Genomic DNA, 72,089 nt, shown 5'->3' on the forward strand with positions numbered 1-72,089 from the left:
TAAAGGTGGTCATTTCAATCTCCCTTTGAATGCCACCATACAGTGAGTTTTACATTTAAGGCTTAAACATTTCAGTTAATCATGGGAATTGCTGACATGCTACATTAATATTTACATTCACTCAAAATTATATAAAATACAGGCATTTTATTATTTTTTGGAGTTCAACAGTATTGCTTAGAATTACAAAATACAGCAATGTCTGAAATACTGAGGGTTTCATAAAAGCAGCAATTTTCCTCCCATTCCCAGTCTTAACTGTCCAGAAAATGACTAAATAAAAATATTTACTGTGTTACATAAGCCACAGATCCAGGAACATGACCATCAAGTCTTAAACCATATAACTTAAACATAAACGCAAATGGCAACCGGTAAATGAGCATGACATTGCTAAGGGCAAAATAAGAAGTCTCTGTGCGCTCTCTCTCTCTCTCTCTCTATATTTATAGTCTTCACACCCCGCCCCACTCCCTGGCCAAAAAATAACAGTGTGTTTAGATAGAAATTTAGAAGGCAGACTGGCTTCGTGATGAACACATCAGTGCTTCTGTCATTAATAGTGCAGAACCAATTTGCTGACTACTGATGAAGACATTTATACACATGGCAAAACAAACCTGTAACAACATGGTGCATTTCTTTCATTGCGATGGATCTATAAAGAAATACCACAATTTTCCATACATGTGCTTAAATACATAAGTTCTAAAAGCTACAGGTGAATTTTCAGCCTCTGAAACACACACTCAGTTTATTTTGTCACAGTAGGAACTGGGTGCACTTACTCAGGTTGAATTTTGCTGTAATTCAACTATTTATTTTTGGTCCCCACGTGCAAAAAACCTACCTGGAACCTTTTTTTCCCCCTCTCCCTTTCTTTCACTTGTTTGTCAAAGACAGAATGATTTTTTGTTATTATTATTATTTTTTTTTTTAGTGCCTGACTTTTCAAGTAACTGGCTTATGAAAATCTATAAACAGCTTAAAGTATCAGAAAGAAATTCCAAGGAAAAGCATTTTTACAATCAGTGATAACATTCTGCACTTTTTTTTTAAAGACCATATAAAAAGAAATTGATAGCGTATAGGTTCTCACCTTTATATTAAACAAAAAGAAATCCTGTTGTATTCAAAAGTAGTTTCTTAGCATATGCAAACTGTGTATCTTCCCTTATTCAGAATACAGTAATTTAGCCTATAAAAATACAATATGGACAAGTTCTTCTCATTCCCTGACATAAGAATTCACAATTTTGAGACAAAAATTGTAAACTTTTATTACATTCAAAATACATTTCCTAAGTCTTTAGAATTTAGAAGTTCTGAGGTGTCGGCAGTCAGAGCTCTTGGTATACAGCAGAAATATGTTATTGCAGAGCCTTTACACGGAAGTAGCTTTCTAAAGTTAAGAGAAACTTACTCTTCCCATGTATTTTTGTTGCTACCAGGAGGAAAAGAAAGGCTTCCTGCTGTGAAAGGTCTGTGTGAACGCATTACTCAGATGAACAATCCGGCCCTGACTTCCAGTGCTGCTTCGCTCCACAATCACACGGGGCATCTGAACAAGCTGAATGGGACTTTTTTCAGCCTTTAATGCCTGAGTAAGGTTTAGTATCTAAAACAGTAAAAGCAGGTAAGGTGAGGGCACACAAGTAAAACTGGCTAACAGGCTTGTAAATTTAGATGCCACTCTTAAATCAATTCTGTAGAGGACTGCACTGTCAAATTATTTTTAAAAGATAATCTATTTCAAGTTGAAATATTTTATTTATCTGGTAACATTATGACATCTTACTGCTGACTATCCTTCTACTCTTTTCTTGAATATTTCATGCAATCATCTCTGAATTTTTGGAAAATCTTAGAGACAAAAATCTAAGAGCATTTTAAATTTAGCACATCTCAAGAGCACTGCACATTTAATGAAAAAAACATACAAGAAAGCAATCAACATGTATTTGACATAGGATCTACCAGGAATTGAGCTACAAGTTATTTTCATATCAGAAGATATGAAGCCATATTATTAGCCCATGCCAAACCCAGTGCTAAGATTCATATTTAGCCCTCAGCTCCCAGGAATCTGTTATCTTCCTTCCAAAACTTCAGCACTCAAACTGCCCTGATAATTTACTCCAGGTTCAATGTTACCCTGACGAAAACTGAGGCAAGTATTCAATTTAGTTCTGGTGACATGCTTGCATTATTACCCTTAATATCAAGCCTGTTTTCTTCCTCCTGCACAATGCCCTTTTCTTCCTTATGCGACTTACTGATCCCCTGCTCATTCTGCACTTTCATAGCTGAAGAACCCTGACAGATAGTCTTTTGCGTGGTTTACCACAATTTGGCTCTTCCAGCAACTCCACCTGACATTTACATTTTCTAAGTTCTAAGGCAGTCCTTTGTAGATGTGCATTACCTGGTTGCTTAGTCTCTATTTTCTTGACAGAATTGTTTTTCTTGGGTTTGAAGCCTTCTCAATATTTTCCGCCCCCCCCCCCCCAGCTTCACAAAAACATGCTTCTGAGGTACTTTCGGTACCTTAAAGATCTTGCCCCTTACATACAAGACGTATTTCTCTTCAGCCTCCTTATCCTTATCAACTAGATTCTTCCTTTCCCAATTCTTAAAAGTTTTAATTTTTAAGGATGTATTTACAGACCTTTTGGCTATCCTGCAAATTCATCTTAATGGAATGAATCTGTTATCACGTGATCTAGATATCCAACTCTTCTATAATGCCCTTGTAATATACTTTGGTTTTACACCAAAAGCAAGTTTAAAAATCAGTGCTAAAAGGCATCATAGCAAATGAGCTGCAAGATGTATTTTCAATTACATCCAAGAATAACTGATTATCTGCATTGCTTCCCTAAATCCATGCCTGAAAACCTGACATCTCCCACAGTGAGACACATTCTTGTATAGCTAAAGAGAGACTAAAAAAAAAACCCCAAAAACACACCACCAAATCTCTGCTGAGATCCACCTCAGGGAAAGGGAGCAAAGAAAGGGTCCAGATGCAGCCTTTATGGTGGGGAATTAATTTAGACAATCTTCACTAGATCTTTCTCCATTATAGATCAAAAAAACCCAATTTCTCCTTAAGCCTTTCGTTAAATAACAGATTCCCTGTAGCCAAATGTCACATCACAAAAAAGCTACTTAACACAGTTTAAGATGGATGAACACTGCAAAATTGACCTTCCACTGACTGCACAAACTTCTCAGAAAAGTGATTTCACAAATAACTCCTATAATTCAATTTAATAAGTAAGGTTTGCTGGCTTTTAGTCACCACACATAACTAATACTAACTGGGATTATGTTTGACTAAGCAGAACTGCCATCTTGTACATGGTACTTCTTGATATAGGAAACTCTATAGAGAAAGGTCGGATTCAGCCACTCTAGGAATTGTGAGTGTCCGGCTTTAAACTATCCGTGTTGAATTTATAAGTCAATTTCAATAAATTCAGGGTAAATGAGACTATTAATTTATCTAGTCCAATTCCCTTACATTTTCACAAATCACTGTTTTAGGCCTACAATGAACTAAATTTGTTCTCAGCGAAAGCTTGTTTTCCAGTATATCACACCAGTCTTAAATTTTGAAACAGCAAGAAGATGGAGAAACCCTTCTCCTCTCCTGTTTCAGTGTTAAAAAAGATACCACTTAATTATCTTCATATTTGTAATCTGAAAATGCCTGCATTGGTTCCAAGTATGGTTCCGACATTTGCTAGGATGAAGAAATTTTATTACCCAATATTGCTTTCTTGTTATAGGTATTTCAATCATCCAGTTAACATTCCAAAAGAAAGTTGCATTTATTTTATTAATATAACAAAATTGCACACTAAATTTCCCATCCACGTTTATGGCTCTTCTCCAGTGTTTCATTTTTAAAATATCTTCTAAGAATATACAGGTATTAAGTCCTACTCTATCCCCCACAAAAACAATAAAACCCAATTATTTAAGAAAATAATCGTCTATAAAAATAAAAATAAATAATCAGTGTACACTTTCTGCTGCCTCATCAACATGCAAATAAGAACAACATCTAGAGAGACATGTAGTCTTCTCAGATGAAAACACCTTCAAGTGTCTTTCAATTCAATAGGAATCAGTTTTTGTAGCTCTAAAAAAAAAAAAACAGCTGAGAAGTGTTGACAAATTAAATACATAAATAAAAATGTAAAAAAGTAGTCTTACCTGCCCCCTCATAACGGACATTTGGTTTTCAAAAGTAGCCTTGTCAAATCCTTTATCAGTCTTTATTAAAGAAAACAAACAATTATTATAGGAAATGACCATTTTATTTTTAGGTGTATATTTAGCATGTGAATTCATCCATTTCATAATACGCATAGTCATATTTACCAACATCACAATAAATTTTGGAAGCTTCAAATAGTCATCGTTTGTCCCACAAAAAGGTCTATTTATTGCAGCAAGTTTACATATCTGTAAACGAAGGAAGTTCCACGTTGTAAAAGTAAAATACACCAGTGGATACCACTTTAAGGCATTGGTAGGTGGGCTTAATACCATCATGTGATGGTGTTACATCACCTCCGTCTCTCACCTTTACTCTGGCAAAAGAATACTTCCTCCTCCAGATTTATTAAATACTTCAACTGGGTTTAGCAGTCAACCCAGAGTCACTCTGAATACAACTGAGTCAGATGCAAATATTGTAAATATGTTTCAGGATGCGGTTTTGACATTACAGCTGAATTCTCATTAGAAGTTTAAAAATTCCATTTCTTTCCATCCTAATCGTTTGGATTATTTCACATGAACACCTGACAATTGTTTATGGCATGTTTCAGAGAAGGACACTCCTTCACATGTCAATATTGTAGCACAGTCTCAGTGCCTTTAAAAATAAATTCGACTGACTTTAAACATGGTCAAGATTTCAGCATCAACATCACACAATATACGTATGTAAAATTAAGTATATGAAAGGTATGCAGGTACTTTAAGTTACATTAAATACATGATTTCCTCAGGTTACTACAGTTTATCTTAAGTGTATACACACCATACAGGTATGTTAAATGGAGTTTTCACACAGATTTGTGCTATAAAAGTTAGCTAGTTTTAATTGATCATGTGAAACAGATTTATAAAAGGTAATTACATTTTCAGATGAGCCGAGTATTATCAATTAGCCACATTAGTGACAGTTTCCTCTTGGTTATATAATCCCTTTCTATCATACCAGTGCTAAAGCTAAAAATAGCACAGTATCATGATACACAGAAGTTAAATTCACAAAAACAAAAACCATCTAACTGTTCCATTACAGGTATTAGCTACATAGTAATGTTCAATTCAAAGCAGCACTCGATTCACCTTAAATAGTTCATAAAGATCTTCACAAAGATCCTGCACGAAGTTCATATCAGAAATGCGAGGAAGAACTAAATCTCTGGTCTCCTGAGAGAAAGGAACTTTTGCTTGAGGCAGCCAAGCCCAGTGAAAGGGATCTAATGCAGGAAAACAGTACATTTACTGATTAACAACAGGCAAAAATGAAATTCTCAAGCGCTTACCACTGATACAGCACTCTGCTGCCTACTGGAAGTTCTCAGTAACACACCATTTTTCACATTGTTATCCCATATACCTCTTTTGGCTACAGTTAGAAAAAGCAGCTTTACAGCTACTTAGCCTTTTTTCCAAACAGTGAAAATACATTTTAAATAATTAAATATTTAGTTGAAGCAATAAGTAGAAAAGGTACATAAATACTGTAAGCAATAGTTGAGGTCTTCTCCTAGTTTAGTAATGCAGTTTCTTTTGGAGTAAAAGAATGGCTACAATCAAATAAAAATCTTCAGATGTTTGACTCACAATGAAGAATTAACAAAAAAGTAGCTACTATTTTTTGACAAAAATTTTACTTATTAAAATGCTGCCTTCTAAGCATGCTGAGAAAAAAAAACCTCACACAATTACTATTAAACAGATTTTCAAGAGATATTGTAAGATTAATTAATATTACCAGATGTTAAACGAGACACCAAACAGTATCAGTTGCAGATGAGGAACATCACCAGTAGCAGGTTGAACTTTGTAACACTGCTCACAGCTCTTTGAGTCTGACAGTACAGCCAGTTTTCCACCCACCTCAGAGTCTGTTTGTCCAGTTCATACCTCAGTTGACTACAAGAATACAATGAGACCACACAGAATGCTTTGCAAAAGTAAAGGAAAAAATCAGTATTCACTGCTCTCCCCTCATCTACTGAACCAGTCATCTTGTCATTAGAAGCTGCTTAGTCAGTCAAGCACAGTTTGTCCTTGGTAAATCCGTGCTGGTTTCTCTACCACCTTCTTGTTCTTCATGTGCTGGAACACTGCTTCCAGGAGGACTCATTCCACAATCTTCATGGGGACTGAGGTTAGGCTGGCTACCCCATCACTCTGCATAGCCTGCATCTTTCGCCCTACTTGAAGATGCATGTGATACTTACCTTCTCTTTGTCATCAGCAACCTCACACATTACTACAGTCTTTCCAAAGTCATGAGAAAACAGCCTCACAATGACTTCAGCTAGGTCCCACCACGTTTCCAATGCACCCCATCTACTCCTGTGAACTTCTGCATGAGTGTTTTGCTTATGTGCTCCCTCTCTTCTGCTTTGGGTAGCGATTCATTCCCAGAGGTTCTGCTTATGAGCTCTGAGACCTAAGAGCAAATCTTACAACTGAAAACTGAGGCAAAGTCAGCACTGAGTAACTTCTTTCTTATGCCTTTTGTCTTTAGGTCCTTGCGGCACTTTTCTTCAGGCCCACTCTCCCTTCCAATTTACTTCAGCCTTTCTTGTTGCCCTTCATGTCCTATGCTAGCTTTACTCCAGCTGAGCTTTGACTTCCCCGACTCCATTCTTGCACTTTTGGACAAAGTCTCTATTTTTCCAGGGAAGTCTCTACATCCATTTTTTTTATGTATAATTTTTGTATCCCAGTTCAATCAGGAGTTCCCAGTTCATCCATGCTGGACCAACTTCCTGCTTTTTGCATAGGCTGTTCTCTGGCTTTGAGGAAGTTATCTTTGACAATCAACCACCTCTAGTCATCAAGAACACTCTACCTCTTCAAGAGCCTGTAATTTTAAACAGCATTATGCTACAAGTTTACCTTTACAGCATTGTCACGTTTGTCCAACTGCAAAAGAATTCTAAAGGATCATCCAAGTTTATTATTACTTTTGATGCTGAAGTAAAAGAAGGCATAAAACAAGCGATAACTGCTATGTCTCTATGAACAGCTGAAGACGTGACTATAGCCAAGAGACACATAGGAGAGTAAATATTGAGTATCAAGACACAGAAAGACTATACAGAGTTCTGGCTGAGATAGTGAGGTAGGCTTTTGACAGCAAAACTAGCTCACACTTAACTGCCATAATTACCTGATTGGCTAACAGCCCACAGAAATAACTGTAAACCCTGTTGGGCACTTCCCTCTAAACTGTAAGTAATCAGAGACGGGGTCAGAAGCAATCTAGCTTTAATAGTAATATCAATTTTCAGTCTACTTGAAAATACTAACTAAAGATTAACTTCTATAAAGTAAGCTAGAGCTGAGAAAAAGTCAAAATAACATGTAACTTGTCTGCTTGTTCACTATAACAGTACCCTTTGTTTTGAAATAGAAATTTGGTCATTAGAGAGACAACTTGCATATCCTTGCACCTGGGTGATTTTCCACCATGGTTTTCAAGAAAACACACAAGAAGTATGTTGCTGTATTCTTCCAATTCTACCATCAGTCAGTTTACATACATTAGTATGTTTATGAATATCCATGTATTAATACCACTTAAAGGTATAAGGGTAAAAAAATATGAAAAAGGACTTAAATCACATATGCCATTGCAAAACTTTCTGAAGAGTACGTTATTTAACAATTCAATACATACCTACAGTGATGATTTCTTAGTTTCTTACTACAACAACCCAAATAAAAAAATACTTATTTAGAAGTTACTCTCCCAAAAGGAAGATGATTGAAAGCGCAATACTTACATGCCCTCCACTCATCAGGATGCTTAAAAGGAAATGCTAAACCATTGTCAATTGCAGCAATCTTAATAGTAGATTCTTTAGTTATAGTCCACTGACTATCCTACGGAAGGAATATTTCAAAAATAAGTGATATATATGTGCTTGCAAAATAGTGAAATACATTAAAAATATTAAGTAATACACTTTTTAGCTTCACTGCTTAAAATCAACTTAAATAATATAAAGGAGTATCCAAATGAATGCCAGCACATATAATTCTTACTCTACCACCGTTAAAAGGGAGCCCTTCCTCCAAATACAAGATAAGCAGAGCACATAAATAGCTGAAGAAATGTGCTTGAGCAACAGTGGGCAGTTTTATTATTATTATAGCTCAAGCTAGTAAAGAAAAAATATAGAACAATAAAAATAACTTCTAGCACTGTTCTACCCAGACTAGTCTAATCCAAATAGCTTTTCCATTCCTTTCACCTCAAATAATTTGCAGTTTTCACATTTCTTGAGACCATGCACCAGGATTAAAGCCGTGCACATAATCCCCTGCAAGACCAAATTATAAAACTAAACAATTTAAAGAACGTAAGTTTCAGAGTACAATTTTCTTACCTTATCTGACAGATCAAGTCCATCATCTTGTTTTTCATACCTGACTAACCAGTTATCGTTACCTCTGTCTTTAAACAGGAAAATGCATGTCACAACACATCATTTATAAAGAAATCATCATCTAAAGTGATATACAATGACGAATACTGTAAATTGAGAATTTACGGAAGGAGTCAGGCAAAACTATTCTAAACAGTTTTTCTATCACAATACATGTGTTTTATTTTTACTGAAATATTTGAGGCAACTGACTTAATGGAAAGACCAAAAATTTACCAAGTGTTCTCAGGTATGTATTACTGCTTTAGTTTCCCCAGCTGGCTGAATACACAGCAAAATACCAAAAAAGCTAAGAGAAACTATTTTTATCTATTTTATGCAGAAAGATTGGCAGTAGTGTGCATTTCTCCTGGGGAAAAGACTGTCAACAGCAGCTGACTTAATTTTTAAGCTGTTTTAATGATGATGGGGAAAGGGAGAGGCCCTCCAAAATTATAGGTAATTTGATGTTTGACTACATGGAGAAAATAGACTCTTCAAAGATGGGGGGGACACACAACTGAAAAGCCTTTCAGAAACTGACAATGTCTGCAGCATTCAGACAAAATGGAGACATTGAAGGCTTTGACAAGGTCTTTCAGACAGAGGATGACTGCATGGATTTGTAGGTCCTTCTGTCATATCAAGATGCTCCCTTAAGTTTAGTTAAACATCCATCAGAACATTTTCATGTTCTATCATGATTAGACATATTAGGTGAAGGTAAAATCATTCACATAATGAGGTTTTGCCTTTTGAATATTTTCCTTCAATTTTAAGAACATTACAGGACGTGGCAACTGTTTGGAAACACTGGTTTCTATTTGATAAAGCTGACAGAACATGCTATGTTACCAGCTGGAAAGTATTATGTTCTTATGAAACTTTCTTCTTTTAGTTTGTTTCTAAAAAGCCACAGGTTACAGTGACCTATTTTGAGCTAGATTCCTTTCTAATAAATTAAGAAAAGGAAAATGAACTACAGCTGGTATGTCTGAAGAAGAATAAAAATGCCCACCTCTGACAAAGCAGCAAAGGAAGCATTTTAAATATAGAATTGCTTTTGGGTTCTTGAGGAAATAAATCACCTACATAGTCAAACAGAAGAATCCCAGCTTCTGAGTGAAAGAAACAAGAATGCAGGAGAACAGAGATATACACATCACTGTTGTACTTCAGTGCCTAGTCACAATGAACGTGAACTATTTTGCACTGACAGGAAACTATGCTGTTGTCAGCTCCGGCTTAACATAAAAGGAGTGGTAGTGATGTTTTTTCTTATTGTTTCTGAAACCCCACCATCCCTTGTCCTAATCAGGGGAAACAGACAGTTAATAGCCTACTGACAGAATTAAAGCCTAACGAAAGTATTTGTTCTTGAATTCTCACATTGCTTGAAAATATCAAGTAACAGCCAAAAAGGGTTTTTTGGATTTTGTTACATTGCAATATTTAGTGTTTGAATCCAAGGTAAATTTTTTAAACTTTAAAAATGCAACATTCCAACCTTCAATTGTGAGAAAGGCATCCGAAATGCATAAAACGCTTTCAGCAGCAGCTTTCCGCCAGCACAGATTATGATTTCTGCTTCAAAGTGGATAGAAATTGAGAGACACTAACAAATACCTGTATTTCTGATTACATAATCCAAGATAACCAATCTTTCAAACTGTGACTGAAATTCTTTCCTTGTGTTCTCAGGTAAAGGATCAGTTTCAAACTTCCTGAGCCAGTAGTCAGCTTCCTTATATCCTTCAACAAACAGCTGGAAGGAGCCAACCTGAAACATTAAGAAACCATATTTGGAAAATGCAACTTGGGCAGCTCAACAACTAATCTTAACATTAATAGAAAAACTTATTCTATACTTTCAAAGTTCAGAATACGAGAAGTATGACATTAAAAGAACCCAAAAGATGACTAAGTGGTTTCTCTTTCATTCCTAAACTCTAAAAAAAGACTCAAATCATGAGCGTTTTTTCTGGGTTGTTTGCTATTGGCTTTTCTTTTTCTATGTTTGGGGTTTTTTTAAATATTTGTTTGACCACTCACTGAGTTTACCAGGAATAAAATGTAGCCAGACAGCTCAACATAAATGAACACTCAGTATTATGAGCAATATTTGAAACAAAGGGAAAGAAATAACATTGTCTCTTTCCAATGAAAAAGACTTGATTCAGTAGTTGATAGTAAATTCACCAAAAATTACAGGAGAAAAATCTTCCTCTGTGAAAATCTTGTACGTTTCATTGATGAGAATTGCAGCATTAACAGATTTTTCAAGACAGACACTTTTTGCATGAAAATGGCTGAAATACATTTCCTAAAAGTGTCCAAGGAAGAAAACTACAGATGGCACAAGCTCAATATGTGTGGGCAACAGGAAAGGTACTCAAGATTAAAATTCAAAAGAGGACTTGTATTTGAGAAGTAAAATGCAGATAGATGCACATGTGCAGAGGTATACATAAATACAGCATGTGCAATAACCATGTTGATACAAGCTTGCTTAACATACATCACATGGATCAAAATTGCTGGGAAATGGCACAAGTGGATTACCCAGCCTGTACATAACCCATGTTTTAAGAGTTTAGGAGTAGAATAATGTAGTGATATTTTGGGGATACAATAAGGCTCATTAGGCAAGAAAGATGTGAAGTACTGCACACAAGATGAAAGGAAGGTAAGATGAACACAACAATAGGATACCGAAAAGAATAAAACTAACAACAGAAGGGGGGGGGGGGGGCGGGGGGAAATAAAGATTTAGGAAACATGAAAGAACTAGACAAATAGCAGGGGAGAAGTGATTAGACAGTATAAAACCATGACACCAAAGGGAAATGTATTGAACAGTCAAGAAAAAAAAAAAATCAGAGATGTGCAACGTTTTAACATGTTACTTCTCCAGCAGAAAGCTAGACTGCACACTGATACAAAAAGTGGCAAGATTATTGAAATACTTCAAATGAAGGAGTGATGTAACAGAGTGGATAGATTTTGCATAAAAACAGACATATTTATTAAACTTCAGTCATTGAGAGATAGTTTTCAACAAGCAACAAGGTTTTTCTTCTACTGTTGAAATTACCTACAAGTATTCTTTTTCTTTTTTAATTCATAATTCTGTATAAGAATCAGGAAATGCACAAATACTTATCTTTCATCTTACCTTAGGAGGTAGTCCAATTCGATTAAATTTTTTAGCAACTTTTGGCACTTTTTCTAGAGCATATTTTTTTCCTCTTGACTTTGCACGATCTATTGCACTATAATTAAAGGTCTCACTGACAAGCCAGACAACCTTAAAATACAAAAGTTAAAAACACAGCTCAGAATTCCTTATTATTTCAATTACAAGTTCAGAGCAAATTTGAAGCTTAGTTGTCAAACAAGCAAAAAGGAAGCATCAGGCATTTCCAAAAGACAAACTTGATATGAAAAGGTGAATACTTGCTATCAAACAGAAACGCAGTAAAAGACTTATCATTGCATCACAGAATCATAGAACAGTTTGGGTTGCAAGCAACCTTTAAAGGCCATCTAGTCCAACCCCCCTGCAGTGAACAGGGACATCTTCAACTAGATTGGGTTGCTCAGAGCCCCGTCCAACATGACCCTGAATGTTCCCAGGGATGGGGCATCTACCACCTCTCTGGGCAACCTGACCCGGTGTTTCACCACCCTCATTGTCAAAAACTTCTGCATTCTATCTAGTTGAAATCTAACCTCTCTTAGTTTAGAACCATTATCCCTTGGCCTATCACTACAGGCCCTGCTAAAAAGCCTGTCCCCATCTTTCTTACAAGCACCTTTAAGTACTGGAAGGCTGCAAGAAGGTCTCCCCAAAGCCTTCTCTTCTCCAGGCTGGACAACCCCAACTCTCTCAGCCTGTCCTCAGAGCAGAGGCGTTCCATCTCCCTGATCATTTTTGTGGCCCCCTCTGGACCCACTCCAACAGGTCCATGTCTTTCCTGTGCTGAGGGCTCCAGAGCTGGATGCATCACTGCAGGTGGGGTGTCACCAGAGCAGAGGGGCAGAATCCCCTCCCTCGACCTGCTGGCCACACTGCTTTGGATGCAGCCCAGGATACAGTTGGCCTTCTGGGCTCAGTGCACATGGCCGGCTCATGTCCAGCTTTTCAGTACCCCCAAGTCCTTCTCAGCAGGGCTGCTCTCCATCCCTTCAGCCCCCAGCCTGTATTAATACCAAGGGTTGCCCTGACCCAGGTGCAGGACCCTGAACTTGGCCTTGTTGAACTTCATGAGGTTCACACAGGCCCATTCCTTGGGCTTGTCCAGGTCCCTCTGGATGGCATCCCGTCCCTCAGGAGTGTCAGCTGCACCACTCAGCTGGGTGTCGTCTGCAAACTTGCTGAGGGTACCCTCAATCCCTCTGTCTATATCATTGAGTGGGAACCTTCATATGCTGCTTTTTGCAATTCTGATGCATCTCACCAAAACATGAGGCACAGAAGTGTCAGAAAATACTAGAAACTGAAGGAGTTCCAAAGAAAAGATTCAATTCAGATCACGAACTTATCCTTCAAAATAAAAATCACAGTCACTATTTCTACACCAAACCACTGTGCCTTTGGACTTGCAATAGTTTATAAATGACTTGTGGATAAGGCACGATATACAAACATGTCTCCACAGCTACAGTCCAGAGACTGACAAATCTGTCACTACATAATTTTGCATTCAGTAATTTATTTATTTTAACTTTTACCTTAGTTTTAGGTACAACTCCTAGCCCCAGCTTGTCATCCACAAGATAGGCACCAGCTTCAGAGAGGTATCCCTGATTTGGAACGAGGCAGCCTCTGCCAAAGCAGCAAGGACAACAAACTTTGTGAAAATATTTGGTCCATTTTGGATTTAGATGTCCGTAAGGCTCTTCAGATTTTGGTTTGAACACTCCAATAATTTTCTAGGATAAATAATATAAAATTAAAGTATGAATGGTTGAGATGCAAAAGATTAAACTGGTTTTGAAAATTAGTTATTTGAAAGTATTGGTTAGATACTATACATTGCATTTTACAGCTGCTCTTTTTGGATGATGAAATAATAAAACTAACAAGATGGTATTCCAAATAAATTTATCATCAAATGGTTGTCTAGAAGTAGACAAACTCAAAAGAGAAAGTAAAGACCAGCTAACATTTAGTAATTTTCAAAATTAAAGAGACTGCATTTTAGAATATGTATTTTTTTGTATTCTAACTTTTTTATAAAGGAGGTTTTAAAAGTAGTTATTAAAATCTTTTTCAGCCCACCAATTAACTCATTGACATGACATTTCAGACACAGACATAATGGTTCCAGGAAAGTGACAAATATACAGAATACTAATAATCAAATGTTACCTTTTCTCTTTTATATCTATTTTATTTATTGCTTTAAGTTAGTATGGATCAAAATGTTCTGCACTTTGCAATTACAAAGAGTCGTGTCGTTCAGCATTCCTCAACTCAAAGCTGACAATGGTTCACACTATCAGCCACGATTTATATTGGAGACATGTAGTAAATCTTAAAATTACTCAGAGTACTGTGTCCAATTTTGGACACTATGCTTCGAGACATCTGTTAACAAACTGGAGAAAGTTGAAAGAACAATGATAATAAGCACAAAAAAAATGTGAATAATGAAAGACTGTATGAAGAGGGATTGTTTAGCCTAAGATAAAGTGGGGCACAATGAACTATGTTATAGGTTGTTATAGAAAAAAAAGGAGCACCACATTTACTGTTAAGAGAGGAAAGAAAAAACCCCTTTTGAACCTTAAGAGTGGCTCAAGACTGGAACAGGCTGCCAGGTTGTGGAGTCTCCAGAACAGGATGTCACTAACAACAGGCTAGTTAGACATTCATCAGGAATCATGTTAAGACAATCCTGCTCCACAACACAGACATTAAATAAATTTCTCAAGGTGCCTCCTACACATGATTCTGTATTTGTTAACCTCAAACCACAAGATTATTACCACACTAAAATATGTAACCTTCCAATTGTCTGTGATAAACTTTAGCCTAGTGCATAAAGTTCATGTAATGACTCTTCTATAGCTCAAGTGAAATGTTGTAAAAGTATTGTATCTTCATTCCTTCTCACAGGACCATGGTAAGCAAATGAAATTCTTATCTAATAAATATTTAAGAACAACTTTTTAAGAAGCATTTTCATGTATTAGTACTTTCCTGAATCCTTATCAAAAAAGTGATTATCTCAATGAGCTAAACACTGTTGCTACACCAACACTCATAATCAATTTACACTCTTAAATCATGAACAAGTTTGCTGGCAGTCAGAAACTAGCATTCTGCTTCAGTAACTGCTTATTCAACTAGATGGAGAGAACCTGATTAGTTAGTTTTTCTAGCTTCCTGAGAATTCCTGTCCAATACAATCTAACTAGTCCAAGATTGTCCAAGACAAACTAACTACAGAGAGCTTATTTCATTCAATTTGTAAACAGATTACACAAGACACCAGGCATTAGTAGCATCACCTGTCTTGTCCATCTATATTGATTAATTCCCATCAACTATCAGGAGAAATAAGTTATGAAATACCACTATTTGCATTCATCCTATAAAACAAGTTTCCTATCAACAAGGACAGGAAACATATTGGCAAAAATTCTCTTGTTTTAGGTATGCTCTTAACTATGACTCTACGGGTACATTCAAAATCATAAGCAAGTTCTATGTTCTATGTAACTGCACAGACACAATTCAGTTTAGACCTGCACGAAAGGTGACGCTTACAATAAATATTCTATGCAATGTGAAAGGCTGGGATGTTCTCTGAACATTCTACTTTTTTTTTTAAAATCACATCACTTTGGAAACTGAATTTACTTGGTAAACTAGTTTAGTCAAAATTCTAACGTTAGGTTTAGAATTGTTAAAAAGTTATTTAACTTTTTCCTATTGAATCACAGGTATCTACCTCCTCAAAACAAAGCCAGCAGCTTTTTATTTCCCAGAAACGTAGTGGCATATTTGGCAGTATACACCAAGCCATTAATTCTCTTTTCTGAATCGCTCTTTAGATAATACTTCCTACAAACTGCCCATTTTAAAAAAGAGCTTAGCTCATTCCATTACGTGCTTGGACTGTACTGTGCTACACTATCAAATATAGATAGGGTTTTCAAGGTTTCACTGAAGTTAGAACCTTGCTAGACTTTGTAGAACCACTGCTGTTGACGACCAGAGTAGAACCAGAAAGCTCAATATGTAGACAACCTACCAAGGCCAATCTTAATTTTGCAAGTCAAAATTAATTTCTAGACTGACTCCATTGGCATTACCAATTAGCCAGTAGCTAAACTGTGAAACACACATTGCAGAACAGTTTGTAACAGACACAATGTCTTTTATTTCACTAGTTACACAATGAAAACTAAAGCAGAAATATTCAACACTTCAGCAATAGAGCTGCTTAAATACTGAACTGCTTCATATCAATATACAACTAAATAATATTTGCCAATAAATGCACAAAGTTAATAATTTTAATTCGGCAATTTTAGTTTTATCTTTCTGATAGACCCAAGTCAGCAAATAAGATGACCTAATGGAAACAGGTTATTTTACCTGTAACTTGATATTAGTGTGCGTAAACACTTCAGAAGCTGACCAGTAAGAAGGCTAAGCACATCTTTAATAAGCTCTTTCCCAGCATAAGGAAGAGATTACTCAAGAAGCATAGGAGAAAGCAAGTCACAAAACTGGTCTGGAGCAAATGTTGCAATACTCTCAGACAAACAGGATGTGAAATCCATTCTACAAATGGGAGTTGCACTATTGACTAAATGAAGTTTTCTCAGATCTTTAATATGGATAACAAATTTAGATAAGTTCTAAATTTAGTGCAAAGAATAAACGCAAAATTGAAAGTCAGTTAGGAACACAGTATCATTATTCTCACAGTCCCATGTTGGCAAATACTTTCATATTTTGCAATTAAATTTTCCTGGCCCACCTAAAAAAAAAAAGGTGTTTTTTTAGTCTTCATTTCTCCTAAATACTTACATTCAAAACCATGATCTGCATGAAAGGGGAGGGCAAGTCACTACTAGGAACTTAACTAAGAAGAAAAACAACACTTCACTGCAAAACAGAAGTAAAACCAACAGGAAAATCACCACATAAGAAAGAAGGAAATAAGGTGCTCCATCCAAAATCATATGGTTACAAAAATGATGTGTAAGTACTTTCTCATTAGCCCCAGGGCACAGTGAGTCTCTCAAGCATTTGCTAGTCACCAAAAAAAGAGCAAAATCAGTCTGGAAAGGCTTCAGACAACACAGATGTGCACACATGGAAATCCAGAACAAGTATCATTTTTTCTAGTAATTTCTCTACTAACTTACTTTAAGAATAAAAGCTCTTGATTGCACAGCATTAAGAAAAACTCAAAAAAAACCCAACACTTAACTGGTTTTAAAGCATTTTTAGCTTAACACTGTAGAATATTCTTTAGACACATCATGCACTGAATTTTTGAAAAACTTGATTTAAACCAGTATTTGGTTACTCACTCATATTTTTTCCCATTACATACTAAATAAGATATAATCCCATTTTAAAATACCTCTTTAAGAGAGGTATAAGGTTTAAATATGTATACATAAGCATACAACCTGAAAACCTATAAAGAACTAAACTACTTAAGTAGGGAAGTGACCTGAAGTTTAAGAAGTACACTGAAACTTTGAGAAGGTTTTCACATTAACAGCATTGTATGCGATGGCAAGAACCCACAACACAATTAGGGAAACTTTTTTTTTCCTTCCAGTTTCAAAAAAAGAGTTTCCTTCCCAACCTACTTTGGCTCTCCTCCACCAGAATGAAGTGGGTCATTACTAACAAGTGTTCCTAGAACGCGGGACTATGAACTGCAATGTGCAGTTCTTAGAAGATTTTTGAAGGGGTAGTTCTGCCACTTTCCATCTTAGAATTAAATTCATAAATTAATATATTTATTTGTATTAAGTCAGGTAGCTGTTCTAAAAATCACTCATCCAATAAAACGTAAAAATTATCACCAAACAAGTGGCATTAAAACAAACCAAGCATCTATGAAAATTAAGTGGCAAAACAGGAATATATTGTGTAATGATCAATAGTATGAATAAAAGCTAAACAAAAAAAATAATACTTCCTAAATGAATGGGAAATGACCATTTGGGGATACAGGGAAGAATAATAATCTTGAATATGTTCTGAAAACCTAGGCACTTAAAGTGTTACAACTTCCATGTCCAACACAACTGGGATCTTCGGGATTAATGAACACCTACATCTGCCTAAGACCAGAAGACTGCTGATAGAGCTTAAAATAAAATCAGATCTGACAAATTAACAAAGGCATAGGGGTTGGGAGCCTTCTTTTTTGGAACAGGTCAGTAAGCAGATAAAGTATTTCTGACTTAAAGAAAACAATGTGAAAGTATGTCTGAGACATTTTCTCTATCTAAATAATGCTAACCAAATGTTACTTTTCATGCAAGATATTCAGGTAACTGTTACTTTTCTGTCTCAAAGTAACCTTAGGACACCTCTTTGATGATCATTATTCAAGGTACCATTTACCACTAAGGGAGGGGAAACCAAATCCTCAAGTTAAGATTCAGCAGACAGGTACAAGGACAGACTTGTTTATATCATTCTTCTTGCCCATCTACCAATCATATAGGAGGAAGGAGACATGACCGAAGGAAAAGACTACTTAAAAAGAAGAGATAAAAAAAAAAATACAGAAGGCTTGGCTAAAGAAACCTAAGCAGTAGCCAAGTCAGAAGCTCAGTTGTGTCAAAAATCAATTAAAACATACAAAGAACAAAATGTTATATTCCACACAAAGGAATTGCTGAATTGTTTTCAGATGTTAAAGAGGCCCTTTCATTTTCTCCATATTTCTTTTGTGCAGATCATTTAAAACATGGTAGAACTGCAACAGAGAAATAATAGTTATTTTGGTTTCACTTATGCTACAAGACATAATTAGAAATCTAAATATTGCTTGTGTTGATTTTTTCAACATAGATTTTGGCATACCATGAATTATTAAACAACTTAATTTAAATTAATTTCCATTTAAATAGAAATGTAAAGTTTCCATTTCAAACTCATTGCTGATAGTGTCTCTGACTTTGCAGTAACATGCTCACCCCTTTTGGATCCTTGGCAAAGTAACTCCCACTGGATCCTTGAGAGATTCTTTCTGGAAAAACTCCACACTCTATAGCTTGTTCTGCTCTCAGAATAATTTCTGCAAATTCTGGATCATCTAAAAATATGTTCATATCAGCAGTATGTCCTGAAAAATAAGAAAACAACCAATCTTAAGTGTAACTTGTACCAGGAATTAAAAACATAAGTAAACACTGAAAAGCTAACACCCTTCCCTGCTAATGACCATCCAATAGCAGGCTGAAAAATCTGGTCCATTAAATCAGTGCAAGTTTTCCCACTGATTTATCCACATCTAATCAACCTTTTGTTTAAAGTAAATCAGCCAAAACTGCAACAACTAATTTGAGACTACCACTGTGAAGTGTTTATACTTTAAGGTTTTTTTTTAATTTTTATTTACATAAGGAAGCCTATAAGAAAAAAACCCTTCAAAATCATACCTGTAAAAAAAGTCCTAAAGATTTTTACATACCATTTTTATTAAGATTTTTGTGTCTTTTCGTAGAGAAAGCTACCAAAAGTAAACCGTCCATTTCTCACTATTAGAATGGTATCATACCATTCATTTAACAGCTTGCCTAAGGTGTCATTATCAGCTAAGACAGAAGAAAGTTATTTGCAGAACAACCTGTTACATGTAGCACTGTCCCGTGGCACCAACATCCCAGTGAAGGACAGCATTCCATCACCATTCCAACATTAAAACACTATCAACTACTTGTAGAATTTATTTACATACTAACCAAAGGATCAGCACTATGCAGGCATTTATGCAAACTCTATGACTATGCCAACATTTAAAAAGATAACTAGAAGAGAAGTTGCCAGGACTTAATACTGCTGTTGCTCTTTAAACTTTTCCAAGTGTTTTCTCTGCAAGTCTTGAAACAGTAGATTTTTGTACCTTAGTTCTAAGGCTAGGATTATTCCACATTCTTACAGAGCGCATTTTAATGGGTCTGTGCATTAGGGCTCATTTCAGCATTAAGAAACAGCTACATTATTCTAAATTAAACATTCACAGATAAAGTTGCCTTGTTCCCATTTCAGCACTTGAAGAAATGCAAGATAAAACAAAACACATACTTTCTTCTGGAGCAACAACTAACACAGAATCCATTCAGAAAAGATACTCCTAAACAGTTTGTGGACAGACAAATGATAAATAATAAAAATTACTCCTGATGTTTTGGAACACCTTTTTGTAGCACAAGACATCCTTTGAAGTTTTCTAGAACATTACCACCTGCTTGCATGAACCACTCACAAATAATAACATGGATTCCAAACAAAAATTACTAAAAAGCATAAAACATAGGAAAATCTCTAGTATAAGCTGGCAAGGGGAAGAGAAGCCTTAAAACTAGTAACAGCTCATTCTTAAGGGTCAACAACTACAACCCATTAGATCAAAATCTGTTAGACTACTTGGCCAATACTTCTGCAATAAACTATAGTTCAATTTTAAGACTTCTACTGGGACTGTCAAGGACAATCAGTAAGTTGCATTTCATAAAGTCAGCCACCAAGAGAGAAGGAAAGGGTTCTAAAATCTCCCTGTCACAAAGTACGTGAGTTAGCAAAATAAACCAAAAAACCCGCACCACACTTACTCTTATGGAGGAAAAAAAATCACTTTGAATCAGTGGTTCTTACTCAAGCCTGAACTACCTCTACACAAGAAACATCACATCACACCACACAGTTGAGCTGCGACTACTACCTATTTTTGTCAGTGAAAGCAAAATCAGGGTTATGCATTATACTGTTACCAAACGAAACGCAATATCTGTATTAAGTTGCTCTGCACATTAATCTTCCAGATGAAGAGGACCTACAGATGAACATTCTATCACAGGGAGTGAAGTTGTCTATGCAGAAGATCACTTTCTCAGAGGTCAGGTTTTAATTTCTGTGCATTCATTCCAGAATCTAAAACCATAAGAAGTCTTACTCTCATGAAGAAATTCTTCAACCATGTCTTTTCTAACATAAAAGATAACTGCAAGGAAAAATATAGTCCATTAAAAAATCAAATTAAAAACAAACCAACCACATTATGCTCTATGCTCAAGGATGAGGAAAACAAAAACATTTTGAAACTTCTGATTTGTTCAATATTGCTACTGTGCTGTTAGAAAGCCTTCTGTTAGCACAGTGATGTGGCCATACAAAAACATGTAGGCTGAAAACAAGGAAACTGGCAGTTTTATGAAGTTCCCTTTCAGTTTATCAACACTCCCCATGTGAAAATAAGCCATTTTAATGGAAGCTAGTATTTGCTGAATGTGGCAGAGTTTTCTGAATTGCTTTGTTCTTTAAAAATTACTTTAATCAAGCTTTCCACTGTGAAAGCATGTTACAGTCACAACTTACTCCCAGTACAGTCTCTAAACTTACAAGTATAACTAATCAAGGTTTTTTCTCACAACTGCTCTTGAAAACTACTCTTCTCATTAAACGCCCACTCAGGAGACCAGGGCTTATACACACAGTCTAACTACTGAGCTCAGTAACTTTTTTCAAATTAATTTGGACAAGGCCTAAGGCTGCAAAGCTGCTCTACTTGAATGATGAGGACACGCCAAAGATGATACAAATGCTATCATCCACGTATACAAGTCAACCTATTCTTCCATCAAGTTAACATGGACATAAGCTAAACTAATACCCTGTGCAAGAGCAACATGTATGAGCTCCTTCAATACTAAACTAGCTTTATACTATTTTAACATTAACATAATTAAAGGTAGTCCCTTTAACCAATTCCACCTTTTTCTATATACAGTCTCATATTCCAATCATAATTCTATTAAGAAAACACTCTGTGTTGCAACAACATGCATGAATAACAGCTGTTGCATGTTTGTTCTACCTGACAAGTGAAACAATCCTGTACCTTCAAGTGTCAGACGCACAGAAAAGGTAAGGACAAGGAAGCAAGAGATGAGATGCTGCGATCAATCACCTTTCTGAGATCTTCTTACATGCTCTTAGGGCAGACCCCAAGAAGTACTCTGCAATCACCACCCTCACTGTCCCAGTAATGCACGACCCATGGCTCTAGTCTCTACTTTGAAGCATTAACTACTATGTTTTGCTAGAAGCACTATCTCATTAGCACATCTTAAATCTTGTGGGAGCCAGACAAGAGAACTCTAACATTTTAATGGCATATTCGCATTACAGGTCTGGTCTACACTGGGGACTGTTGGTTAAAAGATGAGACTTTTTTCCCTCGTGGTTGAACACAGTACACTAGCAAAAGCTACTGAAAAAGTCACTAGCATAACTTATTTTGCTAAAATTGATGGGGGTTTTGTTGTTGTTTTTTTAATATGCTACTGTTGCAAAAGGAACAATTTTTACCAGTTTCTGGCAAGAAATCCTATGATATAATTACACTATTAAGAGACAGAAGTCCACATATTTCCATCAGCAAACCTTCCCTAGATGTACATCCATTTACAAAGTTGCACCTAATCAGAAAGCTTAGAAGTCTAAAAAAAAAAAAGGCAATAAATACTATGTATTTTTCCATCTTGCCCATATATTTAGAATTAGATAATGGTCACGCTTATGCTTCTTTACAAAATTCATGACTAAGTACTTGCATTTCTGAATTTTCACACATTTCTCTCTCTCTCCAAGACTGGATGTCAAAACACGGGAAGCAGATAGCTTTTTATGAAAACCAAAAATATGGCAGAAGCATCCACCTCTAGAACTCCTAATATACGCGATGGTACAAAGCAGCAGACAGATGATTGGAGCAATGCACAGAAACAGCGTAAAATTTTTTTACAGGAGTAAAAGATGGGGGTCACAACCAAGTAATTGCTGGAATAGGTGAGGCAAAGAGAAAATTTGACAGAGTTCACCAAATGTTCAGGAAGCAGCTGCCTGTCCCACCACAGAACACAGCCTGTGCAACATGCCAAGCCAAAAGTTTAAAAAAAAAAAACCACACACACACGAAAACAAAAAGGCAGAACCAAACAAAGCAAAGCCCCACAAAACAGAAGGCAGAGAACAAGGAGAAGCAACAGTGAAGACACTCATGGAGATGTAAATGAGCTCGCGCGGCCCTGCACATAAAGGCAGAACATTTGAATTCCGAGCCGTTCACAGCGCTTTCCCTTCAAAGACCACAAGCCGGCGAGCCCATATGCCGAGCGAGGGCAGCGCACCCCAGCCCCTCGCTGCTCCTCTGCCCGCCGAGTGGAGCTGGCAACAAGCTCCCCGTGAGAGAGGGGCACCCCAAGCGTACTTCAGTCCCTACCGCTATCTTCCTGCCTCGCAGGCGGGAGTGGGCAGGAGCTGCCTCTCCCCCAGAGACACCCGGGCAGCCCGCCCCGGCATAGCCGCCCTGCCCCGATCCGCGCACCCCGCGGCTCCCTCCGCGCTCAGCCGAGCCCGGCGGGGGGCGGCGGCGGCGGCCCCGGGCCGTACCTGCGGCGGCGCGGGGCTCCTTGTCCCAGGCGGCGCCCGCTCGGCGGCCGCGGCCGATGCCCGACGCCCGCAGGAGAGGCTCGTCCTCTCCATCCCCCTCGGGCCCCGAATCCTCCGAGTCCTCCTCCTCCTCCTGCCCCAGCTCCCCACACAGCCTCACAGCCCCGCCGGGGGCGCCTTTCACCCTTTGCGGCCCCCGCCAGGGCGGCCCTCCCTGAGGCGCCGGCTCCGCGAGGAGCAGCAGCCGCTCGTCAGGCTCCTCAGCACCTGGCTCCGCCATGGGCGGCCGCGGCCAAGGGCCGCGCGCAGCAGGAGGCGCCGCCGGGCGGGATCAGGCCGCTGCGCCGCAGCCCATGATGCTACCGGCCGCCAGCTCCGCGGCCTCTGCCACGGCCTTGCGCATGCGCGCAACGCCGGCATCCCGCCCCCGCCGGCGCTACCTGCCTTAAAGGAGCCGCGGCCCCGAGCGGCGCCTGCGGGGCGCTCCCAGACGGGCAATCGGGATCGGGCCCCGGAGGCTTCTCCAGACCAGCCAAAGGTCATGGGGCTAGGACATCGATCTACTTTAAAAGACATTGTTCTACACCATCATGGTAATTTCCAAATGGGGGCTTAAAATCAGTATGAGTGAAAACACAATTAATATGTTGTCATTACTTCCATGTTTTCACAACCACCCCTGCGTGACTAACTGGAAGGAAGAGAATACAACCACAACCGCAACCCCAACAAACTGCATCACACTTTGACGTGGATGCCCTCTCCCATATCTCCCTGGAGAAGAGGGGTTTTCCTCAGTGCAGTACTGAAAGATTTTGGTGAAATATGGCAGAAAGATACAGGCATGGAGTACTTGTATAGAACAGGGATTCTGGATCATACCGAGAGCAAACCTGTTCTCAGCTAAAATAGTGGTTGCACGTATTTATTATTCATTATTTCATAAGGATTCATTCCAAACACTACCTGCATCATGGGAAGAAAATTACTTTGCTTGGTTACTGAAAAAATAAAACCTTACTGAAATGCTTGACTTGTGTTTGTTTTGTCTCAGGTTACCTGTCAGCCGATGGACTTTGGAACTAAGCTGAGTGTCATTTACTTATGTAACTATTAATATCTGCAACATTTGATAAAATCTGTTCACACTTGCATTTCTGATTCCACTCCTTTCTACTAAAAGTGAACCTATTCAGTCAGCGGTGACTCCAGATGAATAGCCATTTTATACCTAGTAAACAAACATATGAGGTTACAGCAACTGCATGTAATTTTCTGTACAGAAGATTATACTGATGTTAATTCCTATGTGAAGCAAACACAAAGTTCAGACTAAAATGGGAGAAGTCTGAGATTTTGCCCCACAGACCACTTCGGAAGACTGCATCTCCCTTTAACTACATTAGTTACGAGTGAGTTCTCACTTTTTCAATAACATTCTGCCAAACAGTTCATCCACAGGTTTCTGAAAAGTTTGAAAGTTCTTTCTTTTGAATAAACTAAAGCAATAACTCACTAGTTACTCCTTCTGGCTTAGGGATTCATCTACACATGCTACTGTATGTCTAAACACAGTTAACTTGGTCTTCATCTTCTATTGCAATGAGAATTCTGTAACTTGCTCACAGGTCTTGATCTAACGAAGTCTTTACATTGCCTCAATCCTCAGCAGCACAGGGTTCAAACACTGTGACAGCTCATAATTAAACAAAATACGCATCACCATTACAGCTATTAAAAAACTATTAATTTTAATTCTGAGTAGCTAATACACTCAATTAGCCACCTGGATTAAAATTACTAACAATTAAATCATGCAAATAAGTTGGATCATTTTCCTCATGTTAACACTTCTGTCTCTAGCCTTCTCTATCCGCAGAGCGTATTTTGTAGTCTGTCGATAAAATATAGCTGAGCACTATGTCGAGACATTTGAAGTGGGAAAAACAGAAGGAAAAAAAGGGAATACATGCACAATCGTGCACTTTTAGCTTTAGGTGAGCGCCCTCTTGTGGTATTTTAAAATAGAGAACAACATGAATACCAGCCCAGTATTTCTACAGTAACAGCAACATGACACATGTAAATATCCAGATGCAGCATGACTACGGGGACTAAGAAGTGGGACAATTAAACTTGAAAAGCTCTCTTCTGTTCAGAAGGACCAAGAAACTGTGTTAATCATAGTCTGAGCTAACAATTCAAACAGGTGTGTAAGATTACTGTCAGAACACCTGAAAGATCCCAATCAGGCTAATTAAACCTACAGAAGCAGGACGGTCACTAGATACTTTTCACACGTTAATTAGCCGTCTGAGCTTAAAACAGAAGAATCAGATAAGACTTCATAAACAAATTCATCTGACCAGGTATAGGCTGGTTAAAACTAAACATTGGAACAAACACACTGTGTACTTAGTGCACCTCCTCTATTTTCACACACTTGCTACTGGTTATTTTAGGAAGGCAAACCTGCCAGCTACTGTGGCTGCCTGAGCGCAAAGGAGAGTGGAGGGCACTGGGCCTTCAGGTAAGCTTCCATCTGCTGAGGCTTCACCGGCAGCTCCCAGTAATGCTGCTGTGACTGTCACAGATTTCCTGCTGGCATAACTGCCCTTTCCCAGCTAATGTAAAAAAGAAAGCGAATTAGCTCTCTGCTAGTAGTCTCTTTCTCCCTGTAACGCAATTTTTGCATTGGTGCACAGCCGGGCTGCGGCTGCACCAAGCGAGCAGGTGGCTGTTACCTGCTCACAGAAACGCCGTGAGGAGCAGGAAAGGCCCTTACCCCGACAGCAACCTCAAGGGAAGGTACGTGGCTGTTCTCAGCGGTCTTAATACTGAGCTTGGGGGTTGAGAAGGAAAAAACTACCCAGGAACAAGTTCTTCACAGCCAAGAAGCCTAGTTTCTGGCGGGCTACTGCCCCGTTATGGAGCGGGGAGCCCGCGCTGCCTGTGGAGGCCCCACCCCGAGCGCGGTGGCGCTCAACAGCGGCTCCGGACAGAAGCCGCCGCGGCCCCGCGCAGCCTCCGTACTGCTAGCAGGAGGGGGCCCGGCGCTCCACCCAGAGGCCGAGGCCTCCCGTGGGCTGCGGCGGAGGGGAACGTTCCTCAGCACCGGAGACGGGGCGGGCGCGGCCCAGCCCCGCGAGAGGAGGGGCCCCGGTGAGCCTCTCCTCGGCGGCGCATGCGCACCACCCCCACCCGCCCCTCTCCGGCGGGAGCTGACCAGCTGGTGGGGGATCCGCTCGGCGGCCCCGTGGCGGCAGTAGGAGCCAGTGCCGCCAGCAGCCCGTGCCGCCGGGAGCCCCTCGGCCATGAACGCGGAGAACTTCGGCTCCAGCGAGCGGCTGGTGACGGCGGCCTACGTGCGCCAGGGGGCGCAGGGCCGCCGCGCGCACGAGCTGCGGCTGCGGGCCCTGCTGGAGCAGGTAACCGGGGCCGGGCCGCCCCCGCCGCCCCCCTGAGGACCGGTGCCCTGCGGCAAAGCGGCGCCGAGCCGCCCGCGGGCGTGGGCCCGGCCGGAGCGTCCCGGCAGCGCCCCGTGAGCACGCAGGCCTGCCGGGCTCCGCGGAGGCCTGGGCCATTCTGCCCCAGCGGCTCCCGCGTTGGTTTTCTGGCCCTCTGGAACCCACCGTGCGGGCGAGCAGGGGCACGGCGCTCCCGCCGTGTCGGGCACAGTCCCGGCGAGGTGGCTCGGCTCGCTTTGCTGTAGTGGCAGAGACCTTACCGAGCCCCGTGATGGAAGGCCGCGTTTGGGGGGAAAAAAGGTTGCCTTTGGCTGTGTGTTTGCTGAGAAGGGCCCAGCAAACAGTTAAAGAACTTTTTTTTAAAACGACGAGTTGCTAACTGGTTGTTACATAAGGTAAAAAATGATAATTGTAAGGTGCCAACACAATGTATTTGTCTCCAACATACAGAAATCGTTATCAATGAATTCTCTAGCGTTGCAGTTCTTGAACATCCTTAGTCAACATCATCCACTGTTTCAAACTTTCATACCATACTTCAGAAATGAATTTGTTTTATTGTTACTGGGGCATGTAAAAAAAAGCCTCAGAACTGTTGAGCTGCTGTAGTAATGCTTCATGGGTTTATGGGTACCTTTCCTCTGAGGATCTTTTCTGAGGTTTGCAGAAAAGTGAGTGCAGCTCTTAACGCAGTAAAGAGCACAAGAAAGAGCATCCCTCTGGTTGCAGGTTTTGATATGTTGTATTCTGTAAGTGGTTTCCGTACCTATTGGATAATAACTAGAAAGGAAGATGCACAGATAGGAAGATGTGTTACAAGTGAAACTGTCTCTCCCTTCTGCTCATAATTAATATTTTTGATTCTATAGTACCCAGTTATCTCCCTTTCGTCTAGTTCTCTCTGTTGAATTCCTGTAGCAGTGGATTCTTGTCTAGAGAATACATCAAATAATCTATAGTCTTCTAGGGAGTAATTAGCATGTATGTGCTGCAGTGGCTTTGTGTGTACCTTGAAAGTGAAAAATATCCTGCCTATTTTAATATCAGGATATGCTAATGTAATTGCACTTAATATATGGAAAAATCATTATATAACTTCTCTCTGAATACAGTTTCATAACATTAGATAATATAAAGCAGTATAATGAAAATATAAACTTTTGTTCAGCTTGGGAAAGAAGGGTAACATTAATCAAACAAGTTGCATAAAGTTGTGTTAATTTTTAATTTCCAAGTTTGGTAGTTATACCTTTACATTATTGTTATTAAGGGAAAATGTCCTGAAGATGCATGGGATGAAAGCACCATTGAACTGTTTCTTCATGAACTTGCTATAATGGATAGTAATAACTTCCTGGGCAACTGTGGTGTGGGTGAGAGGGAAGGAAGAGTGGCATCAGGACTCGTTGCCCGAAGGCATTACAGGTACAAATTATTAGAAATTTTAATTATTCAGATTTACTATTAATGCTTTCAAACGGCATATTTTATTGTGTCTTGTAATCTGAGACCTTGATAGCATTTGAGAAATACAATATAATGTGATATTGAATTGATACGACTTTCTGTATTGAGTTCTCATTAATAACTCATTGGACAGTCTTGAACGAATCAAAAAAATCTTTTGTCAGCATTACATCCTGTATGTTGAACTGGTAGAAGCTTAAGATGTTGAGTTGACTCATGCAAGGGAAGCAGACATCTTCCTGTTTTAAAATAATCCATGCGTTACTTGCCTTTTTTAACACTGTCTGGGTTTTTATCTGTATATTATTAAAAGTTACTGCATATTGTAGTTGTAAAACATCAAACATTCCTAGTCCACGGCTATTTATATTTTGTTCCATTCATTAATATCTTTATAATGTGATTAGTTGCTATGCACATGAAAACCCAGTCCATCTATAATAGAATTTATATGAAATAAGCAAATCTAAAAGGACAAGAAGATCTTTTAATAGCTTGCAGCCCTTCTGACACTTGATAGGTACCTTGGATGCTATAATTCTGGAGGCTCTGCATTAATTTCTTTATGAAGATATACTTCTTTTGCAAAGAGTTCTGTGTTGAGCACCTTGCTGTGATGTTTTATCTAACAGGAATGAAACAAAGTGATATTTCCTGGAATGGTTTGCCTTGTAAGATTAACACAAAAGCATATTAGAGACCAGAAATTTAGTAAGCTTTACCATATATAGGTTGAATTACTTAGGCATAATGGCTTTCATAAGTCTTACAGTACCATGAAAAATTAATGAAGAAAACCAGTACTACGTCAGTTTGTCTTTTTTTGTTTTCTGTACTGCTCTCTAATCTAGGATATGTGTGGTGAGGGAGGTAGAGAGTCACACTGGAGAGAGTATCCAAGGAAGTATTTCTTTCTGACAGTGCTGGAGAAAGTGTGCCCAGCATCTGGCCAGAGAGAGCCTGAGGTGGCATTTAGCTACTGTTGGTCTTATGCAGCTCTGTCACCTGGCATCTTGCCTTCGGCTATAGAATCATAGAATCATTTAGGCGGGAAAAGACCTTTAAGATCATCAAGTCCAACCATTAACCTCGCACTGCCAAGTCCACCACTAAACCACGTCCCTAAGCACCACATCTACAAGTCTTTTAAATACCTCTAGGGATGGTGACTCAACCACTTCCCTGTGCAGCCTGCTCCAATGCTTGACCACTCTTTCAGTAAAGAATTTTTTCCTAATAGCCAATCTAAACCTCCCCTGGTACAACTTGAGGCCATTTCCTCTCGTTCTGTCACTAGTCAATTGGGAGAAGAGACTGACACCCGCCTCACTACAACCTCCTTTCAAGGAGTTGTAGAGAGTGATAAGGTCTCCCCTCAGCCTCCTCCAGACTGAACAACCCCAGTTCCCTCAGCTGCTCCTCATAAGACTTGTTCTTCAGACCTCTCACTAGCTTCGTTGCCCTTCTCTGGACATGCTCCAGCACTTCAGTGTCTTTCTTGTAGTGAAGGGCCCAAAACTGAACGCAGTATTCGAGGCACGGCCGCACCAGTGCCGAGTACAGGGGGATGATTCTCTAGTCCTGCTGGCCATGCTATTTGTGATACAAGCCAGGATGCCATTGGCCTTCTTGGCCACCTGGGCACAATGTTGGCTCATGTTCAGCTGGCTGTTGACCGACACCCCCAGGTCCTTTTCTGCCAGGCAGCTTTCCAGCCACTCTTCCCCAAGCCTGTTGCATTGTATGGGGCTGTTGTGACCCAAGTAGAGGACCCGGCCCTTGACCCTGTTGAAACTCATACAGTTGGCTTTGGCCCATCAGTCCAGTCTGTCCAGATCCCTCTGCAGAGCCTTCCTTCCCTCAAGCAGATCAACACTCCCACCCAACTTGGTGTCATCTGCAAACTGACTGCGGGTGAGTTTGCTTAATCAATACCCTCATCCAGATCATTGATAAAGATACTAAACAGAACTGGCCCCAATACTGAGCCCTGGGGAACACCACTTGTGACTGGCTGCCAATTGGATTTAACTCCATTCAGCATAACTCTTTGGGCCTGGCCATCCAGCCAGTTTTTTACCCAGAAAAGAGTATGCGCCCATGTAGTGTACCATTGTCAGCAATAGCAAGGAAAGGTATAGAGGCTTCCTCCACACTATTTCTGCAATATGTTTTACATGTAACTTTGGGAGTGGTTTGAGGTGGTTCTTGAGCTGTCTTTTCTTTTAGCTTAATACATTCTGAGGGCCAGTCTTGGGGAGGGTTGCTCCTTAGGAACAAGTACGTATATGCAGAAAAGAAGTAGTAGTAGTATATGAGACCTGTTAAGAACATGGCAGCAGGAACAAGAGAAGAAAATATTTTTGATGAAGTGAGGGTTATGTGCAAGTTTCAATTAATTATCAAGCTATTGTTGATCTCAGCCTACAGCCTGAAATGGGGAAAAATTTAATCTGTAAAACTGTGCTCCAAGAAGTCCTGAATTCCATGCGCTCGTCAGGTGGCATTTTATGCTAGTTCCAAGACAAAAACAGAATTAAAGCCATAAATAGATGTGTACTGTTACTAGCTTACTTGAGCAGCTACTGCATTTCAGCTATGGGTAACATTAGTTCTGTAAGCTTGTATTTTATAAACCATTTCAGGATCCTCCACTCCTGAAAGGTGCTAAATAATATCCAACACTTATAAACGTGGTTTATAAACATAATTTATAAACAGAATGCAGAGAGAGATGATATTGCATGATGCATAATATTAAATAGCAGAATGAGGTAGATGAAGTGAAGACGTAGAAAAAGATGGGCAAAGTGGTACATTAACGTAACTGTCTTTCAGGACATTTTGTCACAGTGTATATTATTTCTTTGCCTTGTGGAGCTGAAGCGTTTTTCAGGGGAGTATCTGTATAAATACCACTATGCCCATGGTATGTTACACTATAGGCAACTGATTTTTGTTTTCCTTGGAGTTGTGTGTCTGAACATGTCAGCATTTATAATGCTGCTTCAACGGATACTGAGAAGTGCTTAAGGTGCGCTTAAAAGGAAGCCTGCCAGATGCTAAAGGTGTTGCTACTATGGGTCTTCTCAAAATTTTTACTTGCATACTGGAATATCGGTAACCTACTGTTTAAAAAATAAATAAATAAATGACAGTTTCATACAAATAGATGTAGTTTGTTATTGATGTTGCGTTGGATACAGCATTTTTGACAATTGTTTGTAAAAATAAATTCTCTTCGGTTGGCAAGTATTATTGCTTTGGGATGTGAAAAAATCTTGATGTATGTTTTCAACCTTTTTTTGTTTAGGTTGATTCATGGAATTGGAAGGTCAGGTGATATTTCTGCAGTCCAGCCTAAAGCTGCAGGGTCTAGCCTTTTGAACAAACTTACTAATTCAGTAGTTCTGGATATTATAAAGCTGGCTGGTAGGTGTAAATCTGAAAATATCTCTCCTTTATGGGGGCATGTCATGGGTTCTTCATGTTAATTTCTGACTTGCTTTTTATGCGCAGGTGTCCGGACAGTGACCAGTTGTTTTGTGGTTCCTATGGCAACTGGCATGAGCCTAACTCTGTGTTTTTTAACATTGCGGCACAAGAGACCAAAGGCAAAATACATTATTTGGCCACGCATAGACCAGAAATCTTGCTTTAAGTCAATGATAACTGCAGGTAAGAAGGACCTGTTATCTAACAGATATAAAACTTCATCTAGCAGAGCGATCAATTCATATGCTTGCAGTAAGATCCAGAAAAGGCCTAATGCATAGTAGTTCTAAATACTTTATTTCTACACTCCTGATTTCTAACATGCAATCACACATATGAGTTGTCTTCTTAATGACTTGTAAAATGTAGGCATATGCAGAGGTACAAAGGTGTATGAAGTAGTCAACAGAGAACACAATACTAAGGAAGTTACAGTTCACTCTGGGTTAAATGCCTAATCTTCTGTCTTGAGAATCATGTAAAACCAAGGCTCATGGTTCAAATAATGTGTCTTAGATTTATGCAAAAAGCATGTGTCTTAGGAATTGTGATCAGAAGGTGGCAAGCTGTCAGATTTGCACGTTTTTTTCCTTTAGAACATGCCAAGTGTTAGCTGCCCTATTTGCTTTTATCTTGCAGTGTCACTTAACTCACTCAGGAAATGAATTTGGTGCCTTTCTTAGTTCAAGCCTTAATTTCTCTCAAATGGAATTCCTTATTTACCAGACTATAAGCAATCTAAGCATAAAAGTCTATCCCTGCACTGAAGCTGTCCTCTCCTGCAGACAGATGCATGGGATCAAGGAAAGGGCAAGTAAGGGAGACCATAATTTTCCAGCTCAGTGCACATACCTGCAGGTGGTGGCATAGATTCTGGTCCTAGTTCCTAGGACACATTTATTTTTTGCTTAAAAGAATTGTTAGATAAAAATGACTAAATTGTTGGAAACAGAGACTGGACTCTGTCCATGTAAGATGCAAAGGAATCAGATCAGAACAAATAGAACATGTATGTAAGAAAAGTGGTGTTTTTGGAATATTGTGTTCAATTTAGAACATCAAGCTAAAGAAATTACGTTTATGATGGAGAAGGTTGTGAGGAAATATAATTGGTCTGTTAATTTTTTTAATAGCTATCACAATTAATTAAAAGAATTATCAACTAAAAATAAGACGGAAGCAGGTGTCAGATATCTAACAACTATCTATGAAATACAATCTCTGTCTTTTAGATCACTAATTGAAAACCAGACAAGGGCTAACAATGTCAATAAGTCATTCTAGTCCAAGTTCTTTTGTAGAGTTTGAGCATTACGTGTCAGTGTTAAGGCATGGTCTTGAGCTATGGAGGAAAAATTCACATAGCTGCTGCCATGTTACACTGCTTTGGAAATCACTCTTTCCCTTTTCCCCTCCTCTGCTCCTTTACTTCATTCAGTAAACTGAACATCTCTGTTTTTTAAGAAAGTAACAGTCATTTCATCTAGCGTGATGTTGCTGCCATGCCACACCTGTTTGGGGAAGGGAATGTATGGTTTCCAGTGTTTTATTCTGTAAACACCACCTTTCTGATTTATTTATTTATTTATAAGCTAGACATTTGAGCAGCTACCAGGACAGGCTTACTTTAAGAAAGAAAACTCTTTGAGCACTAGGTTAGGTCAACCATGCCTTTGTCTACCCGAATCTTGAAAATCTTTGAGAATGGAGATTCCACAACCTCTCTGGATAGCAGTTCCAGTGCTGTGCTATCCTCTGAATGAAAAAAAAGTTTTTCTTGTGGTTTATTCTGAATCTCTCAAGGCAAAATGTGTTGCTGTTGCCTCTTATTATATCCTACCAAGGAGAGTTTGGTGCTCCTGTCTTTGCAATTCCCTTTCAGATGGTTGGGGGCTGCTATTAGATATTCTCCGTAGCCTCTTCAGGCTTAGAAGTCTAGCTCTTACAGCCTTTCTTTCTCAGCTGTGCACGCTATACGGCACCCATCTTGGTAGCCCTCTGATAGACCCTCTCTGGTTTTTCAAGATCCCCCCTGAGCAGTCTGATCCAAAACTGCAAACATTGCAGCATTTAGAAGAAGGGGATAACTTCCTTTTCTCAAATGTTTCTCTTGCGTGTCCTTGAGAAACAATCTTACGAGGTTCAGTTGTTGTATCTCGCAAATACAAATTTAAACTGGAAACTTAATAAAATAAGAGACTTAGGAAATAGCTTGGATTTTGATCTGACAAAATTCACTTTCAAACATGGACATTTTTATCTTTTAAGAAGTAATTTGAAAGTTTCTAGACTGAATAAGGCAGAGGCTTATGATGAAAGCCATATCATAGTGATATGCTAATGCTTTATAAGAATGCTACTCAAACACTGTCTTTTTAATTGAGAGGGAAGAGGTTAATCTGTTTTTTAAAAAATCTTCAAACCTGTTGATGTTGCATGCAAAGAATGTAAGGTAAGCTTTTGTCTGGAGTCCAGCATTTAATAAGAAGATTATTGTAGTGTTTAGCTGTATGGACACTGCACGATCAAACGGTTTATGTTTCTGTGTTCTTAATCCAAGTCTGAAAGAATCTGTTAAAACAATAGAAGCAAGAAGATTTTTCAGATTTATACTGGAACTAAAATCCCACAGTTAGTCAGAGATTTGATGATATACACTCAAGTCTTGCTTTTTTTTGATCAGGTTTTGAGCCTGTAGTGATAGAAAATGTATTAGAAGGCGATGAGCTACGGACAGACATCGAAGCAGTGGAGGCTAAAATCAAGGCTCTTGGTGCTGAAAATGTTCTTTGTGTGCATTCTACAACATCTTGCTTTGCTCCAAGGGTACCTGACAGGTAAGTAGTCTTTGTAAGAAGTATGGTATTTGTTACTGCAAAAAAACAAAAACAAAAACCAAACAGAACCTCCATGAATGTCTGTCTGCCTCAAATTGCTTAGCTACTGACAACAGTTAGTAAGGATACTTTAATCCCCTCACTTAAGGAAAATAGCAGATTGAAACAATGTTGCACTGTCAGAAAAATATATTAGAAAAGTAAGAATAATGCAGAAGGTCTTCCTTCTGTCAAATAACAGATGTTAGTGATGATCTGTTGTGGTGAAATGGATGTCACTTTGGCACTGGTTTTCTTGTAATTTCATGGAAGTAGTAAAAGTAGACTTTTATAAAAACAGAGTCCAGGAAATGTATTGCATAGCTACTGGAATATTACTGTTGCTAATTTTATCTAATTTTAATATTACCATTGCCTTTTCTACTCTTCTCCTTTAGCCAATGATGAATTTTCCTAGGCTGTTAATGTAGTTAAAAAAACCAAAAAGCTGGAGCTAAATTTAAAATCTTTGCTTGACTGACTCTTTCCTGTATTATACTGATGTTTATTGGGCTAATTAAGATATACTGATATAAGGAAAGTCTTGGAAGCATCTAGGGCAGATGTGCGGTATGAGCATAACATATGATTTGCCCTGCTGTAACTTACCTTGGTTTGAACATTTGCTGCCTGATTGCATGATGCTGCTACTTGTAATTTCCAGCTGTTGAATCACCACTAAAAGAAGCTTAAAATACATTGCATTCTTTCCTAATATTATATGTCTGTATACATAACTTCCATAGTTGCTACAAAGATGTCATTCAAGCACTAGCTGAAGCTGAGATGAGCATTACAGTTATGGATGGGAAATAGAGTATCTGAGACATTATTTCAACGTGTAGCTTGGTTATGAAATATTTGAAAAGCTTCTCAGTCTGAAGATGACATGTTGGAGTAGAGGTGCCTTAAGTACTTGGTATATAGTGTCATTTGTCCAAAATTGGCACCACTGTTACTCGTAAAACTTGCTTTCTCTATTTGCTTACGAAAATAAGTATCAAGCAGCAAATTCCTTAGGTTTTGCAACTGAACAGGTGAATTTTTATGGACTTGTATGTAGTACACTGAAGTATGAGATATTAAGAAGATGTCTTTTTTTACATGATTTTAAATGTAGTGTCTCGGTTGTTCTGCTTCAATTGTTTTTAATTTATCACAAAATTGAAAAGACTTATGCTTAGAGTTCCTCTGCAGTGCATGCTTTTTTGTTAATTACTTTGTTATCTGGAAAATTTAGTTGAATATTTGCAAATGTAGGAAAGAAACATTATTGATTCTGAAACATGGCGAGTAAAGATATGTTTTGCTCTGTTTTCCTACCTTTAAGAACCCCCAGTATTTATCATAGGTTAACCCAGTTGCTAGAGGGAAGTTAAAACTGTATAATTCTGTCAGAATACTATGAACATTGCTTGAAATTGACTTGCAGATTTATTGGCTAACTTAAATCACAGCTATCAAAATTGAATGGTCTATTTTATAGCTTGGGTAAATGAATCTTTTCCTTATCTGCTTCCTCTTTTTGACATGCGATTATTTTGTCCTCTGCAACTAAGAGATAAATTATTAGGTAGTGGCACTGTGTTATGATATACCACAGATATAGGAGGATTTGAACGCACTTTCTATTTAAAGGATACTGTCAACTATTGAAGGCCATAACATTCATCTTCCTACAGGAAGGAAAATCCCATACAGCATTTCTGGAGGGTACCATTTTAAATGTCTGTTTTTAAATACCTTGCATTTATAAGGCTTTTTTTAGTTGTGGTGGTGGTGTTTTAAAATTTTAAGTGTTTTAGGATTGTTAAAAGGTCAGGGTAAGAGTTTTATGCCTGTGTACTTATTTCCTTTGAAGTATTATTTAACTTCATGGAAATAATTCACTAGCGTATAAACCCCCTTCCTCAAAGTGACATCAGTTCTCAGACAGTCTTTTACCTGCTGTTGCTGTGAGTTGTCTCTAAAACTACTGTATTTAAGAGAGACCTAAAGGGCAAAAAAAAGTGTGTTTTTAAGTTAGTTTATGTACCTAGCAGAACTCTGTATCTTGTTACTTTCATTAATATTTGAAGAAAGAGCAAAGCTTTCTTTTTTATGATCTTTCACAAACAGAAGAGTAAGAAAGAATAAATTGGAAAATATTACTGTAAGTTCTATGTGTGACTTTTTAAGAACTCAAGTAGTAGCCAAACTTACATTAATGCTTTATTTTTCTGATATGACTAGCAGCACTTTTAATGGTTCATTTTAAGCCTTGGAAGCAGAGAAGTGCTGTACATAATTGTTTGCTTCCCTTGTTAATCACATATTCTTTTCAAACTGTAGCACTCTCATCCTGTATAGTAATATGCATCTAATTGTTCAATACAATATTTTTAGCAAAAGTAAAGAGGCTTTTCTGTTTTCAGTACCTGTAGAAGCTACCTTACTGCTCCCTTAAGTCTCAGGAGGTGAGAAAGGCAAACATACATAGCAATACACTCTTTATGTTTCCAGTTTGGTGAAATTCTCTACTTGCACTTGAAAAGAATCCTGTAAGAAGGCAACTGTTTTCCTTTGAGTCTCTGTGGAAGGTGAGGAATGAGTCTGATTAAGATCAGCAGATCAGAAGGCAAAAGCGTTGCCTTGTGTAGTGTTACGTTTCCTGAAGTATTCTGTTGATGTTACATAGTTCAGGATTCAGGATGTTGATAAATGTGATAAATTGTTGGACATGCAGCTCCTGCCAAATATCTTGACTACAGAAGAACAATAATTACATTATACCACTAGTGTTTCCTAATCATTAAATACTTGTGATTTCTTTAGGGATAATATGGCAATGATGTTTTCCTAAGGATTGAGGTTTAGAAAGTTTAATCTGAGGTTTGCAGCTGAATTTTGCATTACAAAATGACACTAGGCAATGTAATAGAAATAGAATACAAAGAAATGTCAACACTTGGAAAATGTTTTCGTACTCTGTCACATTTTATATGAATGTCAGTAAATTACAGTGAGAGGCTGTACAGAAGGAGATAGAGTAAAAAATGTATTTAAGGTTTAGAGTTTCCTGCTTTTTAAAAAAGATAATATTACCTTCATCATCACTTTAAATTATTATATATTACCTTATTTTTTTCAAATATATTTTATTTCTAAAATATATTTACAGGTTTGGGGGAAATCAAGAGCTTTTTTAAAAAATAGAGTGTAATTGGAGGGTTTCAAAAAAGGGTACTAAGTACATGTATGTTTAAAATGCTGAAGACCCTTACCCAAAATTATCTATGCACCCACATAAATCATAGTTTGACTGAGAAATCAATGCAGGCTGAGCTCACTGTGATTTTGGGGATTTCTAAAGGCAAGTGAAGAGTTGTCTTTTATCTCTGAGTAAACAATTGAACAAAGTTTTAACTTGTTGATTTCCACCTTTAGACATTTTAGGACTCTCCATTCCTTTGAAGAATATATTTTCTGTTAATCAGTTTATTTGAAATAAGCAAGTGTGATTTCAGCGAAAGGGTTGTAATATTAGTCCTTTGAAATAAACAGAAGCATGTAAAGGCTGTTATATGATGCTTTTGGTTCCCAAGACACATCTTGAAACTTCCATTAGGCCGTTTTCAGGTTGAATATTAAAAGAAAGGGGAAAAAATATGAATAGCTAAAGCTCCATTAGTTATCATTAAAGTAGTATAAAAAATTGCTTATATCTGAATCAGAATGATTTGGGATCTATTTACTGTGTTCCAGACAAAACTTTCAGTGAAGCATGAAAAATTTCAGCGCAGGTCAGCAACTTGCAGTATATGTAAATACTAACAGAATTTACTTCTTAATCTTTATAGCTTAAGGTGACAAGTGCTACCTTCAGGTACTAATCAAAAAAAGTTTCTTTTTTCATTCTGACCTCCTTGTAGACCTTTCAGTCTTTTAATGGTCTGATTTGTAACATGAGTTACAGTTATCAGTGCTTCTCTAAATTACAATTTTATGCTCATAGACTGGAGGAACTGGCTGTGATTTGTGCTAATTATGACATTCCCCATATTGTCAACAATGCGTATGGAGTTCAGTCTTCAAAATGTATGCATCTTATCCAGCAGGTAGGAGCTGTGTATCTCAAATAATTTTTTTAACAGGTGTAAGTAAATCTCTGACTGTAGACAAGACTAGCAAATTTTATCAGATGTTTCACAGCTTTCAGACTAATCCCATGCGTGTCTGATATTTGAAGAGTTTTCTGAGAAAGCAGAGCAGTGGGAAATAGAATTTAAAAATAATATTTGTTACTTCTATTATGTGCTTTTAATGTATTAAAACTAAATTTATTTAGGTTTTGTTTATGTTCAAGTGTATGTAATGGAAAAATGTCCCTAGTAAACTTTCTTAAAATATTTCATAAACTTATGAACTAAAAATGAAATAATGGATCATACTTGAATAGGGATTAAGCCTTCAACAGAATGTGAGTTACAGATTTTCAGTTGAAGGTACAAGATTCTACAACAACAGTTTATAGGTGTTGCCACTGTTAAAATATTGTTGTCACAGAGAACAGTTGAGGTAACTGGGTTAAATTCAATGTTGTTTTCGAAAAAATTTAATTTCTGTTCCTGTTTAGTTCGAAAACAAGGTTTCTTAATATTTTAAGATCAGCCATGAAACTTAAAATTCTTGCATTTTTGCTCATTGCAAAGTACATGCACTGTTTCTTCAGTATCTCTTTTCTGTCGTCCGTATCAAAAGAATAGGAAGATATTTTTTAACAGGATCCAGGGGATCCTGAGCTATTATCAATTTAAAATATGCTGGTCTTGTTTTTTCTAATTAAAAAGACATTATGTTATTAACTGGGCACAGACCAATTTGATATATAATTATGACAGGAATATTACGTTGACATTTCTACATCTTGAGAGACTGAAGGAATTTGACAAAACTTCAAGTGATACGTGAAATAGAAAATGGCATATGCTTTATTTGTAATGTGCTTGGTACATATTCATTGTATTTAACTCGCGCAAGTTTAGTGAAATTCTGACATGAAGGAGTCTGTGGAATTGATGAGTTTTACTGCATGAAATGTATCTAATGGCAATCTTTTCAGACTATGAAGCTACAAATAGGAATGTTACTGTGTTGGTTTCTGGTTTTTCTTGGCTTCTTGAGAGGTTGTTTGAGCGTTTTTTTGTTTGTTTGTTCTTTGGTTATGCAAATGTATACATTTGAGCTCTGATTTGTTTTACATTTATTTACAAAAATTGTATTTCCTGCAATAGCAAATGTCTGTGAGGAAGTAATTACTAATGAATACTTAGGAATATGTACATGCTGAGCACAGTGTGAACAGAATTTGCAAGAGTATCACAGGAAGGAGCTTTTCAGACCATTTTATTTGTCGCACTTTTCCTCTGGTGGTCTCCTGTCAATTAAATCAAATTATAGCTGCTGTCATTCATCTTCCCATCAAAAAGCTGATAAATTCAGAGTGCTTCTTCCCATCTCCCATGTACTAAGCTATTCAAACATAGAAATAATAACTGTGGTTTAGTTGGATCTGCTTTTTTCACTCTTTTTGCTGTAGGCATTAGCTCTGTTTCTATTTCTTGGTTTTAGTATGTAGTACTTTAATATGTACGTATTTGAATATAGTTTAATATGTATGTTCTTTAATATACTTTTCAGGTTCTGTTATGCTGTATACTTTTTAATTGTACAGTGCACAGTAGCATATTATTCAGATTGAAGATGTACTGCAGAATCTAATTTTTTTTCCCCTAAGAATGTCTAAGTAGCTAGGTATAAAGACATTTTGTTTTCTGGGAAATCTGCTATCGGAAGTTATAAGGCTGCTTGCTAAATCAAGATCCAGATAAGCAAGCGTGCTGTCACAGCCCGCTTGTTTTTATGTAAATTTATATATGTATTGAGAAAAATCTTCTTCTTTTCTAATGAAGCATTAACCTGTAGCCCTTTACTGTGAGAATCTGTGAAATGTTTTGGGTTGTACAGTTTTAACTGTATATTGCCCATTAAATTCCAAGGGATTTGGTTTTGGTTGTTGTTGAAAACAAGCTACATTTAGACTTGCAGGAATTAAAATCAGTATTTTAAATCATAGCAAAATAGGAATTTGTAAGGTACTATGTAAGCAGACAATGGTAATAATAGTGAGCAATGCTAAGAAAAATAATACTATTTGTAATTTTTCATCACAAATACAATATCTGAGAGAGTTTCAGGAATTATATTTATTTCAGTTACATTGCTGTGTAATTCTGATGCTACCACATGTTCCCTTTTTCCTAATGTATGCTGTGGATTTTTTGTTGTTGTTGTTCCTTTTTGACAAAGGGTGCTCGAGTAGGCAGAATAGATGCTTTTGTTCAGAGCTTGGACAAAAATTTTATGGTTCCAGTAGGTGGTGCTATCATTGCTGGCTTCAATGAGTCCTTCGTTCAGGAGATCAGCAAAATGTATCCAGGTAAGTAGTTCATGGACTGATTTCATCCATACAAAATCACTGTAGAAAACTTGATTATCAGCTTTCTTTCACATAAAATTTATTTCTGCTACTTTAATCTCTAATTTTTTTTTTTTTTTCTTCAGGAAGAGCATCTTCATCTCCTTCCTTAGATGTCCTCATTACACTTCTGTCTCTAGGTGCCAGTGGCTACAAACAGTTACTGAAAGAGAGAAAGGTAAGCTTTTTGGCAAACAGCACTTTGTTGAAGTCAGCTGTTAACAAAGTTCTGTTGCAAAACTGCTTTGTGTAATAAATCCAGTTTCTGTCTAGAAAGCCATTGAACTTCTTCTGAGCTCACAGCTCTGAATCTGGAAAGGCAGTATGACATAATTACTTCTTGGCTAAATGGTGCTCATGAGTAAGCATGATTTCCATGTTGTTTTCCAAACCAGAAAGCTAAACTGAGGTCCTGTACTATCTTGTACATTATTCATATTTGTTGTTGTAAAGTATGTCTAATACAGTAGAATTTTGCCCACAAAAGCTTCATCTGAGAAGTACTGTGCTGTGTTATCATGGTCACACTGCTTCCAGGGCTAAAGCATGAGATCGGACACTCAGAGGCAACCTGAGGTCTCTGCTCTTCTTCATTTGGCCCTATTGTGCCTTTGTGCTATGATAGTGTTTAATTAAATGCTTGTGTACCACATTCTCTGGAGAATCACAGCTTCTGGTTAGGTTATAAATACTGTGCATGGCCACAAAAAGAGAAAAATACTGTGCATGGCCACAAAAAGAGAAAAATGCTGTCATTTAAGGTAGTCATCTAGATACAGAGCTAGGTTTCTTCTCTGCCTCTCACAGACTATATGTTTTGTGTTGGTTATAACTGCATTGCACAAACATTCAAGCGGTCTAAGGTTGGAACCTGTACATCTTGAGTTGCCCTTAGTTCTGGACATAATACAGGCCTGATTTGGCTATCTTTATGTATTAACACAGAGGATTCTTTTTGTAGAGAGTTTTAGGTAAAGAAATGCTGTGAACTAAGTACTGTTAAGTTAGTAGTTTTAAATCATGCGTGATCTGTTCCATTATTTTATTTAGAAACTACGTTCCTATTGTTTCCTGCTCACAGCTTGCTGATGCCTCTGATTACCTGGCAGGGCAATATTGCTGGATGCTCTGACTAGTTTCTAGCTGCTTGTAGAGGCATTCAGAAATTTTGTACTGGAATTGAGATCCTGTAGGAATAGCTAGACTATAGAAAACCAAACTAGCTTAGTGGCCTTGCACCAACCAAGAAGTGATCTGTGCAACTGAAGTGAAAACACGGCTTATGAAACACTGGAAGCAGTTACCACTTTTGCCACTACTGCAATACAGTTTCTAACATTTTATTCTGGCTGTTTTATGTATTGCCATGTATGGTTTGTGTCTTCATTAAAAGTAGATTGTATTTTTTTCCCTTTCACTCTCATCTCCAAATGAATCTCGAGTGAATTCATCGTGTCTTCTGCAAAGCTGATTTGATGTTAGATTTACACTGGTAGCAGATACACAATGGGCAGCATAAATATTCTCTAACTCATAAATAATAATTCTTTAATAAATAAAATGTCTTGATGAATAGCTGTGTATTTTGAATCATGTAATTTTCTTGTAAGTAGAATTCTAAGGTGAATAAAGCATTATATTTTTACAACTTCAGGTCTTTTTATTTCAGTTGTGAGTGTACTCTATATACACAGCCTTTTATATGGAATAAATGTTTCTTTTATTGGATTTGCTGTAGAAATAGAAACCTTTTTTTGCTTAAATCTGTTTGTTCCTGAATTGTAAAAATGTAATAGTGATAGTTTATTACCTGTGCTCTGTGAAAGCATAGGCAGAGCTATTAGGCTCCCAGCAGGAGCTATTTATAGCTTGACATTGAGTACTCCTTTCTATATCGGTACAGCTACACCTACTCACACAAAAAGTCAGCTATAAAAAACCTCAGGTGTGGGGTTTTTTTTTTTCTTTCTCCTTTTACCTTACCCTTATTAACATGGGTGTTACTTCAGGCTATTTGAGCTCAAGCCAGAAAGACCAGAATATTACTGAGAAGAAACTAATCTTGTACAACCAAGGAAAGAAATAGCCTGCCCGGTTTTGCTTTTACACAGACGAACTGTTTAATGTAGGAAGGGAAGAGATTATTTGAGGGAGAGCAGCATGTACACGGAATGGGGTTTTCTGACAAGCTGGTAGTCATGGAGTGTGCAATTGTCCAAGGGTATGAGATTATATATTATGATATGAAGGAGAAAAATGGTGCAATGGATCTGAGGACAAGAGCAGGGGAGTAACACACACATACTGTCCAAATGTCTGAAGAAAAGTGGCCATATATGAAAGCCTAATAAGGAATGTTTTCAACAGTCTATTTAGCCTTGATGTTTCCAGAGAAAAGGGTAAAAGAAGAGCACCAACAGTAATGTTTTCCTACTTTTCCTAAATTTTCAGTATTCCTTTTTATATGTTTATGTAGTGTTTAGAAGTTTAGGTTGTTTTTTTAATCTCTTTAGGGGATTCTAGGTCCTTTTGTAATGCAGATAATGGCAGGTGATCCATAGTCAAATTCATTAATATCTTTGCTTTTAAAGAACTCATAATATTATGTAAAGGTTATGTTTTAGTAGCGACTCCTTTGATTTCCTCAGTACAGGTTATGTTGTGTCCCATATTCTGCATTGCCAGGTCTAAAACCCTCTATTTTCGTGTTATGTGCTTGTGTGTCTGAACCAGGCCACGTGTGGCAAATACAGTGGTTATGCTGTGTAATAGCAGAAACAGTAGACCTCAGCTGTCACCTCAGAATTGATGGAAAGCAAGGACCCTACATTCAGGGTTTACATTCAGGTTTAATACTGGTTAACTATTTTCCAATGTGGTCCATTTAATCCATTTATCTAACTATTATACTGGTATTATTGAAGAGGTGATGGCTTCGTTTTGTTTTCAGCAGTTATGGATTTCCTCATTAGACTTTCCTTAACAGTCTAACAATCAAGATAACTCTGATTTTCTTAAATGTATTTGTGTTACTTGGGACGTGATGGAGCTTTTTATATCTGTATCCATCTGTCTGTATACTTTCTAAGGGTGATTAACTGGAGTCATTTTTACGTCCTTATGGAGTATGTATCTAAAATATTTGAAATCAGACCGAGTGGGAGCAAATTGTTTGGTTTTTACAATTCAGTAAAATACTAGGTTTATATTTCATAGTTTATCACTGATGTAATTATTCTGATAGGAATAAATTATTTGTACAGTTCAGGGTGAGTTTATATTGCTGCTCTACTTATGATTGAATTTAAGAATAAGAGAAAAGCCATTTAATGCTGGATATTAACAATGTGAAAAATCAAATATTGTTACAAGAAGACAGACATTTGTTACTCTCTTTTTGTCTAGTTGGTTTGCTACACTGTAGTTTGTCAAATGTGTGGGATTACTGCAGGATTTTCCCTGTGTGAAATATGTGGAACCATATTCAAATTTTAGACTGGCTGGAGGCAAAATAGTTTAACTGAATGTAATCATTATCTTCAGGGATGTTGTGTGGTTAAACAAGTGCCAAGTATGAATGGAAGCTTCAAAGAGGCCTACATACTTAAAGCAGGTATTGGAGAGGTACAGCCTACAAGGAGCCTGATCTCAAGGTCTTAGAAGTGCTGAAGAGAAAATGTTAATCAGTGTTGTTAAGAAAGACCTTTTAAAAAAGTATGAGCATGATAGTTGTCAGCATTAGTGTTACCATATCAAGTTGGCAAGTTTCTATTGGATTACTTTTATATGATATAAAGATTTAAAGGTTCCATAATTATTTTCCTATTTTTAAAACTTTCAAGTACGTTATAAATTCAGAATGAAATTATTGATCTCGCAATTCAAGAGAATCTATATATGAGGGTATATGTCAGTATCACACACATACACATACAGTTTCTGTCATGTGTTTGGCGGCATTTCAAGAAAGTAAGCCTTCCACTGGGACGCTCTGGGGCACGTACTAACAGGTCTCCATGGTCAGCACTGCAGCCTCTCTTTGTCTGCATGAAGTGGTGTGCCAAGTGGTCCGGTAAGATCACACGTCAGATGCAGCTGGTCAGTCTGAAATGCAAAGCAGAAAAGAGGTGGTGATGGTTGCATTAGAAACAGCTGCTGCTGCAAAGTAATTTAAGATGGGACCAGATCAGTCTTGGGTACAGCATATGACAGTTGGCAGTCTATCTAGATCAAAGAGGCTGTAGAATTACTCTTCTGCAGTGGCTTCTTCAGTGCCATAAACAGCCATATGGCTGTTCTCTGAGGACAACTCATCTTTTCAGATGAAGGGGGAGGAAGGCAGAGTTTTACAGACTCGGAGCCTGAGCAAGCTGGGTAGTGAGAACCAGCTAGGTTAGGGTCAACCACACACAAAAAGTTTCTTGGCTTTCATCAGTTGTTTCTCTGTCACCTGATACGGGACTAATGGCATATTGAGTACCCTCATCTGCTTTTTCTCTGGGGTTACTGGCTTTTTCTTTACTTGTTTCCCTCTAGTTATTTTCACTTAGAAGAACAGCGCCTATCACAATGGAGCAACAAATGAAAAGTCACCCATAGTAGTGTAGGTTCTGTTAAAAATAGTTTTATAATGTAAATACTGTATGATTCAAATATTTTTAATAATTGTTACAAACCTTCTTTTGAAGGGGAACAAAGCTGGTGAGGGGTTTGGAGCACAAGTCTTACAAGGAGCAGCTGAGGGAACTGGGGTTGTTTAGTCTGGAAAAGAGGAGGCTGAGGGAAGACCTTATCGCTCTCTATAACTACCTGAAAGGAGGTTGTAGTGAGGTGGGTGTTGGTCTCTTCTCCCAAGTAACCAGCGATAGGATGAGAGGAGATGGCCTCAAGCTGTGCCAGGGGAGGTTTAGATTTGATATTAGGAAAAATTTCTTTACCGCAAGAGTGGTCAAGCATGGGAACAGGCCCAGGGACGTGGTGGAGTCAGCATCACTGGAGGTGTTCAAAAAAACATGTGGATGTGGCAGTTTGGGACATGGTTCAGTGGCCATGGTGTTGTTGGGTTGATGGTTGGACTTGATGATCTGAAAGGTCTTTTCCAACCTTAATAATTCTATAATTCTTGTATACATATGTGGAAGTAGGCCATTTTGCCCAAATAATTGAGTCATTTGGCACCTTAGATGCATACACCATTGTTGATTTGTTCTTCATGTGTTTTGAGGTATTTTACTGTTTTAGGTGCTAGAAAGACCAGCAGAAGTGCAAGACATTTTTACAGAGTTTAACGTTCATTTCACTAGCCTGCTGAGGTTTTGTGATAAGTCTCTAAGGGCAAAGAGTGAATTAAATAATGAAACTTAACTGACATTGTATTGTTCAATGCAACTTTAGCGTAATAGCTTCATTGGAGAAAACTTTCTTGTGTCTAGCACAGAAAATCAATTATGTAAGAGCTCATTTGTATATAATTGCTTAAGGTGCTTATAAATTTTCCACGTAACAGAACTGTTTTATAATAGAGGTTGGTTATAGATTTGACCTCATAGAAATACTGTTTTTTTCCTTTTTTTGGAAAGGCTGTTAATCTATTTTGCAACAAATTGCTTAACTTCTGAAACTATAAAATATCTAGAGGGCTTCCAATGGAAAGATGCAAAGTAGTGTTGTTCATAAAAGTTAAGTTTTGAATTTGTGTTCGAGTAGCCTCAAACTGATGAAAATACATACTTGTTTTGGGTTTTTTTTGCCATCTTTCTGTTCTACGTTGTTTTGACAAATTCCTATGCAGGTAAATGCTCATCTAGTAACCTAGGTATTTAATCTTAATTTAATACATTTATGCAGTGTGTAACTGGTTATACCAACTTGCAGTCCTTTCAGTAATAAATACTGTAAGAGATGCAATAAAGAATTCCCTAGGTACAACACACAAAAATTGGGAATTTGTTCCTGTACAGGTTTTTCTCAGTACTAATTTCACCAATAATATCTCCGTAGTAGATATTTTGTATATTTCTGTATTGCTTTATTATCTAAAATATAGATAATTTATGTATATTTCTGTAATACTTTGCTTTAGTTGTAGAAGTAAATAGCCAGCAGAGGGAGCACAACTTACTTTATGATTTGGATTCCAAAAAAATACTAATAAAATGGCTAACACATTGGAGATGCTTATTGTGGAAAGAAAATAACAAATGAGTAATGTGCATATATTCCGTGAGGGACCAGAAGGAAGGCCAAAGTGTTTGAACATTTGAAACATACTGTGAATGAACGGTAAATAAACTCTGATGAATTGAAATGATAAAATCACTTGATTTACAAATGCCTCTGAAAAATAAGAATTATTTTTAACAAATTTCAAGTGCAGGTAATTAACCATAGATGACTCACAAAATTTTTGTTGTTGTTCCAAGTAGTACAGAAGCTTTATGCTCTTGTTAATAGTTGAATCAATAGCCTGATTCATGTAGACAGTAACATGATACTTTTTCCTCTCTTGACTGAATTCATTCTATGGTATTAGGAAGACCGGGTCAGGAGATGTGTTCATTTGGTCGCTCATGAAGTGAGACTGGGTTCGCTGCCATGGCTCAAGAAGAGTAGCTGTAACATTCTTCTGACTTAGCTACCACAAAGCTCATTTGGTTTCACAAGACCTTTGGGAAGTTCTGCTCAGAAACATAATTTTGATCACGAGTTGTAATTTGTATCTGTCAGAGTGCACAGGTCAGAGCAGGATACTGGTCTACAAACAGAAGAGGCAACTCTATTTAAAGAATGAAAAATCACTTGTCAGGTCCAGAAATTGATGAGGATGCTTAAACAGGCAGTCACATTGAAGCAGATGAGCAGCACAATCTTTATGGCCAGAAAGAGGAAAAATCTGGTGTTTAGTATCTTTCAAAAAGACTACCCAGTATCTGTATTTTTTTGCTATTTTTTATGGGCATTAACAAGGATCGAAAAGAAGCCAAAGGATACAATAAGAAGAACGGTGTTTATTCTCACTCTGTCCATAAGTGTTTTGAGATGATATGTGAAGAGGAAGGTATTAAACTGAGGAAGAACATGAGCAATTATCATAGATTACTACTGGGGAAGAAGGAGGAAATAAAATATGGATAAAGTAGGAGAAGCAGCCTTTTATGTGCAGTGTGACTTGTATCTGAGCCAAAACATTTATGAAAATCAGTTTTACGACACTTTCACAATAAAGGTGCAATCTAAGTAAGTGATAGCAGAAATTCAGATATCTTAATTCTTTTAGTAGGCTTGAACAGGGGGAGTTGGTCCCAGAAAGAGGACTGGCCACAAAACAGAGCTGAGTATTTGGGAGAGTCTATATTGTATGAAACAAAATACATTCAAATGTGTACTCATAGCCTTCTGCTTAAGAGACTGTATTGCCATTCTCATACAGAAAAAGAAGTCTGTGCACCAGTGGTACTTGTGATTGTGTGACACACGGTAACAAAATGTGCTACTTTTAGTCTGGAATGTATTAATAGAGAGAAAATGAGGTAAGGAGCAATTTGCCATAACAGAGCCATCTGCGATGGTAACGGTTCATTCTCTGAGGCTCAGGGAGCTTGTGAGGGGGGGAAGCTCTTGCAGGAGTGGGATGGGGTAGCACCTGCTGTGCAGTGGGAGTCTCCAAGGTTTTACCTCCCCAGGTTTCAGGGCCACAGAGAGAATGACTGACATCCCAAGAGCATTTATTAGACCAGATAGAGAGCCTTGTTCCAGCTTGAGGGGCAAGAACAGTGTTCAGGAAATGGAGCTGTTCCTTTATAGATGTCAGAGAATTGCCTGGTCCGCTTACTTGGTACGCATCAAAAGAGGATCAGCTGGGCGCCTGTAGGATGTAACGGAGACTTGACAGTTCCCTGAAATAGGTACTATTTTCTCTGTTTGATAGCTAATAACAAAAATATTGCATCTTTTTTCCAGGAGATGTTTTCCTATCTTTCAAGTGAGCTGAAAAAGCTGGCAGATATCCACAATGAGAGACTGTTAGACACACCACATAATCCCATTTCCTTAGGTAATTGTTGTTGTTTTATCTTTTTAAAAAACTTCTAATGTACTGTGCATTCATAATGCACTTTCACATACAGTTCCTATATATTAAACATTGTTCACTACACTTCATTAAATTGTTCTTAGGTTGAGATGAAACCATTGAACCCAATAAGGTAACCTACTATAAGAGTAGAGTAGTGACTTGGGCCTTTTATTTTTTTACAAAATTGCTCCTGTCCAACATACTCATTTATTGTAATCAAGGCAGGCAGAAGATGTTAGCATGTAGCTTTATAAGTAAGTAGATTTAAAAATAAATCAGGTTATAATTATTTTACCCATCATTTTGTAGCACTGTAAAAGAGATTATGTAATTCCTACTCAAGATATTTGTTCTAACCAAAAATTCTGCTGGACACCAAAGTAATATTGCCTATCTGTGCAGAATCTCTGCCTTACATACTCTTTAACCAAAGTCGTCATCTGTGACAGCTTGTGGGAAAATTAAAAATGATGAAATGTAGTATTCTTACTTCTTTTTTTCTTTGTATCTAAACACAAATATTTGGCTAGATTTTTATTATTGGAAAGCAGCTTGTCCTCCGCAGTGGTTCTTTGGAGAAAAAGAAGCTTTGTAGTAATTTTAACCTGGCCTTTTGTTACTTTTAGCCATGTCACTGAAGAATCTAGATGAAAATAACGATGCTGCTGTTACCCAGCTTGGATCCATGCTTTTCACAAGACAAGTTTCTGGAGCAAGGTGAGGATACTATGAATTTGAAAACTTTGGGGGGCTGTGTTAGCACATATTTTATGAAATCGTGTATTTGTTTTGTACCAGTTGTCTCATGATTACGGATTACAGTCTGACAGTAATGAGTCAGAGAGTAATACACCCTTCTTCATCACTGTATCTGCTAACAGTGTCTACCTGCCTGAGTTAGCGATGAGGCCCCCTTTGTTAGCTTTGGTAGGCTAAATAGATAATCTATTCCCATTTAATTTAGTGTCATTATTCCCTAGTACCCCTTGGTTTCATTTAGTTTCCAGCTGTTGTCTGATCTTATAGTTAAGTTGTAAGCTACTTAGGAAAGATCTTTGTTTTGTTTATTGCAGCACAAATATGGTTGTGCTGGATGTCAGGGGAATAAGCTTTTAATACCCTACATAGCTTTTTATCATGTGGAAGAAAATCCTGCTTTCTGGAACTAATTGTGTTTTTAAAAAAAATTGAAAATTTTAAAAAATCTGCAACCTGAGCCAGTCTGAGTTGAGTTTATTCTCAGAGACACTGGTATGTGGAAATGCAAGACAAATAATTTTTAGTGATTATGGTTTAAACCTTTTAGAAGAAGAGAATGATTTAAAATTTGTCTTGGCAGGATTCCTTAATCTGAATATTACTGCTGCCATGCTAACTTCTGCTATAGATGTAATGTCATTTTTTTGTAGCAGAGCTGAATGTTTCCACATCAGAAGGTATGCTTCATTAGCTTGGATTATTCCACTTCCTGCACAGATGAATGACAGTAAATCTATATGTACTGTAGTTAGATGCTCTTTTTAATTTGTCTGTCCTAACCTTGGCTCATCCTGCAATTTCAGCCATCTTTGGCTGAAATGATTGAAAAGTTTCAATATTTGGAAAGTTAAAACTCTCCAATTCTTTGCCTGATACAACGGTTTCAGATTTTTCCTTTTTTTTTTTTTTTTTTTAATGTGAGTAATTCTTTTGTAGTATATACATCGTTTGACCTGGCATTTATTTCAACAGATTTTTTGCGTTATGCTTGCGCTGAATGCCAGTGGTAGTAACAGCAAACTCCCTGCTTCAGTAGCATAGAGGCTTTTGCATAACGTGTGGTCTGAGCACTTGGACAGAGGAAGGACCTGCTAATCCTAGTGGTACTTGTCTGAACGCAGTCTCTTTTAGGAACTGCAGGGACTGTCTCTACAGAGGTAGTAAATTCTTATCAATTGGTGTTAACTGCTTGATGTAGGCTTTAACTGTAGCCACAAGGCGAGTTGTTCCTTCAACAAGTAAGGATGTGGATTAGAGTCTTGATTGATTAGGGAATGGGTATGTACTGAAAGTGCTGACAAATAGGGTGTCATAGGTAGAGGTTCTGAGTATGAGGAAGAGGTGAAAGCGGTGGCAAAAAGTATTGACTACAAGGAGAGAATGAATATGAGGTCAACATCATAGGATGGGGGCAAAGGGAGGTGCAGTAGAGAGGAAGGGGTGGGAAGAAGTTGGGATCCTGAGCCCTCTGAATCACTTGAACCCAGACATTTTTGACTGCAGTGCACTCTGCCAAGCAGATGTCTGCACTAAGGCTGCTGTCAGGATTGTGATCCCGGGGAAGTCAGGGTCACCAGGTTGCCTAAGGAGGGGTCAACTGACCCAGGTCAGAGACAGAGCAGGTCAGATAGATAGAGCTTCTTATGGAATAAGAAAGTTTGCTGCAGGTGTCTTTTCCCCCACACTGGGGAGTTCATAATACCAGTAGTAAAGACCTTAATAATTTAACTGAAGAGGGGAAGGGACATGTGCACCCAGATTTGAGCTAATTCAGGATCTGCTACTACTGTCACTCATAGTGATGCATGGGCACTAACTTGGAGAATGCCTGATCTAAGGCTGCTCAGATTATTTTGTTTAGAGCTAGCAGATGTTTACACAAGTTCCTATACAGTGTAATGTGTTCATCATAGGGTATCACATAAAAATATCGAAGACATCTTTAACTGAATCACAATTTTGTTTGTTTGTTTCAGGGTTGTTCCCTGTGGGTCTGTACAAACAGTGAATAACTATACTTTTAAAGGCTTTATGTCACATGCAAATGACTATCCCTGTGCTTACCTCAATGCTGCCTCAGCAATTGGAATTAAAAAGCAAGATGTAGATGTATTCCTAAAAAGACTCGACAAATGTTTGAAGACTTCTAGAAAAGAAGCAAAGCAAGAAAAACATGTAAATGAACTAAGTAATTCTACTACAGGCACAGAACAACTTGAAGACTAGAAGATACAGATTTAGTAACACAGGAAGATATGCTTTTGTTTGAAGTATGTCAGGTTTGTATCGGGTTAGCATGGTGAATCTGCAGTGCAGAAGATTTATTCCTGATCTGAAAAACAACAAAAAAAACTTTGGTGAAATTCAGCTTTAAAGAAAAATTATACTCCCTCCAAAACAGAAGGCCAGACACAAGTTTTTTAGCAGCAGATAAATGCACTTAATATCTGCCAAAGTAAAGCTTTATATTCAGAAAGACCTTGACCTGGCCTGTCAGTCTGTGGGCGACTGTTTGGACCAGTGTTCAGTAAACCACCGAGCTTATTCACATGTTTTTGATTTAAGAAAATTTTCTGTGGCAGTGATTGAATTCCTTCCTAGGTATAGGCCCATCCACCAAGAAATGTTTCACTGCTCTCAAAATATCTCGTTTCTCATCAGCATACTTGCCACTTTTCATTTCTTTTCAAATATTGATGTAAGTGTTGGGATAGCCCTTACTAAATACAATGTTAAAACTGCAAGAGGAAATGATAGAGTTGGAATAGTAGCGTTTTTCAGCGGTTCTCACCTCTCATTAACTGCCTACAACAGTGCAGCCATCAGTGGCAAAGAAAAACCTAGAATACCTCATATCCTGTCAGTACTCAGCCCCTGGAAACATTTGCATTGTTCAGCAACCCAAAGGAATTTTAATAATGAAAGCAACGGGTTGTAGAGTGGAGAGGTACAGGCGTCTTTTTTCTTTCTTTCTTTCTTTCCGCCCCCTCTCCCCTTTTTTTTTTCCCATTTCTTTTCTTTGATAGGGCAATCAGGTCAGAGACCCACTGAAAAGGAGGAATGCCTTGTGGGGTTAATGCAGCAGTTTCAAGAGCCAGTGAGACCTGAGGGTATTTTGGCATTTTTAGTCCATTGTTGTTAACATTTATTGACTTCCATTTCTGAAGTGTCTCTCGCCGTTGGCACTGTTGCTTCTGTGGCTGTGTGCAGTTGCTGATTTGAACTCATTAAGCAAACGATAAATTCAGAGTCTATTCCTGAAACAAAGGTTCGGTATCACTAGAGTGACAACCACTGTAGGCTGCAAAACTTCTAGTTACTCTTGAATGCAGTTACTACATTGTATGTAGTTTTTGTGTCATTTACTGTTGTAAGTTAGCTTACTGTTCAAAGACATTTTCTTTGTCTGTCTGTAACGTAGTAATACTTGGGACACCACAATTAATGAGTTCTAAATGTCAGGAAATATTCTAGCTACTTGATTTGATGGGATCTGAGACATGTATCCTCCAGAGCCCTCTGTAAATGGCTTAATCAAAATAGTGCTGCTTTTGAAGGATGAAATGATACAAGAGGTGATGTTAATACGGGGAAGTTAATAATATGCTAATCATCATGAAGGCACTCTCGCTTAGTGAGGTCCGTTGTATCTTAAGCTTAAATTGAACTGCTGCTTCTACATTGTTATTGCTACAGTTACACGTTAGATTAAAGTGTGTGAAGGTACAGCTCCCTGGCCTACAGTCACAGTTGTCATTTGCTGTACGAACACATCCTAGAAGAAATGTAATATAACCTGACCACCAAGTCCTTGTGGCTATAAGGAGCTGCAAATTTCTTTTCTCTCTTCTCCTCTCTCTTCTCTTCTCCTCTCTCTTCTTTTCTCTCCCCCTCGCCTTTTCTTTTTTTTTTTTTTTTGAGAGCATGCTATACCTCAGTTTTTCCAGTCAGAAAAGCTCTTCCACAAGCTTGGGAGCCAGAACTCGGCAGCTCACTGCCTCAGTATTCAGTATATTGGAGCAGCCAGTGAAAACCACAAGGCCTTAGTGATACCTTTCTTCTTGGTTTTCGATATTGCTGTGCTGTGCCTGAATGAGTATAAATTACTGATTTAGATGACTAGTCACAGAATGTGACCATTAGAACTATTGTTAGGAGAGTTTAGGGAGGTGCATGGTAGCAGCTAAAATAAGCATTTGATGAATAATATCCTGAAACTGAATAAAGAAAGCAGCAGTTGCTTTCTCTAAGAGGAAGAAACCTCTACCTTTTATGTTCTCATAAGAAATTGTCTGCTGCAAATAATTCACTTGCTTCTGCTGTAGATTGAACTGCTTTCTCAGGTAGTGTTTTTCCTGTCTTCAAAATGTTCCCCATTTGTAATCAAAGCTGAAAATTTCAACAAATCTCTATAAACAAGCATCCAGGGAAAGAATTAAGTGGTTTGTTCTGATTTTGACCTTTTAAACCTTTTTTTTAAAAAAAAAAAAAATTTAAGGTGATGGCTCTAATTGAAAAAAAAAAAAAACCACCCCACATTTTTAATTATATCACTGTATCTCTTTGCAAATCTTAGTGATGCCACCTGAAGTCAGTAAACTTAAAATATTTTGAGAAATGTGCCCCATCATGATGTATAACTTTTGAACTAAATATTTGTGTTATGTTACTTTGGTAAGCTGGTGTACCAGTTTTCAGTTTTGTTTGCTTGCTTTGTCCCCTTAAATGTCTTCAGTTAATGTTAAATTTTTAAGACAGAACGATTATGTAATGTCCTTACAAATATAATGAAATTTTATGTAATTCAAATGGCGATACACTTCCAAGTAAATGGAGTAGAACTGGTTATTTAGGAGTTTCAGTAAATAAAAAGTACTTTTTCAAGGAAGACTATAAATCACTTATTGTCTAGTCACTAATATCTATAATGAAGTAGTGAAATAATATTGGAACATGCACCCATGATCAGAGTTTTCATTTCCTTTGTATAACAGATACGGGGAGATTTCATGGCTATGGCGGGTCTCGCCCACTAAAAGCAGCACTGCGAAAGTTGGTAGCAGCATGGGCATAGGTTTGTCAAACTGTGCAGAGCAAAACAAATTTGTTAATAATATTTGCCTTCTATGAAAATCTTTCTAAGATTGTATAGTGAAGTAAGAAGTTTCTTAATTACTTGTGCAGACCTTTTCCTAACCTCTACCTAGGCACATGTTACTAAAGGCTTCCACATACCTCAAAAATCTGCAAGAGCCAACTTGTTGTCTCCAGCATCCACATGACTAGGGAGATATCTGGGAAGGCTGCCTGGGCTTCAGAACATACTTGGGGTTCATACCGCAAGAATAGTTAGTAGAAACACCAAGAACAGATGCCCGTTTAGTAAGGCTATCTCACAGCTGCTCTTTGTGTAGCTACCTATCTTCATCATCTTCTAGGTCACAGCATGTGGCCACCAGCCATGACATAGGCTGCAATGGGCAAGCACTTGAAACATTCCAGAAGAGCGAGGATTCAGAAGGAAGAGCTTAGGAGGTTACCATTCTTGCTATATCGTCTGCTGCTTTAAGTTACTGCCCTGTAGCAGAGGTAGCAAAGTGATCTGTCTGCTTGGCAGCTACCGCAATTCATACAGTCTATAACGTACTGAAACCCGGGTGTGTTTTGAGCGTTGCAGGTACAAGAAGCAGCGGCTGTAAGCTAGCACACATCTGCAGGACACATACATATACACATATACTTGCTTACTGAAGACAGTAACCTTTGGCAATGGGGCAGGATGCATGGGTAGGACCCCTCAAATTGCTGCAGTCTGAGTCGCCAGTGACTTTCCTCCTCCAAGGTGCCTGTAGCTGTTCTGTGAGATGCTTTGCTTTCCCTCTGATATTACATCTTACTCTACCTGGATCTATATAGGTGCAAGAAACGAAGGAGCAGATGGACGTCCCTTATAAAAATAGCACTGGGATAATACAGTGCAAGCAAACTGACACTGAATGACCCATCTCACAGGCCCACTCTTAGTTTACTTCTTTTGTAGTATCTGAGATAATGAACAAAACTAAGGACTATTTGAGCAATAATACTGCCTATTCACACTTTGTTCCTAACGATTGCCTAAGATACAAAGCAAATAAAATCTACCAGATGCAGCAAATTCTCTTGAGCCTAAGAAAGCAAAATTGTAATGTTGCAAATGTAAATGCTGGCATTGCAGCTTAATACACATATAAACTGAGCAATCTATACTGTGCGATCATCATTTTTTAAGAAAGGCTGGAGCCCAGAGACTAGCAAATGTTCTCAACTGCAGTGTATCAGCAGTTCTCAGTTTTCAGCTGCTGTATAGATAATAATTCTAATTGAAGAATCATTACATGAATCCATATGTGAATGATAGATGGGCTATAGCCTTTTGTTCGTGATGCTTTAAAAATTGAGTTGCTGTTTTCATTTTTATAAGGGGTGATTAGATTGCCTTTTTTCCACCCCCCTTTTTTTTTTTTTTTTTAATGCAACGTTTTAATCAACCTGGCCTGACAGGATTTGGAATCTGAAGGAAAAACAATTTCTGTAGCTGACAATTTTTTTAAACAATAGCTATTTAAAGGCTTGAATTGGTTACAAAGTGTCTCTCCACGGAGAGAACCTTTGTTCAAATGTTTTTAATTCTGAAGCCAGTGCTTGAAAAATTGTGCTCTATGTGCTCTGTAATAATTGTTTTTCATGTATTATACTTTTTTCCCCTCAAAGATAACGGCATACACTTTAGTGCAGTTTAATAATTCTTTTTAAAAATCATAGTTAAAAAGGCATTTGCTGTGTCACTCATCAAGCATCTGTCATATCAAAGAACTAGTAATATATTTATCTTGATGGATAAGCTTCAGTGTTCTGGACCAAGTTCAGTGTAAGTGGACCAAGCTTTCAATACTCCTTTGGGGATCCTAAAGTGAAGTTCATGATCTAATTAAGATCAGTTTGATAATTTTATCTGCTGCTGAACAGGAGTCTTTCATCATACCACATTTCAACTAAATTCTTTAGCATGGCATCAAAGCTGATCCAGTTCAGAAGCTGAATTGCTTTCTTAACGTGGGTGGTGAAATTTAATTTGCCTTTAGATCCCGGATTCAAATTCAGGCGCAGTCAGCTATAGCAAAATTATAACTGCTTTATTTTAACTAAATGTGAGTAGAAAGTGGTTTCAGCTGGGTGCTACCTTTCCTATTGCTTGTTCTCAAAGAGCTGCAAACATTAGGCTACCGTCTTAGCTGGTTGGGGCGAGGGGGGAAGTTGGTCTTGTACAAATAGCGTGACAGCAACAGAGGTGTGTGCATTACAATCTTTCTTTCGGCATCCCGAGTAGCAGCACACCACTTCACTGGGAGTTCAAGTCAAACACGCAGTGTTTCTACTGATCTGTTCTCTCCAGAAGCCGTTTCTCAGGCACATTTCTTGTGATCGAAGGGTACCAGAGGAGCACATGGCCAAAATACAAGGGAAAAGGAACGAGGTCTCCAACATTTTGGAAGGTTTCTAGATTGGTTATATGTGTTTGGCTTTTGCTATGTATAAAGCTCATATTGCTATGAAAACTCTGGAAAAAAACGTTTGCAGCCATTCTCATCCCTTACCTAAAGTGTTTCTGAACTGAATTCAGTTCAGAAGGCGCTGGGGCAGGGTGTGCAGCTCCGGCACTGCAGCGACGGAGCACTCCCTAACGCAGCCGCAAGCTCTGGCTGCTCAGGAATTCGGTGCCCAAGCAGGGGAAAGCGTTCCTGCTCTGGTTCGATACAGACATCACAAGTACAACTAGTTTGCAGACACAAATGCTGTTGAGCAGCTAGTTAATCCTGTAACTAGTCTTTCTGGAGCCTGATGTAAAGAGTGCTTAATCTGGTCTGTAGTATGTCCAACGAGGAATGCAGCTATTGAGGGAAGAAGAATCTGCCAAATATAACTAAAGAGAAAAAACCTGCAGCATATTGCATAAACCCTTGATTAAATACAAGTTGGCTTAGTAATCTCATTGTTTTCTTCTGGTTCTCTCTGTAACGGAGCTATAATGCAGATTCTGGCTTCTGATTTTATACAGCATCTATTTCAATAGTGGAAGAGAAATTGTGAATCATTTAGTAGGTGGAGGGGCTTGGGATACAGTGAAAGACATTTCTGAACGGAAGATGAGGAAAATGTCTGGGAAGTTTATGAAAATAGAAACAGCCCGAGATGCTTGCTGTGCAGCTGAGGAGGTAGTGAGTCTCCAGCAGGATCTGGGTATACGTAGTAAAGCCTTAACTTGCTGCACAGTGCAAGCACCACAGAATATTGTTAAAATACAGCTCTCATTTCATCGCAATAGTAGCCTGCCCTCTAATAGTATTAATTTCTAGCACTCTGTTCTCCCCTCACCCCACTGAGTAATTTTGGGTGGGGGTTTTTTTTGCAGACTTTGCTGTACTAGTACATCAGAAAAAGGATGGAGAGGAGGGAAGGATGCCTACCAGGGCACTGCCATCCCCGCTGATGCAGAACTTCATATGCAAGAAGTTGACTGACGCACACAAAGGCAGCAGGTGCAAGTGCACATGCCACTAGGTTTTTTTTGTTGAAGGGTTTATAATCAGTAAATGGACTTGAATATAAAAATGTTTTTTAATAATGATATAAAGGATGCTATTAAAACTCAAGCTCATATTCCATGCAGATGGCACAAAGTGTCACGCTCTGGTTTTCTCTTTGGTTTTGTTTCTAAAAATGTTGGCTGAATGTTAAATCCGTGTCAGGGCAGCACTTCAGGTTTCAGAAAAGATGCACACCACGTTCATCTTTGAGCAGTAGGTAGTCAGGTCTGGCCCCGCACAGCTCCTCTCCCCTCTCTGAAGGTGAGCTGAGGAATTTCAGCCCCATTGGCTCCGAGGCCTTTGGAAGTGAGGGGTTTCTCAATGACTCTGTGTCTTCGGAAAGAATCCGTTGTGGCTGCTGGAGGTCTTTGTAGGCTGCATATGCTCTTCACAGCACCTTGTGGTGACTTCTGTACCAGTGTGCTCTTTTACGTGTAAACAGTTTTGGATCTCGTTTCGCACCGAGATGGGCGGGACAAATGCTTCCTTATTGCTCGTACACCCATATCAGTATTAAAAGTTGTGGTGAGTGAGACACTACTGCTGCCTTCGGCAAGGCTGTAAGGAGTGCGTGGCCTTGCTGATGGAGCGGAGCGGGGCTGAGGGCATTCCAGCTCCAGTTTCAGCAGCGAGGGTGTGCTTCGTGCTCCGATAACGGCACGCCATCGCGCCGCCAAGTGAGGCGGGCGCTGCGGCCGCCCGTTCCGCAGGCGTAAGCGGGGCGGGAGTGAACTGTGCCGCTGGCCTCGGCTTGCTTGGTCTGCTGATCCGGAAGGGAGTTGTGTTTTCTCTTTCCTAGATGCGATGGCTCTGCAGCGGGCTCAGGAAGAAGAGGCAATAACGATGTGTTTTTGTCATGGAAGCAAGTAGCTGTGACTCACAAGGCTCCGGGGGCACCATTTAGCGGAGTTAAAAGATGCTGTTTTCATTTAGTCACTATATAACTGCATTTCTGAGTCTCCCTGTTCACTGCGTTCTTGCATAAGCCCCTCTTCCTGCATTGCCAGGCCCTAATTTTCCCCTGCCTTGCACTTTCTGTGGATTTTTACATCCGTGCAAGTGGTGGTAAAACTCAGCTCTTTTGGCGTGACAGCATTTAGCATATACGCTGCATTTACTGGCGCAAGCACAGAAGGCCATAGCAGGGGCAAGGCAGCGGGGAATCAAGCCAGTTGTTTACATCTTCTTCCAAAGGACTGGTAGGTCAAACATCCTTCTTGTCCGCAACACTCTGCCATTAACAGCTGTTAGTAAGTGTTAGCGCATCATATTTTTTCCCCCTTGAGGCTGAGCACATTATCTCTACAACACTCCAGCACCTTGCTGGGAACATGCCACAATTCTGTTTTCAGAGTGTTTTGTTAATGCTGGTGACCTTGGTGGTGTGACCACAACACCTGCTTTACCTGATAAGATCATTAATTTTTTTTTTTTCTCTGCAACCTTTGTGTTGAGCGTAAGCATATCTTCATTTGTACCTGGAAAACGTTGCCCAAACATCAGCTTACCAGAGCACTGACCTGTATCTCTTGATATTTTTCAAGGCGTTAAATAGGCAATTAGAAGAAATCACCGCAATAAAAGCGGAGTGAACACAAGCCTCTCGTTAACCGCAGTGGAGCAAGACGGTATTGGAATCAATCGCGCCGCTTTTCAGCTGTCACTCTGCTGCAGCAGCGGCTGTCTGTCAGCCGAGGTGACAGCGGAGGGCTGATCTATATACTCTTCTCTGAGCTACAGAGATAAGCTGCACGTGCACACTGTGTTCCCAAAATAAATGCATCGGGAAGAGCAGGGTATTTTTTTAATGATAAATCTTCTCAACCTGCTCCTCCTTCCTCCTTTGTTAGTTGACCAGGTTGCTGTTGCCTCCTGCCTTTTTTCGTACGGCAGCCGTGTGTTCTTCTGCCTTTCACCTTACAGGTTTATTTTTCTGCATGCTGCCGGTTCGTATTTCTGCGGCTGCATCCCGCCTTTGGTCGAGGAGACGCAGGCGGTGCTGCCGCCCAGGCAGTGCCACCGCTGCAGCTGGTGACCAAAAAGTGCTGATCGGAATTGCTCAGGAAAGGTTTAAATGGGTCTGAAATGAGGTGTGGAGTAGAGGAGCTGTAACTCCAGAGCTCTCTGAAGGGGCTAGCCCTAATTCAAGCCTTGCCGCAGTCATCCGGGCAGGCAGGACTCCAGGGGGTTTATATTTGCTTTTGCACCTTTATTGAGCAGGCTTGAATTTATGAAATGACAAGGTGGCTCCAGCTCCCCGCTCCCCACTCCCCACTGTTTGCTCCAGTTTTGTTGTTCCACCACAGCAGTGCTGATATTATTTGCGTTTATGGGGCAGTCCGGAAGCTCTTCTCTCTCTTCCTCACCCCTGTGTTGGATGTAGAGAAACAGATTTCCCTGGCAGAAATCCTGTGCTATGGGACTCGCTACGTGGCCCCATGCACAAGTACGTCCTGGTGGTATGTCCTGCGTGACAGGGCTGTTCAAGCTGCTCCGCTCTCCAGTCACACTGGGGATGAGGTTGCTCCTGTTTCTCTGCCTTACTCTACAGTAACAGGCATTTATGTTTAGGAGTCTGAGAGTCTCGGGTGACCTCATTTCCTCAGTAAAATACAGCAGTGTAAGCATTGTGTCGTGAAAGCGCGGGGGATGACGGTGGCTCAGAAGATTGATTATGTCACTGGTCCAGATTAAAAGCACATACGTCATGAGGGACTTGCTTCAAGGCCTTCCAAAAAGACTAGTAGAAATTAGCAGCTGGCATAAAAAGGCGGAAAGCTGATCTCAGAGAAATCTTTACACGCTAAAAAAAACCCAAACCCTAAATATTTTTATTTAAAAATCCAACTTCATTCTTTATTTTATGATCTTAGTTGTACAACACTTGTGTGTACTTTTTAGTTTTGCCTGAGGTCTGCAAAGCCTGAGATGGAAAGCATGGATTTCTCCATCGTTCTGTGAGATGGAGCTAAGTAAATATCCTTCCCATTTTATCGGTAAGAAAGTAAAGACGGGGGGATCGCCTCCGAGTGCCGATCGCCTTCCGTGTAGTGGTGCTGGTTGATGCTGGTTATGCCCTTTGGTTCCATCCCGGAGAGCCCAAAGCAGCAGGTCAAAGTCTGATGCCCGAGACAGGTAGCTGAGGACACGTGCTGTCCTTGTGCCTCTCTCTTTAAGGCGCAGATTACTTCAACTCTTCCGTTTTAGACCGTTTTCTACTTAAACAAGGATAAAGACGTTTTGCTATAGGGTTCACGAGGCCAAATACCGCATTATGGCGTATACGGGGGTAAAATCAGCAGCTCCCCCTTTCCAGGCTGGTAGTTTTGACTAGCTAGCTCCTTTGATAATTTCAAAGGGCCTAAGATAAAAGGAGCTTAGAAAATACGAAGACCTCTGATTTCCTTCCAGAGGTACAGTGGGCGAGTGGGAAGTGACAGTGAGCCATCACCATTTCTATAGCTCTCAGTTCACTGCATATGCACTGCCAGAAAATGCCAGTTTTCAGGCCTGTCAACAGATTATTTTTCTTAAGTATTTATTTGAAGTACCTCGGCAATGATAGGTTACCTAGCCTCTTGCACACTGCCAATCCTACCTTTGAAGTCTGTGATTTTTGGAAAGTTTAATACAGCTTGCTTAAAGTTGAGCAAATAACTTATCCACATGCAGTGGAAGACCGGTCACATTACACGTTTGTTTTTTTTTTTTAATATTTTTAAGCTGTTACTTGTAGCTTTCCAGAAAACAATGTGTCTAAAATAAGATTTTGACAGCAAAAATTTCATCACTATCAGCTGGAAACACTAATTCTGTTTCTGGTTCTATCTCAGAGTAGATCTTTTTCTTTGAATTTTAACAGATAGAGAGTGCAGAACATGGCCTCAAGTTGCGCCAGGGGAGGTTTAGATTGGATATTAGGAAAAATTTCTTCACTGAGAGGGTGGTCAGGCATTGGAACAGGCTGCCCAGGGAGGAGGTGGAGTCGCCATCTCTGGAAGTGTTCAAAAAACGTGTGGATGTGGCGCTTCAGGACATGGTTTAGGGGACATGGTGGCGCTGGATTAATGGCTGGACTTGATGATCTTAAAGGTCCTTTCCAACCTAGTGATTCTGTGATTCTGTAACAGCAGCAGCATACACAGAGATTTGGGGTGTTCTCCCATGAGGTTATAATTTCTGTCCAAATTTAGGCGATTGCTGAGCTCTGCTTTCAATTTTACTGCAAGGTCTCAGCAATAAAATAAATAGAAGGCAAATAAAAATATCTAAAAGTAAAAATAACAAAACCAGTCATTTCTAAGACATATTTTTTTTAAATTCCTAATAATTTAATTTAAACTATGCTTTTAGTAAAAACCAGGTGCCATAAATCCTGATCACCTAAGCCACACTTAACCCAGACCTACTCAAGATTTCCCTTATAATTTCACATTTTACGTGAACGTTTTCAGTACACAAATACCTTTCGAAGATTTTTCTGAAATCCAGGTAATTTTAATAGCTGATAGAAATAACAACTGCATTCAGAAGTGTCAGAGATTAAAAAAAAATTAAGTTGCTTTTCTTGTACTGCGCACATGTGGTGGACAGAGACGCAAACCGCACGCTCTGCGTTTCAGGCCAGCTTGTGCGAGGATATCAGTAGGTTATTGATCGCTACCACGCGGCTGGGCCACAGGCAGCTCCCAGCAGAACCATTCACCCTTGCCTGCGCCCTTTAACTGATTGTTAAATGCAAGAAAGGTAACCAAGGCATGAGGTGGAACAAGGGAACGCCTTTGAGCAAATCCAACTGTATGTTAACAGAGCTTTGCGAGAGCAGGGCCTGATCCTACCGGATGTCGACAGCCCCCAAATGAACTTCGGGGGAAGCTGAGGCTCCCGCTGGTACTTGGCATCAGCCTGGGCAGCGACTGCGGCTCCTGATGGGCCTTCATCAAGTCTTTCCGCACAGGCTTTTCCCACTGGTGTTTAGCCTGGCTGAACTGCAGACCAGTCTGGTTCCTCTGGGTGGAGGTTTCTAGCTAACAGGCTAGCAATAAAAGGAAAAAAACAACAAACCAGAAAACAAGCCCAAGCAGAAAAAAAAAAAAAAGGCAAATAAAAGAAGATGGGTGCAGAAAGACAAATTAATGCATTTAAATTGTAGGCTTACTAGGGCAGCAAATGTCTTGCTCCATGTCCAAGTCACATGTATAGAAACCCCTTAATTGTTGGTAACCATTCAGTAACTGTTCCTATAACCATGACAAGTGTTAACTCAAAGCCCCCAGAACAACCCAAGAAGTCCTAGCTTACTTCTGAACAGCTCCTAAGAGCACCGACGCTATGATGGATGGCACCTTACTTGAAATCTCCTTTCCCGAAAAGCACAAGACTGCCAATATTTGTAAGCTTTACTCACGCAGGTCAGCAAATATAATAGGCAAGTATGCAGAGCAAAATGCATTTTGATTGATTAGACGGGCTTTGGAGAGAAGGCACCAAGTTCTTTATTACAGATATTTATCTTGGAGTCTTTTCCACTCTGATGCTTGTTAGTGCATATGGAGTTTTTTGCACGTATTTTTAAATACCAATAAGTGTGAGAGACATGGGAAAGGCTTTTCAGTGGATTTTCTCTTATTTTAATTGAAATGAGGTCGGATAGAACATCTTGTTAAGCTCAAACCTATGTATTTTCCAAACACTTAGGGCATTATTGAGAATCAACCTAAGGTGTGTCACAAGAAGCACAACTAAGAATCCCATGTTTATAAGTATTTCACGTGTCCGTTATAAAAACAAACATCACAGTCACAATGGCTTTTCTCTTTTAATCTGCGTAAGCGTACTTGGGAATGTGCCAGCATTTTCCCACCTAAAATGGTCACCTATAGGTGGTGCTAACTATTTCCAAATGCAACACAAGGCTCTTCCCATTTGTCCCTCAAGCAAATCCTCCTGCCTGCCTCATCTTCCTGGCAGACCTTCCTCAAAGCCTATTCTTGATAAATATGCAATTCCCAACAGACTGATCTCGTCTTTATATATTTCTTCTTTGCTGCCGTGACCTTTAGTTGCTCTTGTATGCTAGTCTTCGGGTTTTCCCCATGCTCCAGTTGGTTGCAGGCAACTGTCAAGCAGGAAATTCTGGGAATGTGATTCCCACATCCAGAGCTTTGGCTGCACTCCCAAAGAGCTTACCTTTGTCTTTGTTCAAAGTTCTTTGATCTTGACTGCATTTTTCCGTTCCTTCTGGAAATGGGTCTTAACATTGCTCCAAAACAAATAAATCATTTTCACTCAAATTCATCTTTAATACAACTTTTTAAAAATTCTGCTTTTGAAAGCAAAACGGAAAATGTAAAGAAAGGAAAAGGTCACACAAATATAAAGCAGTCCTTCAAGTGGTATGGAATAACTCTGGTGACTTCAGTCTTTTATCTTAAGCAAGGGTATTCTTTAAGCTCATTGATTCAGAATTCAAACCGAGAGGTGTTTTCTGTTTTCAGTGACAGTCTTGTTCAGAGCAATATCCTGTTACTCCAGCTAGCAGATATTGTACTTCTAATTCTCCAGATGTGCAAGTCAGGGCGTTAGTTGCATCGATGGGGAGAACCAGGCTCATCACCATTCAGCTGTCAGCATTGCAGATTATGTTGTCCTGAGCCCTGTGCAGGAGCCAAGAAGTGCCAGTGACTGCTGGGCCAGAGAGGGACTGCACGAGCCAAGCCTCCACACCAGAGATCCACATACCTCCCTCTGTAGCTGTGATACTCAGGGTAGGTATTTGCATTTGTAACGGCTTTGCTGAGTCTCTTCTTTCTAGTGCTGCTTAAAAAAAACAGTAGACTCAACACCGAGGCTATGCTAATTGGGGTACTTCTGGGTTGTGTCTACGAGCCTGTGTCTGGAGTGGGCATAACATCTAAGAGGAGGAAAGCTGCCATCCCCAGTGCCCCTGCAGTACCTTGTGGCCAGTCCACGTCCTTCAACTCCTGCTTATCATGGAATCATAGAATCTTTGGGTTGGAAGGGACCTTTAAAGGTCATCTACTCCAAGCTCCCTGCAATGAGCAGGGACATCTTCAACCAGATCAGGTTGGTCAGAGCCTCGTCCAACTTGACCTTGAATGCTTCTTATAAGCCCCCTTTAAGTGCTTGAAGGCTGCTATAAAGTCGCCTCAGAGCCTTGTCCAGGCTGGACAACCCCAACTCTTTCAGCCTGTCCTCAATAGGAGAGCTGTTCCATCCCTCTGATCATTTTTGTGGCCTTCTCTGGACCCGCTCCAACAGGTCCATGTCTTTCCTGTGCTGAGGGCTCCAGAGCTGGACGCAGGACTCCAGGTGGGGTCTCACCAGAGCGGAACAGAGGGGCAGAATCCCCTCCCTTTCCCTGCTGGCCACACTGCTTTGGATGCAGCCCAGGATGCGGTTGGCCTTCTGGGCTGCGAGCGCACATTGCTGGCTCATGTCCAGCTTTTCATCCACCAGTAACCCCACATCCTTCTCAGCAGGGCTGCTCTTGATCCCTTCAGCCCCCAGCCTGTGCTGATACTGGGGGCTGCCCCAACCCAGGTGCAGGACCCTGTACTTGGCCTTGTTAAACCTCATGAGGAGAGGTCAAGGCACAAGAAGGGATGCCTCAATCATTTAATCTAGCACCTCTACAGCAGGTTTTCTTTTTTTCCCCTCCAGCCTACCCTGAGTTAGTTGTTAGTGATCCATCCTCCTGCCTGTGGGAGGGAAGAGTCTTGTTCCCTCCCTCACGTGGCCTTCAGGGTCCATCTGATACTCTGCTGAGGTTTCAGTGTTCTGCACCTAGACCTTGTATGGAGAGCTATTATCTTACTTTCCCAGTCTGTCTTTTTTTCTTCAACTGAAAGGTACAACTCCTGAACTGCAGCTTCTTACGTGAGTGCATTGCTCTAGATAAAATCTTGCTGACCCTGTAAAAGACTTCACAATAAAAGAAATTATTTTGTTGCATCAGTATGCTTTATGAGTATTGAAATGTAGACAAGGATCCGAGCAAGGGAAATAGAAATCTGATATGAGGAAAAGAGATGCTGTTTGGGTACACAAATTGGAAACATTGTCGTCCTTGTTACAGCTCTGGAGAAACCGGATCGGGTTAACCACACAATGATCCAAAACATAATGGAGCGTCTCCATTAATTTTAAAGACCGCAATAAACCAGTAAGTGTCTTGAAGGGTGAAACAGATGTCCTGAGCTTGAATATTCATCTTTGTCTCCAGTAGGTTTCATACTAATCTAGCTGTGTTACACGAGTTGGTGAAGCAACCGTCTTTCACTTAGTATCAGCACCAGACACGGTATAAGACACATGTAAATTCACTGAAAAAACAGAATCATCTGGGAAGAGGAACTTTTCTGCTCCCTGACTACAGATGCGAGGGAAGAGAGAAACACAGAACCGAGCAGAAAGCCAGATCTACTCTAAAGAAGCGTGACCCTAAGAAAAAGCCCAGAGAGGGAGGTTTGGAAATATGCTGTCTGGAAGAGACTTGGTAGAAGCACAGAAACTGTCTCTGTTTACTTAATCCCTCCAATGCCCGAAGGAAGAGGGCTCAGAAATCTTGTAAGAAACAGTATTGCATCAATTTCTCCTAAGCAGAGTAATTTTCAAGGCCGCCACATTTTTGGCCAGAGTCTTGGATTTGCTGTTTTGCAGCTGCTTTAGGATCAGGTTTTTAAACATTTTCTAACCGCATCCTTTTTCCCCCGGTTTATCCCATTTTATCAGGCTTGTCTAGGGCTGGTACATACCATCACTCCTCTGCCAGGCAGGAACAGATTTGAAGCTTTGCAGGTTGCTCTCCTGTTGAGCAAGAAACCTGTGCTGCGGGAATGCATGTTTTAAATGTCTTTGCTTTACCTGCACACATGGCATGTGTAGACACAGACGGAAACGGATTCAAGAAAATACCTTGTCGAACTACGTGCAATCAACAGCACCTCGTGGCTCCTGCTGCACAGCCTCCAGTGCTGTCCCAGCCTTCTTTTTGCTGCTTGGAAATCACTGGCATGTGCTGATCAGAAGGTGTTTAGTCGCTTATTTAACCTTGACAGAGATTGAAGAGAACAAAGGTTAAAATAGAGATGTCAAAAGATTACTGAGTACTGTTAAATTTAAAGTCTTTTCTAATAATACATAAGACAATTTCTGTCTAAGATATTTTTGACTCAGTTGCAGGCTATGGCAGCAAAAAAGACATTTTTATGTCTTCCTACCGTTTCTCAGTTCGGATGCTTTCTTTTATTCACTCTCTTATTTCTTTACTTCATATTATACAGTTCCAACATTTTCTCTTGTTTTTCCCGTTTCTCAATGTTCCTCATAAAAACTTCAGCAATAAAAGAGCAATAAAAGATAAATTCACCCTCCGGCTGGGATTTTATCATATATTTGTCATACATTCCCAAATCCCCACCCCCAAACCCTACAAATAGGAAATCATGATTTAAGTCAAGGGATCATAGCAGAAGGTACACCTGATGGTCTCGCCCAACCTTTACTCACAATGTTAGCCAAATGGGAATAATACTTGGAATTAGCTGAATAAGTGCTTATTTTCCGAGCTTCCTGCAAAAATTGTTGTATATTCTATTACCTTCCTGTGGAACGACTAAACAACTGTATTTTTTCTCCAGTCCGTAAGTGTTATTGCATAGGCTTAATGCTACTCGTAAGACTATATGAGCCACGCACACAAGGAGGGCAAGGGCCTGCTGTGGGGCAGGGGCTTGTCCTCAGGGGTGCGGGTGGGCGTCGCACCCGAGCGCAGCGAGGCTTCACCGTCCTGGACAGAGCCACGGCCGGTGCGCGCGCGCGCGCGCGATGGACGATGCAGTCAGCGGCGTTTCCGGTCAGCAAGCCTCTGTCTTGCACTTAACGGACTCCAACTAATCAATCCAGAGGTCCCAAGGAGTTAAATGCAGATATAATCTGCGGGCAGGGTTCAACCACGTTGTTAATATCCCATTCAAGCAGAATTGTCACGTTGTTTACTTACTGAAACAATGGTCTTATTACAAAGACATGTTAGGAGCAAAAATATGACAGCGTCTATTTTAGGTTGTCATTGATCTTTAATTTGCTGTGACCTGACGGTTTTCTATGTAGTCAGTGCTTTTTGGCCAAAATATATGACTGCAGGAAAATGAGTAAATGAGTGCCAGAGATGTTCTTTTTTTCCTATGAAAAGACTGAAATTGCTTTGTGTAAATGTGTGGAAAATGCTGATATTTTGTTTCTATAAATACTTTGCCTCCTGCGTGCTGTATTTCATTTGTGCTGTTTCCTAGGAGTATTTGGCTTCTTATCACTCTTACACAGGGTGCTGAATACAGATGAGCTATGGTTTACCCAGCAACCAAGCTGTGGAGCATTTGTGACTGTTGTGCATTTCCTGAGCACGAGTAACTACTGAATGAAGCAGATTACCCTGTAGCCTTGCAAAACATTGAGGATTATAAAACATGCATTTAGTGGGTAAATACACAGAGGAAAATGCACAGCCGCTCTCTGTTTCTATATATACTGACGTGCGTGTATATGAATATATCTGGCTGGTGTAAAAAAAAACCCTGAAATAATCCATCATTTTTAATGACAATTTAAATACAGGGAAGGCAAAAAAATTCAATGTTGCATTTCTTATTCTCAGTGACACCACCTACAGCTAGAGTCCTTGTTTACGGAGCCTATGAATGAGGCTCCATTGCCACAGGCTCATGTGTTCACAGGATGAGGAAGGTTGGAAGAAACCTCAGGAGGTCATTAGCCCAACCTCTGCTCAGAGCATGGTCGGCTCTGAGTTCAGGCCAGGTTTCTCAGGGCTTGATACAGCCATTCTTTGAAACCCCCAAGGGTGGAGACTGCACAGCCTCCCAGGGCAACTGTCCCACCATCTGATTGTCCTCCCAAGGAAAACCTCTTTCCGTACATCCAGTCTGAACCTCTCTTGTTTCATCACCTGTTCTCTCTTCTCCTACCATGCACTCCTCTGAGCGAAGACCCTGGCCCTGCCTCCTCGATGACCTCCCCGTAGGTGCTCGGAGGCTGCTGCTAGCTGCCTCCAAAGCCATCTCTCCTCCAGGCTGGACAAGCCCAGTTTCCTCAGCCTGTCCTCACAGGGAAGTGCTCCAGACCCTGCTCAGCCTGGGAGCCGTCTGCTGAACTCACCCCAGCTCACCATCCTCTCTCTTTTATTTGAGGGGAGAAAAACTGGACACAGGACAGCCGGCGTGGTCTCTCTACTGCCGAGTGAAGGGCTTTAGTTACTCCCTTGGACCTCCTGGCCGTGCCCCTGTTAGTACAGCCCTGGTTGCCCTTGGCCGCTGCTGCTGCTAGGGCACACAGCCGGCTCAAGCCCAGCTCGGCCCCAGTTCTGTCACTGCAGGGGACTCTTCCTCCCTGAGTGCAGGAGGTGGCATTTGTCCTTGTTGAATTTCAAGACATGCCTGCTGGCCCATTGCTCCAGCTGTCCAGGTCCCTCTGGATGGCAGAGCTGCCCTCCAGTGTACTGACTGGTGGCCCTGCTTGGTGTCGTCTGTGAACTGGGTGAGAGTGCACTCATGGTGTCATTGATAAAGGTGTTAAACTGGACAGGTCCCAGGGACCAAAGTTAGGCTGGCTGGCTTGTGTTCCCCAGGTTGTGTTTTTGGCCTTTTCCAAAGACAGGTGCAAGATTCGCCTTCCTCCAGTTTCTGGAGACCTCCCCTGCTCTCCAAGACCTTTCCAAGGTGACACTGGCCTTACAAGGGCAGCAGCCAGCACTGTGAGCAGCTCTGGATGCAGCCCGTCAGGTCTCACGGACACCTACTGCCCGAGTTCTCTTGAGGTCCCTGGCTCAACCCTCACCCACTCCGGGTCACCTCCTCCAACGCTGCCTCTCAGCGCGGAGGCCTGGCGTGATGGTGGCAGCTGGGAGCTGCCTGGGCTGGTCTGGGTACAGTTTGTTGGAGTAAAGGGAGGAGTAGGTAGATTGAGGTAGCTCCTGGTGCGTTCTGATGGTGGGGTGAGCGGAGAGGGCAGGCTCCCTTTGCTGGCAAGGGAACGGGCTAGAGAGCCAAAAGGAAAAATTCAAATTTTCTCAAGAACATTTTGGGTGAAAAGCCTGGACAGCTTTTTAGAAGCTTTTTGAACAACGACAGGAAGCTTTCCTGAGTTGGGTAATTAGCCACGGGCAGCACAGAGGTGCGGAAAGTGCACTTGGAGTTACACACCTGAAGTCGTCACCCAAGTCAGTTTTAGCTTTTGCTCACTCAAAGCCCGAGTGGGGACTTTGCGTTGCCTTCAGAGGGGAATGGCAGTGCAGGCGCCGAGCTCCTCAGCCCTTCCCATGTGTGTGCCACTTCTTTAATTGCTGAAATACACACGTGGGTATGCCTGACCATGTTACACGGCAATGTTTGTACTGTCTCAAATCAATTTAAACGAGTCTTGCTCCGCTGTTTGGCATCGGTAATGCAGATGGACTCGGCAGTTTTATCCTTTGCTTAAATTAAACTTTAGTCTGTGGTATAGTTTGCCAAATTAGGCAAAATGATGTTACGATTATTGTAAGCTAGTGGTCTCCATGTCATCATTTCCACCTACTTCACATCTGCGGTTTTAAACCTGCCGCCTTTGCTATCTATTGTACATTGGGATAAGCTTTCCAGTGCCCTGGATTAGGTTGTGTGTTGCAGCAAAGTATAAACATATTTTATAAATATAAAACATATTTTAACATAACATAACATCATTAAACACAGAACATACTTAGTGAAAATACTGTTTACACCCTGTAGCACAGTGGTTACCACACGTGATTTTCATCGGACTGGGATAAGTGGAAATGAAGGGAGGGACTCTCACAGAATCACAGAATCATTAAGGTTGGAAAAGACCTTTAAGGTCATAAAGTCCAACCATCAACCCAACACCACCATGCCCCCTAAACCATGACGCGAAGTGCCATGTCCACACATTTTTTGAACACTTTCCAGTGATGGTGACTCCACCACCTCCCTGGGCAGCCTGTTCCAATGCTTGACCACTCTCTCACGTGGCATCGGAAAAGCCTCCTTCCATCCTGATGCTCTCCAGGTGGGCAAGACAAGTGGGAGGGCATCCAGCGATGAGCAACCCACCTTCAGGTAGTTGCTTATGAAGAAGGAGCTGGCGAAGGGGCAGAAACTTCTACAAGTATTCCAGTGTCTAAACATGTGGTGGAAGCGGAGCAGGACAGACTTACACGGCAGAGAAAGGAGCAGGCAGAGCTTTACAAGGCCCCTTCTCCTTCAGCCACCACTGTCCCCTTCATGCTTCCAGCAGCATTTGGCACTCCCAGGCTGCACAACGGGCCAAAACCACATACAAATTAGGAGGAAGATGAGAAAAACCTAGCGAGGACGGCACCAAGTGCCACGCTGCCAATATACC

At 39.6% G+C, this 72,089-nt stretch overlaps 2 protein-coding genes across 2 annotated transcripts; one reads left to right on the forward strand and one right to left on the reverse strand.

The window, feature by feature from the left end:
- Nucleotides 1-1,444: 1,444 nt before the first annotated feature.
- Nucleotides 1,445-23,647, reverse strand: PI4K2B (phosphatidylinositol 4-kinase type 2 beta; the record flags this gene model as incomplete). Its single annotated transcript, XM_081999162.1, has 10 exons — nucleotides 1,445-1,618; nucleotides 4,225-4,284; nucleotides 5,374-5,507; nucleotides 8,055-8,154; nucleotides 8,661-8,728; nucleotides 10,326-10,479; nucleotides 11,875-12,006; nucleotides 13,434-13,634; nucleotides 18,891-19,039; nucleotides 23,368-23,647. 10 exons carry the CDS (start codon nucleotides 23,645-23,647, stop codon nucleotides 1,445-1,447), a joined length of 1,452 nt encoding a protein of 483 aa, XP_081855288.1.
- A 2,904-nt stretch (nucleotides 23,648-26,551) lies between these two features.
- SEPSECS (Sep (O-phosphoserine) tRNA:Sec (selenocysteine) tRNA synthase) lies at nucleotides 26,552-52,248 on the forward strand (the record flags this gene model as incomplete). Its single annotated transcript, XM_081998782.1, has 11 exons — nucleotides 26,552-26,795; nucleotides 28,105-28,259; nucleotides 31,615-31,733; nucleotides 31,821-31,979; nucleotides 34,480-34,633; nucleotides 38,667-38,769; nucleotides 41,021-41,150; nucleotides 41,276-41,367; nucleotides 49,149-49,242; nucleotides 49,890-49,980; nucleotides 51,999-52,248. The coding sequence occupies exons 1-11, from the start codon at nucleotides 26,682-26,684 to the stop codon at nucleotides 52,246-52,248; spliced, it is 1,461 nt and encodes a 486-aa protein (XP_081854908.1). The 5' UTR covers nucleotides 26,552-26,681.
- Nucleotides 52,249-72,089: the final 19,841 nt, after the last annotated feature.

The sequence above is a fragment of the Phaethon aethereus genome, assembly GCF_964289735.1.
Source record: "Phaethon aethereus genome assembly, chromosome: 4".
Classification (NCBI taxonomy): Eukaryota; Metazoa; Chordata; class Aves; order Phaethontiformes; family Phaethontidae; genus Phaethon; species Phaethon aethereus.